Source organism: Puccinia triticina, chromosome 17A (genome assembly GCF_026914185.1).
Source record: "Puccinia triticina chromosome 17A, complete sequence".
NCBI classification, from domain to species: domain Eukaryota; kingdom Fungi; phylum Basidiomycota; class Pucciniomycetes; order Pucciniales; family Pucciniaceae; genus Puccinia; species Puccinia triticina.
The window spans coordinates 708267-780355 of NC_070574.1; the positions used below are offsets into that span (position 1 = coordinate 708267).

Genomic DNA, 72089 nt, shown 5'->3' on the forward strand with positions numbered 1-72089 from the left:
GGCCTGATTTTTTTGGTGTGTTACTTGCGTTGCTAGTAGCGTAACATAGAGAATGTCAATTGGTACCCGTGGCGGGTACCTAGTACCGCTTGGCGGGTACCGCCCACACCCGCCCCGCACCCGTGAGGCGGTGCTGGGTGCGGTACTAGGTATGTGCTTTTGGCCATAAAGCAGTGAGTGCGGTACCCAGGTACCGCCCACAAGTACCGCCCATCACCATGGTCCTGCTGCAGCAGATGGGTAGCCTGTGAAACTTTCAGACATGAAGATGTCACCAAAGCAGGACCAGATGTCCAGAATTAGTCCATATACCCCCGCTTCGCCCAGCCAAGGGTATATCACCAACCAACAATAATCATGGCTCCGACCCGCAAAAAACATAAGAACCAATCATCTCGAGCATCTTCAACCCACGATAATCCGACCAATAATCAAACAGATGAAGGAAATCCAAGTCAAGCTTCCACCAAAGACGACAATACCGATGCTCGAGCCAGCACCCAGCCACCATCTGGAGCAAGTCACATAATCACCGATGAGGAGGAATTAAGTGAGAGCAGTCAATTATTTACATTATATCCTAACCAATTCTGACCAACAGCTATTTACCTGTAGGACAAGCTAAGAAGATTTCTTTAAACTCCATTAGCTCAAGCTATGATCAGTATGAGATGCCCGAGCTTTCCAATCAATTGGACAAGCATGGCCGACGGATGATCGCCTATCCTTGCAAGCTGTAAGCCATTTGTATTCATCTCAGCCCTTCAAAATTTGTATTCATCTCAGCCCTTCAAAATATCACATAACTGAATTTGAGCTTCAGATGTGGCACAAAGATCAATCGTCCCACCTCAGACTCCTCTTGCAGCAATCTGAACAAGCACGCATCAATTTGCCTTTGCAAACACCAGGAAATTAAATCGACACATTCATTGGCTGGTCTAGGAATTAAAGGCACCGGGGAAATCATTCCAAAGGAGGTAAGCCTACATTTCTTTTTTTCAGATTGTATAGTGACCAAGTAAAATCCCAGGTTCCCCAACTCTGCGCAATATGGTGCGCCGAGGCCGCTAGACCATTCTCGGCACTTGTGGATGCTAGCCACAAAGCGATCCTCCACCCCACGGTCATCAAACATTTACCAAGGCCCCATGACGTTTCTGGGGATATTCACTTAATTTACTCGGCAATACAACAAAATTACCGTAATTCTTTAAACGTGAGGTTACCTTTTTTATATAAATTCTTGATTGTTTGACTGTGCAATTGATCAAACTGAATCCTTTTAAACTGTTCAATCTTTAGGCTCACAAAGGAGCCTTATATCTTGGTGTTGATGCATGGCAATCACCCAATGGTTTTGATATCCTTGGCACGGTGATCTACCGATTAGTAGAAGGCAGCAGCGGTGATATGAAGCTAGAGGCTATGCCTCTCGACTTTCTTCGGCTGTCTTGTAGCCACACTGGTGAGTACTTGGCCAAGACAGTCGCTTCAGTTGTGGAAAAATTCGGAATTAAGGACAAGGTGAGATGTTTCCTTGAGTTGTTTACTACGATTGCATTCTTTGCTTTCTTTGATACTGAAGCACACAATATCTTATTTAGATATGTGGTCTTGTGAGCGAAAACGCCAAAAATAACAAAGTAATGGTGAGGGAGCTCAAGAAGCTTCAGTGGCCTCGTTTTAGAGGCGAGGCCGATTGGATACGCTGTTTTGCGCATATCCTTAACCTGATCGTTCAGGCTATTCTATGGCCGTTTGGTAACAAGAAGCAAAAAAATACGGGGTCAATTGATGCAGATGTCGACTCCAATGGGTCACAAAGTGGACAGGATGACGCTGCAGATCAAATCCAAATGTGAGTCCGACTCTCATTCGTCTCTAATGAACCTGATATGTGCTCAATGTTCTCGGATGCTACTCTAGTCTTTCCCAAGGCAAAAAGGATGATTCAACCCTGATACGAGATGAAGATACCAAGGCCGAGGAGGAATCCCTCTGCGCATCAGATGATGATGATTCACTCAGTGAGGGCAACATCAAAAGAGCTAGTGAAGAAGACAATGGTGATAACTATACAACTGATAGTTGCAAAATAACACTGGCTAAGGTACATAATTTATTTCTCTAGATTTTAGTTTGCTTGAATGGTACTTGCTAAGTTCTTCCTACAGTTTCGTGCAATCGCTAAGAAGTTACGGTTCTCACCAAACTCAAAAGCCAAGTTTGTTGAGATTTGTGAAGACAAGGAGTGTGAGACTCCACATAGCGTTGAGAGCGATGTGCGTACACGATGGAACTCGACGTTCTCTCAACTCCAAAGCATTCTTTGGTGCAAACCTGCAATGTAAGTCCCCCTTTTGCTTTGGTGGTAACTTACTCTCAATTAACTTTATTCTCTCCTGCATTTTTGAAGTCTTGAGTGGCAGAGTCTCAAGCAACACGGTGTTGAGCGCAAATATTACTTGGATCGGGCAGATCTAGACTTAGCGCGGGATGTCAGCCTGTATGTAACTAACCGTGTCTGAGAGGGTTGTTACTATCAAGATGATGGAGTAAGATGCCAAGGATGAGCCAATGGGTTCGTGGTAAGACCTGTAAAAGGTTTCACTCTATCAGTAATCTTGACTGAGAGGCTTGATCAATTAAGGTGCATCCAGATCAACACAGGGTGTTAATAGGCATCCAAGGAATAACTCAACTTGGGTTCGTGGCTTTACCTACAGAAAGGTAAGGGTAATCAAGAGTTGAGAGTATTCCTGAATTGAATGATGGGTGAGAATGAAGGCACTGTTTAACTATGTATGTGTTAAACCTTGCTGTAATAATATTCTGAGGGATAAACAGTCCTGGAGGGCGTGTTTATATAGAGGGGGAATGAGCAGGAGGGAATATGAGGCGCTTGAGGACCAGGGGGGAACTGGAAGCGCTCAAGGGAAGCAGATCCTCATGAGGATCAACATTGGAAATGATCAGGGCAGTGTAATGATCAGTACTGATCCTAGATCAGTAGCTGTGCACACTAACTGATCATAACCAATCAGTGATTCCATTCAGTGCTCTTTGAATTGGATTACATCATGTATTGTTTATGTATTTATATCATAACCAATATGTTATTTAAATGGGAACTGAGGCGTAACAGGGGATAAATGAGTGATACCTGTCTTGGGGTGTTTCACGTGTGCAGTAATATTACAATGTGTTGTAATCTTACTGTTTACACGTAATTAACTCTCATAACAACATTACATTATGGTAACTGTATTTAACTATGGTTATATATAATGTAATGTATAACAAGAGTACATTCTTAAGCTTGTATCTAATGATATTCATATGTAATAAAAGGTGTAAAGGGAATGTACTTATATGAAATGTGAACAATTGCAGGTACTTGGTACGTGTAAGGTACTGTGACATGTACTCTGTGGCTGACACTTCCTCCCTCCAAAAAAGGCTGATCAAAGAATTAAAGATTCCTTTTATCAGCTCTGTATTGTCTAAGGACTTTCTCAGAGTCTGGGATTTGGTCAGTAGTGAGCCATTCATCTTCTTTAGAACCACTGTATCTAACTAGATATTGTTTAATGTCCACATTGTTTTTTCTGATTTTTCTGTGTTGTAAAACCTTCTTTATCTTCACAACTTCTTTCTCCAGTCTTGGAATTACAACTTTAATATTGTGTTTCCTTAAAGGGAAATTTTCATTGTCACTAGGCACGTAAGGTTTGATTAAGCTAACAGGGAAAGTAGGATGTTTTCTTTCTAATTCACCTGTCAGTATAACTTCAACAGCATTCTTTCCATGTAAGGCTTTGATAACAAATGGTCCTACAAATCCAAGTTTATTAAAGCCAGAGAAACACAGAAACAAAGATCAAGGGTTCCCCCTACAAATCAACCAAATTACAAAAAAAAAAATGCAAGGGTTCCCTCTTTCAAAAAAACCAATTACAAAAACAAGCCTTCTAAACACAAAATCCAAACATCACAAACTGGACCCACTATCCATCCCTGTCTAGCAGGGGTTAAAATAGTGGGTGGATGGCCCCCAGCGCGCCGCATTGAAGGCATTATGCAAAGGGGGGCCACCGAGTAGAGCCCCTCAAACTGTGCAAGTGCAACAGCGGAGGGGGTTGAGGACGAACCGCACGCTGGAAGTACAGCGGCAGAGGACGCCCTGGGGGATTATCCGAACACACAAGGGCACCCCCTTTTATATGCGTTCCACCAGCAAGCTTGCCTCAACTCCGCCCTGCATGCTTCTTGACAACAACGCCACCGCCACACCCCTGATGTATATCTGACGCGGCACTGACTACAACTCAACAGCTTCACCTTTTCCTTGATGTGAGTGCGGCGCGGCCATCCCACTCATTCAAAACTCACACCCTTCTGACCAGCAGCCAACCCCAAAAACCATCAGTAACAGCAACGACAGCAACACCCAAAAAAAGCCATGATCTCGGACCTCCGGCGACTCAACCCACTGGCCAGGCCAGATTCACAGATGCTGTCAATCGCCGGCGGCCTCCTGGCCATCTCATCGACCGTCATTCTGTCAAAGTCCTTCCTGTGGGGCCGGTTCATTGACATGTTCACCAGCCCCAAACAGCTCAGCGCCTTCTTGAGCTCCCTGCCCACCGTCGTCGGCCTGCTCACCGGCCTGTTCCTTGTTGGCTCAGGCCCTAACAGTTTCCGAATCATCCTCATGCACATCACAGGCCAGCGGATCATCAACCGGCTCCACAGCGCCGCCTTTGCCTCTATCATGCGCGCCGACATCTCTTGGCAAGACCTTTGTGCCTCCTCCTCCTCCAACATAATCACCACCACCAGCAACAATAGCATTCTCATCTCTCATGGCACCGGAGACCTGGTATCAGCCCCATCGAGAGCCTGCGTCTGCTGCCGGACAAAGTAAGTCGCTTTCTTCCCCTTTCCCCTTCAACCAATACTAACTTCTTTATTTTGGGGTCACCAGGAATGCGGGTTCATCAACTTCCTGTCGATCCATGATGCAGTGCATGCCAAGGACCACATCGTGAACCAATTGGAGGACCAGATCAACCTCAAGAACGGGCCGACGTGCATCCGGATCGGCTTTGGCAAGCCCGAATCAGCCCCGCAAACGCCCGCAACCCTTCTGATGACGCCGATCGGGAGTGCCCGAGCCGGCAGCAGCAGCGGAGGAGCAGGAGCAGGAGGAGGCTTGGTGAACGGGCTCTTGCAAGCGATGATGATGCTCTCCCTCACCAACATCCCCGGGCCCAATGGCATTGTCTCCTCCACCCAGATCAACAACCTCTGTCCCAGCCCTGCAGGCTTCACTAGCGTCGGCGGCGTCATGCTCGGCCCTAACGGCGACCCCGTCCTCCAGTCTAGCCCCACCCGCGCCCTCTGGGTCGGCAGCATCCCCTCCCAAACTACTACTAATCTGCTCATGGACATCTTCTCTCCCTACGGCGCCATCGAATCAGTCCGTGTTCTGTCGCATAAGAATTGCGGATGTGAGTGCTCCCAACCTGCCAGCTGCTGTGTTTCTATCTTGTGCTGACTTGTTTTTCCAGTCATCAACTTTGAACATCTTGATGATGCCGTCCACGCCCGCAAAGCTCTCAGTGGACGAGGGATCCTTGGCAGTGAAGTGGGCGCAGTCAAGATTGGTTACGCCAACGTTCCGGTCAAAGCCCCTGGCACCTTCTCGCCCTCGGGCCAACTCGACGGGCTGTCACAAGACCAGCAGCTGGCCCAGCAACAGCTTGCCTACGAGACCCTTGCCCGGATCAAAGGCGCCTCGGCCGTCTCGCTCGACCAGCAGATCTTGAGTGGCAGCATCCAGGACTACTGCTCCAACCTGGCCATGAGCTTCATTCCCAATGGGATCCATGCGCTCAACGGGCTTCCCCTGGGCGGGAGCATCCCAAACACGGCTGCCGGCTTCCCCCTGGTCCCCACCGCGATGGTCGCTAACGAGTCCGGCGGCACCTCGCTCGACCGCAAAGCCGGCTCGACAACATGCACAGCCCCTCTGCCTCCGATGACGGAGATGCAACTCCTGCTGAAAGAGCTCTCTCTTGAGCCGATGACGGAAGATGAGAAGCAGCACCAGCAGTACGAGGAGAAGGACCAGCAGCTGGCGGCGGCCGAGTTCCGTCCGCCAGTGACCTACTACACCACCGTCCCGCCGCCGACCAACCAGCTGGACCCGCACCGAAGACTGGTCAGTGCGGTCTCCGACCCGGCCCGATTGAGAGAAATCCGCAAACGGTTCGACTCCAACACGCTCAGCCAGGAAGAGATGGGCCTGGGCCAGATCGCGAGCGAGCTGCTCGAGCAGATCATCTACCTCTCCTCGGACTACATCGGCCCAGAAGCTCTTCGAGAATGCTCGTACCCGATCAAGATGCTCATGCTCGAACGCTATGCGCCCCATCTGGCGATCATCGGCTGCCACAAGAACGGGACCAGGGCGGCGCAGAAGATGATCAAATGTGCGAGCAGCGCCGAGGAGATGCGGCTGATCTCCCAGAACCTGCGTCCCTTCGGCCCCCCGCTCCTGCTCGACTCTCTTGGCAACTACGTGATGCAATGCTGTCTGCGCTTCGGCGCGCCCTACATACAACGACTTTGTGTTTAATGCGATCGTCCATCGGTGTTGGGAGGTCGCCCAGACCCGCTTCGGCGCCCGCTCCGTCCGCACCTCCAAGCACGCCTTGCCGCTCGAAATCAAACGAGTCGCGATCGTGGTGATCCTAAACTCGATCCCGCTGGCCACGAACCCGAACGGGACCTTACTGCTGACCTGGCTGCTCGACTCGTGGGGGCTCCCGGGGAGATATCGGCTGCTAGCCCCGCGCCTGCATCTCGCCCACCTGTGCACCCACAAACTCGCCCCCGTCACCGTGCTCAGGATCATCAACCAGAACTTCGACCCCGCCGCCTCCACCATCCTGCTTGACGCCATCTTCTCCGGCCCCAGGAAACAAGTGCTCGAGGAGATCCTCGCAGACCAAGCCCATGGCGTGGCCCTCATCTCCAAAACTCTCGCCGGACCCGCTGCCGCCCTCGAGGGCTCCCGGAGGCCCGCGATGGCCGAGAAGGTCAAAGACATGCTCGTCACCTTGCGCGTCCAGCACATCCCTGGTACGCTTCCCTCTCCCAGCCCCCCTCTTTTTTTGTTGTTCTGGCTGACCCGTGGGTTCTGGGACAGCGTACAAGAAGCTGGCCGAGGAGGTCGGCCTGCCCCCGATGACCAGCGCGGGGCCCAGTAGCAGTAGCAACGTGATGACGAGTGCGGGCGCAGGGGGAAGCACGCCGGTGCGCAGCGGGTCGGGCGTCGGCATGGGCAGCAAGGGCCGGACTCCTACGGCGGCGGGAGGCGACGGCGCTGGCACCCTGTGGTCCTCTTCCTCCGGCACGCCCTCGCCCAGCCCCGCGAAGACTATCAGAACCGCCGCTCGGACCCCCGTCGCTGCTGTCGGCCCCAAATCGCCCCTCCTCTCGCCCGCCAAACCCGCGGATCACTTCCTTGTCGCCACTCCGTCTCCTGCTCCCGCGGCATCGCGCTCCCCCGGCCGCAAGTCTTCTTGACCTTATCTCTCCCACTGCTTCCTCCCTTCTCCACTCGGTCCTCCGCTGTCCTCGTTCATTACAAAAACTGCGCCTGGGATTTGTGATCCCGGTGGTGAATAAACTGGTCAACACATGTTCAATCATCATTAAATTTGTTTTTTACTGCCGTCTAACTGAAAATGATCTATTGTCCTCAACAATTAATTAATTTAGAATTTTGTTATACCAATCCTCAAACACTTGCGTTCACTGATTTGTTGAAAATCAATAAAAAAATCAACCCGCCTTCCGTAGAATGAATGGATCAAGTGGACAATTGAGCTATGTCCCCCATCCTTTGCAAAATCAATTCATTGATCCGTAGGTGGTGCTTGCATTGTGACCTGATTGAGATGAAGATGAGTGTGGGCTGTGCTCAATGTTTGTACAACTTTGAGTTTGAAGAAGCAAGTGGTGATAAGGAAAGGCTTGACATAATTTTTAATGACAGCAAACCATATAACTTTTTACATAAATACACAAACAACATGGGGAAAACTTCTTTATTGATTGTGGAGATTGCAGAATTGATTCTGGGTTTCCCAGTGGTTTTGGCAATTATATACTGTTGCAGCAACACAACTATTTTTCTTGAGACCCCGCAGCGGCGCAGCCGCCTTGGCCTCTAGTGAGTCTCTCAATTTCTTAGGGCCAGTGAGGTTAGTAAAGTTAAATGTAGAAATAAGAACTTCTTCTCCAACTTTAAACTGGTGAGGTTTATGAGTCTTATCCCATCTAGTCTTATTGTATTCAAAAGATTTTTTAATACATTCTGCGGCGTAGTTAGCTGTCTTAGTCATCATTTGATGGAAGTCTGCTGCATTAGGATGTATTGTCACAGATTTAGATAAAACTAAGTCTTTGGGGAACCATGGAATCCATCCTCTTTCCAATTCAAAAGGTGTAATATTTGTAGAGCTATGTTTGCTGGAATTGTAGGCAAACTCAAGGGCTGGTAAGAGTGAGCACCAATCATGAGTATAATTATCTTTGTCCTTAAATTCCAATCCATAGGCACAATATCTTCTGATAATGTCTTCAAGAGTCTGAATCATCCTTTCAGCTAATCCATCAGTCTGTGGGTGGTAAGCTGTGGAGAACTTTAATTGTGTACCACATAAATCATAAAGTCCTCTCCAGAATTCTGACGTAAATTTAGGATCTCTGTCTGTGATAATGTATCTTGGGCATCCTACATCAGCAATTATCTTTTGCCAAAACAACATAGCTATATCAAAAGCTGTATTCTCTTTATGACATGGAAGGAATTTGGTTCTTTTGGAAAATCTGTCTACTATTACTAGGACTGAATTATAGTTATCTTGTGCTGCAGGTGGTAATCCTGTAACAAAGTCCATGTTAATGACAGACCATCTTTCAGTAGGTTCTTCAATTTCCTGTAATAGTCCATATCTCTTTCCTGTAGCTTTGTTGGCTTTTTGGCACCTTTCACAAGATTCACAGTAGTCTTTAGTTTCATTCTTAAAGTTTGGCCACCATGCAATGTGCTTTACTCTCTCTGTAGTGCGCTCTACAGAGAAATGTCCAGCAGTGATATTATCATGGCATTCTCTAAGGAACAAATTGATATGTTCTCTTTGCACTAAGACTACTACACTAGTATGTTTGGTTCTATGGTAAAGTAATCCTTCAAGAAGAGAAAATCTGTCTTCTTTGAATGCTGTAGCCCAGGGTTCTTCTAATGAGTTAATTAAATCCATGTTCTTATACTTACTCTGTAGGATTTCTCTAATGGTACAAGTATTCTTATTAGTATCATAAGATTTTCTGATTTCATCCCAGAATTCTTCTTCCATTTCACATACATGTAATCCAAGGATATCATAATTTTCTGAAGGGGCATCATATGCAGGATTATCTTCATTATTATCAAGGGGAAATAAAGCCATGATTTTTGCAGCAACTTCTCCGTCCCACGCTGGGTTCTCTGGTAAATTGTCTAAAGACCATCTGCTAAGACCATCTGCATTTTTATGGATATTTCCAGCTCTGTGGATAATGGTCATGCTTCCTCTCCAGATTTGAATAGCAATTTGCCATCTAAGCATATGTCTATTGGGAGTTTTCATACCTAAGAGACTTTTAAGGGCTATACAGTCAGTAATGACTTCAAAGTCACATCCATCCAAGTAGTAATATAATTTTTCAAGTGCCCATACTAGACAAAGACATTCTAGCTGGCTAGCTCCACATCTTTTTTCACTGTCTTTCAAGGTGCGTGAAATGTAGCATATAACTCCTTCTCTGGGGACTTCAAAATCCTGTATTTGATGTAATGCAGCGCCTAAAACTTCCATGCTGGCATCTACATATAATCTGTAAGGTTTATGGGGATCAGGCATGAACAGTATTGGTGCTGATGTAAGTTTTTCTCTCATTACATTAAAAGCTTCCACTCTAGTAGTTTTCATCTCAAATGCAGTGTTGGGACTACTGAGTTGATAAAGTGGGCCACTTATTTTTGCAAAATCCTTAATGTGTTGTCTATAGTAAATTGCAAAACCTAAGAATGACTGTACTTCTTTCAGGTTAGTTGGCATAGGTTTGCGCAAAACAGCTGCTACTTTATTCATGTCTATAGCTATACTGAGTCCTGATACTATATGTCCTAGAGCTTTAAGTTCTTGAAATCCAAATTGGCATTTGCTCATTGATATCTTCATATTCATTTTAATTACTCTTTCTAAGACTATTGTTAACTTCTTGAGGTGTTCTTCCCAGTCTTGGCTGAATATGATAATGTCATCAATGTAGATTATAAGCCATCCTTCACGTAACTCTCTGTGGAATTCAGTATCCATCATTCTCTGGAAGTGGGATGGTGCATTCTTAATTCCAAAGGGCATCCTGAGATATTCATAAATACCCATATGTAATATAATGCGTAACAAATGTCTACTGTTTTCATGAATTACATTTTGATGGAATCCTTTAAGTACATCCATGCATGTAATAAATTTAGCATTCTTGAGTTGCGTGATTGCTTCACTAATCTTGGGCATAGGATATCTATCAGGAATGGTGTATGTGTTGAGGGCTCTAAAATCACCAACCATCCTGGACTTATCATTATGCCACGCAATGATTACAGGTGTTGTAACTTCCACATTCTCATTTGCGCCAACTTTGCGCAGAACTTTCATTCTAACTAATTCATTTACATGTTGTTGTAAGGCTTCTCTGCTCCTAGGGGATGCTGGGTAGGAGGCTTTCCTTAAAGCTGGTGGATAAGGTCTGGAAGTATTAAGATTAATTCTTACTTCATGTCCTTTAATACATCCAAAGGGTTCATCAGCGGTAGCAAAGGCCAATTTATGTTTATGCAGTAATGAAACTAATTTATCTGTTTGTTCTGGTGTCAGATCTGGTGAAATTCTGGCTTCAGATATGGTGTTAGAGAATTTTGAGGCTTCCACAGCATTACATTCCAGTTGCTCTAATGTAAATTTTTCCATAATTCCTAGTCCAAATTTAGTCAAGAGATCTCCATTAATTGTAAAGTATCTGCCATTACTGTTAAACACATCAATGCCATAATTAATAATGTAATCATTACCAAGGATAATGTATTTCATCTTGAAATCTGCCATTACTACTAGTTCAACTGTAATTTGTACACTAGATCTTGTGTGAGGGAAAATAATATCTAGAGTAATGATACCTAGTGGGGACAATTTGCTATTACAGCTGTAGAATTTCTCCTTCTTGACTGGGGATAGTTTGGTCTTCCAGTCAGGCATAATAGTGTCTAATAATTTGGGGCTAATTATTGAACAGAATGCTCTGCCATCAATGAGACATTTGAGTTTAAACTTGTTACATAGTATATTAGTAGTGTTGGTTCCTCCTGTAGTGTGCATATTACCTACTTGGTCAGGTTTGACTACTGGTAACTTTCTAATATTATGTGGGGCTTTATCCTCTGGGATCTTGGAAATATTAGATATGAGCCTGTCTGCTTTACATGTAATGGCGTGATTAGAATTACTTGCTGATTCATCATCTGAGTCATCAGAATCACTAGGAAGGGATTCTCCTGAGGAGATGCTAATAGTGTCACATGGTAATTGGTTATCTTCACTCTGAATCACTGATATCTTCTTGCTGATCTTCTTGGGACATTTGGTAGACTTATGCCCAGTCTTACCACATTCATAGCATGTAATTTCTTTAGGAGCTGCTGGTTCTTTGGTCTCAGGTTTCTTATCTTTGTAATTGTCTCTTCTGTTTGTTTTGCTTCTAGCCTTGTCTTTCTTGCAAACATTCACTATACTTTCAAGTTGGTTAATGAATTCTGAAGTGTCATCATTAGTTCTGATAGCTAGGCGCATTTTGTACTCAGTTTTGGGGTCAAGTTGAGACAATAATTTATCATTGATAGACTGGTTATCTACGTGTCTTTCCACAGCTTGTATCCTGTTAACTTGGTTGGTAACCCATTCAGAAGGTTCAGTCTCACCATATACGTCAAATTTAGATCTTCTAAAGGGATCTCTGACTTTTCTTTTCCATTCAGGGGAGCTATATTTCTTAATGATTTCTGCTTTCCAGAAGGCCCAATCTTTTGGTCCTTGAACTTCTTTCTTTCTATTGTTGTACCATATGTTTGCTGGTCCTGTGAATAATGAATTAAGTTTGGAACAAATGATCTGATCTGGTGCATTTGTATCATCCTGTAAGCTGTCAATCCATTCTATAAATTTGTAGTGGTCATATTCTCCTTTGCCAGAAAATGTGGCCCATTCACTTATTTTGGGTAAATTGGCTAATACTAATTTATGAATGGCTTTATCCTCTTCATTTGTTGGAAAATTACGTGGAGTAGAAGATGTTGATCTTCTGTTGGGAGCTGGTGGTGGAATATCTATGTCACTACCATCTGAATCTGAATTCTCTGCTTTGTGATCATGTGGAAAGTTCACATTAGGTGTTCTGTCAGATTTGACTCTTGTTGAACTGCTGCTGGCCTGCATATGAGGTGGAGTATCTTTATTCATGCTCCTCTCACCTGGGGATTAGGTGATGAGTGTCCAATATTGTTAATAGAATTTATTACTTGTAAAATTATAGTTTCCAATTTATCTTGTTTTGATGCTGTATCCGTGGTTTGTTTCTCAAACCTGTTTACTACATCTTCAAATGTGGTAAATTGTGATGTAATTTTATCTTTAGTATCATTCTGCAAGGTTCTGAAGCGTGATTCTAACAGATTCAATTTCTGTGGTATCTCTTGGTTGGTATTTTCTTGGTCTTCAACCAGTTCTTCAGTTCTAGCCAGGGATCTAGTAACTTGGGTACTCAATATCTCAAGAGCAGAGGGCGCTTCATCAAGCTTCTTATCCATACTCTCCAATTTATTCAAGATGACAGTGAAGGCATCATCTTCTGAATTTACCTGCTCATCTACACGCTGTGTAACTTTGTGGCACAATTTCTTAAGATCTGAAGACAATTCTCTGTTACTTTGCGTAATTCTTTCTACAACAAGGTTAAGGTTTTCTGTGTACACATGTAGAGCAGTTCTGAATGGAGTATCTGGATTGTTAACAACATTTGGACTATCTGGGACATTTGATGTGTGTTCAGAACCAGAATTACTATTGCTACTAAAGAAATTGGAGCTATTTAAGGATCTAGGTCCATCTGACACTCTTGGCGGGCTATTTTGCCTTGCTCCAGATGTTGATAAGTGCCTTGGAGGGATCTGCCCAGGCGTATCATTTCTTCGTAGATTTGACTGCGCCATTGTTGATTGCGGCCAGTATTCCGCGGGTGTCTGGAATTCACATTTCTCCCCCTGCGTGACTGGGGTCTTGAAGCTGGTCTGCGGCGCGGCGGGCTTCTTAATGGAGAGTGGTTTCGTCTGCGGGACGGCTGGTGGATTAGGAGGGATTCTGAGCTGATCTCCATTGGGTTCCAATCCTTTGTCCTCTTCAAGGTGGATGTTAATCATTTGAGATCTATCATCGCCTGGAAATCCGCCCGGCAATACTTGAGGTGCGCTATTATTGCCGCGTGGCTGCTGCGGTTGCGCACGTCCTTGAGCCACGTCTTGTAGCCTTTCATCCTGTAATAGTAGCGCTCGAACTTCTCTTCCGTCGAGACTGTTAGGAGAAGATAGATTCTTAGTTTTTCCTTTCTTTGTAGCGTATATAATTTTATCTGCTACAGGTTGTTTAGCAGGCAGAAGAACTGACGCAGGTGGAAATCCTCTGCCTGGGTCTGATGAGCGGGTTCTTCCGTTATAACCTCGAGTTCTGAGAGAAGGAGGAGACATAATAGAATATTTTTGTTTCAGTAGGTATTTTTTTTTGTTTGTATCTGAGGTCTTATTTAAGGTATAAATGTACCTGAAGATTTATCAGAAACAGCTGGGGAATCTGCGCGCTGATTAGTATCAGTGGTGTCCTCTCTAGCTTCACGGGGTTGCGTGTTTTTGTCCGTAACTCCAAGGGATTGAAGTTCTGGGGTGAGGGTGTCAACGTTGGTGGACACTGTACACAATCAAAAACACGGAAATATTAGTATTAAAAAATACCAATCTGACGGGAAAAGGGCAAGGAAAAAGATGTACTTTTCAGATTTGGGATATTCTGAGTACGTTTAAAGTTATAGTGATTTTGCCGGAAAATCAGTGTAGGAATTTTTTCCTGTCGATGGAAAGGCTTGAATTTTTGTTGGATGAAAGCTAAGAAGGCGGCGCAGAAGTGTATCAACTTGGTTTGTTGATTGCTCAAACGGCGCGGAGTAGAGGTCCTTTTAAACTCTTGGAACAGCGGTTCTACAAGAGGGGGGAAAGTATTGATGCGCTTGTACAGCGCTTTTGTGATCTGTAGGCTAGGTATGTCACTTCTAGTCTGATCCGCTAGGCTCGCGCGGTTCGATCGGCGGTCTAAGATCGTCTGTAGCTTCTCTGGATCAGGAGCTACAGGTATTACAGTGATCCTGCTCGAGGGTTGCGGCTCGAGGAGGGTATGTACGGTAGGTATGCGCCTGTACGCGATCTCTAATTGAGTTGGTTGGAGTGCGTCAAGCGTGTAAATCCCTGTAGATCCTTGCAGATCCGGGGTAATACAGTAGTACAGTGTAATTGAACTGTAATTAAGTTATGTAGATCCTGTATACACAGGATGCGCACGGTGTATGTAGTACCACTTAGTCCCGCGACCTAATGCGCTTTCGAGTGGGAATGCAGTACAAATGCTTTCCTGCCGTAGGTATGGTGGAGTTTGGAGTCTCACGAAAAAAACCTAGTAGTGTAAATTGACCCTTGCGGTTCGATTGGTCTACTCAGAATTTTTGTATCTCTCCTCCTTTTGGGGGGAACAAGCGTTCCGGTGTGTTTTCCGCAAAGGAAATGAATGAAATTCACTGGAATTTCACTGTGTAGAGTCAACCAAATGTGTATGATTCAATTTCTATGGGTTTTGTCGAAATAAAGACAATTTTTTCCAGTACAAAATAGAGAGATAGTAGACAATAGGATGATTTTTTATGGATTTTTCCGGTTTTTATAGAAGGAAACAGGGTGAAAAGTCTAGGAAAAATGATGAGAATTTAATGGAGAATCTAAGAAACAATCACGGGGAATCTATTCAATGACTTGTCTTCTTCTTCTACGCGGTGGTGACGGAGGAGGACCGTCAGAAGTGAAGGGGGGATGTCAGCTTGCTAGTATATTCAACATACCTTTCACAAGTTAGCTTTGAATTTACTACAGACTGCAATAGTTATCTTTAATTAAAACTATTTTTCACAAACATTTCACATTCATTTTCATTATTAACATATCTCATGCTTGTAGTAGAGTTACTTCATCACCTTCTAGTTATAAGCTGTACTTCTTAATTTCTACCCTCCTCAGAAATTCAAGAAGAGACAATATTTCACCAAAAATTACATACCTCTTCATCTTAAGATAAATCACCACATCACTTTCTAAGATTGCCGTTCTCATCAAATCACCATATCACTGTTCAGAACATTGGCCTTGAACTTCTCACATTCATCATCTGTTGGGTGTAAGTTCCATTGGATCAAACCCATCTACGACTAGGAGCATCGGGACGACCGGTATAAATTCTATCGAGTGGACTCAATCCAACCCGGAGCAGCCCACAGCTGACAGGGGAAGCGTGGAGTCGGAGGTATGTTCTGTATAAGAGCAGTATTCCTCGTCAAATGGAGGATGTTCAGACTCTAAAGAGGTAAGTCGAGGTTTTCTAACAAGTTTAGTATGTTCCTCTTCTAAAAATTCTGACTCCTCAGTAGTATGAATAAGTATACCGTCAGGATGATAGATACAATTTATCCAAAGTGTACTGTAAGTTGTCCAGGTACAGGTGTAAAAACGGTCCTCTCCAATCAGCGTGTGGATTTTTCTGACGTGTTCTAGGACTTCAAGGTTATTTGGATCTTCCTTTGTGTATTTCTGTAATTTCAGGAGGTTGGAGTTGGGTTTGAAATCACAGACAATGGTAGGCATTTGTCTTTTAACAAGACATTTTGGCGTAAAAAATGGTAAGGAAAGAGGTATGTTAGTATGATTATCACTGTTTGGGAGTGAGAATCACGGATAAATAATAGGCCAGACCCCCAATTGTCAGCCTGTATGTAACTAACCGTGTCTGAGAGGGTTGTTACTATCAAGATGATGGAGTAAGATGCCAAGGATGAGCCAATGGGTTCGTGGTAAGACCTGTAAAAGGTTTCACTCTATCAGTAATCTTGACTGAGAGGCTTGCTCAATTAAGGCGCATCCAGATCAACACAGGGTGTTAATAGGCATCCAAGGAATAACTCAACTTGGGTTTGTGGTTTTACCTACAGAAAGCTAAGGGTAATCAAGAGTTGAGAGTATTCCTGAATTGAATGATGGGTGAGAATGAAGGCACTGTTTAACTATGTATGTGTTAAACCTTGCTGTAATAATATTCTGAGGGATAAACAGTCCTGGAGGGCGTGTTTATATAGAGGGGGAATGAGCAGGAGGGAATATGAGGCGCTTGGAGGCGCTCCAGGACCAGGGGGGAACTGGAAGCGCTCAAGGGAAGCAGATCCTCATGAGGATCAACATTGGAAATGATCAGGGCAGTGTAATGATCAGTACTGATCCTAGATCAGTAGCTGTGCACACTAACTGATCATAACCAATCAGTGATTCCATTCAGTGCTCTTTGAATTGGATTACATCATGTATTGTTTATGTATTTATATCATAACCAATATGTCATTTAAATGGGAACTGAGGCGTAACAGGGGATAAATGAGTGATACCTGTCTTGGGGTGTTTCACGTGTGCAGTAATATTACAATGTGTTGTAATCTTACTGTTTACACGTAATTAACTCTCATAACAACATTACATTATGGTAACTGTATTTAACTATGGTTATATATAATGTAATGTATAACAAGAGTACATTCTTAAGCTTGTATCTAATGATATTCATATGTAATAAAAGGTGTAAAGGGAATGTACTTATATGAAATGTGAACAATTGCAGGTACTTGGTACGTGTAAGGTACTGTGACATGTACTCTGTGGCTGACACGGGATCTTGTCCACGTCCTGGGAATTTTCCAGGAGTTAACACTCAAAGTATCTACTGCAGGGATGTCTTGCCTGTCCAACATCGTCGTGTACATTGACCAAATCACAGAGCACTTGTCAACAGTTATCAGCAATATAAAATACCCTCCGGCACTGAGGAACGCCTGCCGACATGGATTAAAGTTGACAAACAAATATTATAGCTTGACGGACTCTTCCCCGCTCTACAGGATCTCAATTTGTACATATTTCTCTCTCTCTTTTGTCTGTTGGTACTCTTGCTGACCAACTTCATTAACAGTGCTTCACCCGTCGTTTAAGGACGAGTACTTCAAACTGGCGAAATGGGAGCCTGGATGGATCGCCGAAGCAATACATCTGGCCCGAGACATGTGGTCATTGTTTTACAAGCCGCAGCTGCCTACTCCTCCTCTGACTGCCCCAACGCCCGCCTCAAAGGTAGGTATCACATTCAGATCAAACAGAAACCCAACATAACATACATCTAACGGATTTGTTTTGCATTTACATCCCATGACGAGTATGCTTGCCGGCCTAAGCGATGCTGCTGCGGCAAGAGGGGGCAACTGCTCAAACGACGCGCTTGATGTCTGGCTGTCCGGTGGCCTCGTACTCAATGGCAATGAGCCAGTGAATCCTTTGAAGTGGTGGATCACACAGAAGCGTTCGGGCAACATGCATGGTGGACTCGTGGACATGGCGCTGGATGTCTTAAGTTGTCCAGGCGAGTTAAATATTTGTGCGCTTCTTCCTTGTATTTCTGATTCTGATTCCTCTTTGACTTGATCCTGCAGCAACATCTGTTGATGTTGAGCGAGCTTTTAGCTTTGGCCGGGATTACGTTTCATCAAAGCAACACAGACTCAAGCCTGTCTCAATAAGCAGGGGGATGACCGTAGCCTTCTATTCAAAGAACAAGATGATAAATGAGGGAGTCTTGGCCGCGTGGAAAGAGGGCATCAACAATGCCAAGAAGACCGAGAAGACATCTAAAAGTAAAAGAAAGGTGATTGTCTTGGATGAAGATTGAAGATGCTTTCATTTTTTTTAAAATAAATATTTGACACAGCTGGATTACAAGTAGATAGGACTGATATTTTAAACAAGAATGTTACTACGAGTAAATTTAAGTAGTAAACTTATAGTTAGGGGGTTGAGAAATCGACTCCCAAAAATTAAAAAATCGACTCCCAAATCGAGTTTACGTTGCGCGGACCGCCGCGCAACGTCTGTCCCGGGTCCCCATGACCCAATTTTGACCTGGGGGCATTTTGGGAGTCGATTTTGTAATTCCGCGATCCCAAACGGGAGTCGGAATTTTAATTTCACAAAAAATGCCGGAAAATAAAGAAAAATTTATACCTCCGCACTGGGGCACCCAAAGCCCCCCAAAATTTTACAGCACTCTAAATACACTCTCTAGAGCATATGTTAAGCTTCACGGCATTATCACACCTCAGGGAGACCCTGTGTAGCCAGGGGCAGATTTGGCGGATTTCCTACTAACGCAATGTGCCATGTCCTGAGATACGGTGATCCAAATGCCCCCAAAATTCTACAGCACTCTAAATAAACTCCCTAGAGCATATTTTAAGCTTCACGGAATTAGCACACCTCAGGGAGACCCTGTGTAGCCGGGGGCCGATTTGGCGGATTTCCTACTAATGCAATGCGCCATGTCCTGAGATAATATTTTTGCGGTCTGTATCGGTAAATGTAGATAGGAGGGCGGGGAATCCTTTGAGCGCCCTCCTTTTGTTTTTATCTCTTCTTTATCAGAAGATATAGAGGGTTCAAGTGAGGATAAGTAGTAGGAAATCTGCCAAATCCACCCCCCCGGCTACACAGGGTCTCCCTGAGGTTTTCAAATGCCGTGAAGCTTAAAATATGCTCTAGATAGTTTATTTATGTGGCAGAAAAACTTTGGGGGCATTTGGATCACCGTATCTCAGGACATGGCGCATTGTGTTAGTAGGAAATCCGCCAAATCCGCCCCCGGCTACACAGGGTCTCCCTGAGGTGTGCTAATGCCGTGAAGCTTAACATATGCTCTAGGGAGTTTATTTAGAGTGCTGTAGAATTTTGGGGGCATTTGGATCATTTTATCTCAGGACATGCTGCATTGCATTAGTAGGAAATCCGCCAAATCTGCCCCCGGCTACACAGGGTCTCCCTGAGGTGTGATAATGCCGTGAAGCTTAACATATGCTCTAGAGAGTGTATTTAGAGTGCTGTAAAATTTTGGGGGGCTTTGGGTGCCCCAGTGCGGAGGTATAAATTTTTCTTTATTTTCCGGCATTTTTTGTGAAATTAAAATTCCGACTCCCGTTTGGGATCGCGGAATTACAAAATCGACTCCCAAAATGCCCCCAGGTCAAAATTGGGTCATGGGGACCCGGGACAGACGTTGCGCGGCGGTCCGCGCAACGTAAACTCGATTTGGGAGTCGATTTTTTAATTTTTGGGAGTCGATTTCTCAACCCCCTATAGTTATGAAGGTTGAAAATTGAAGAGAACAACAGGTGCAGGTGGCGGTACCCATGGTACCTGCCACCGGTACCGCTGGTACCCGCCAGGCGGTGCCGGGTGCAGTACTAGGTACCAACTTTGGGTGAAAGCTCAGGGGGTACCCTGGTGCCAAATGGTACCAGGGTCTACTTTGACATTCTTTAGCGTAACACGTTAACCACCAGTTAACAAGATAAAGAGGGGAAAATGGCCCCCTCTGGATCATATTCAGTCCAATATCTGCCCCTCTGTGCAGGCAGATATTGTAACGGATGTCAAATTTCAAACATCCTGGGTGTGTGATATTGTAACGCCCTTCTGTTACGGTTAACGGTAACGGTAACAAGAGAAAAACCGTTACGATATCGGTACGTTACCGATAACCGCACTGTAACTACCCACCGTTGCATGGGGGAAAGAAAGATTGTTTATTGGTTGTAGCAATTGGTTGCCATTGATCACCGCTCCTAACGGGCTAGTATGGAAGAAAGAGAAGTGCCTACTTGTGCAAGATACAGCCATCAAGGCTGATTTGTGGGTAATTGCAAAACGGACACCATGGATGAATAGCCAGGATGTGAGCGCATCTATCAATGCTCAGGACCTCATATGTAGCTCGCAGAATGAGCAAGCTACAGGCTCTTTCAGTTTAACCAGGATTTTACGCGCAAGAATCAGCCTTCATAGCTGATTCACGGGTATCTATTGACTTGGGAGACTTGGCAGACAACAGCAGCCAGTTGTCCCCTCAAGTTTGTGGGAACGCTGCTGCCGTTTCTGCCATTGTCTTGGCGCATGCAAGATGGATAACTGTCAATGGAGCAACCTTTGGTAGTGTGAGGCTCATGTTCAGTTGCGCCCGAAATTCATCCAGCATGGTGGTGGGTTTATAATTTACACTTGGTTTGAAACAGGTTGGAAACTGTTTTGGCCCCTGTATCTGCACCACCAAGATAATTTTTTTTTGATTTCAAACTTATTTGAAAACAATCCCAAAATTATCCCAAAACTGGTTTAGAATTGGGCCCTTACAGTGGGCCAGTGCAGTGCAATGCCACCGGTACAACTGCCACACTGATACAGTGGAACATAATGGTTTCACTGTTGCTGTAATCCACAACCAGATGACTTCAACATTCACTAAGGGCCCAATTATAAACTAGTTTTGGAATAATTTTAGGATTGGTTTCAAATAAGTTTGAAATATCTTTTTGCTAACTTTTTTGGGATTGAAAATCTCAAAACAACCCAAACCACCTCGGGGAGGTGGTTTGGGGGAAACTGGTTTACCAATACTGTTTTGAATGTGATTACAGCTCAGCATGCAGATGCCCTCCATACACCTGACCAGTACTCCCCCCCCCCCCCCCCCCCCCCTAAAGGCCACAGCATATGTACTTGCGCAAGATACAGCCATCAAGGCTGATTTGCGGGTAATTGCAAAATGGAAACCATGGACGGATAGCCAGGATGCAAGCGCATCTATTAATGCCTGGGACCTCATATGTAGCTCGCAGAATGAGCAAGCTACAGGCTCTCGCAGTTGAACCAGGATGTTGCGCGCAAGAATCAGCCTTCAAGGCTGATTCATGTTGTGTTACCGGGAGCGCAGCGGGAGGTGAGTGGAGTCCATGGAACCGTCCAGCCCTCCCTGTACGCGCTAAGCCTCAAAGCACGAGATGGACGCCAACAGGCTGTACATGGAAGCTCGTGCTCAGGGGGCGCCGGAGATAGCGGGTACCGGGAGCCAGGGGAGGTCGTCTCCCAGAAACCTCAGAGCTCCCGTTACCCTCAGAGCTCGCTCCTTTCCCCAAGCTTCCCATCTCCCAGTCTCCCTCACGCCAAGATCCTAGGATTGCTCAGCGCTCATCTACTCGCTCCCACCTTCCCTGATCTAAGACCTTTTCTTTCGCAATTTTTCACACATCTACCCACAACAGTACGTCCTCGAAACACATAATTAAACCCAACAAATCCACACAACACACAAGCTCTCCCAGTCGCTTACTCATCCCCTTCCCACTCCATCCTACCTCAAAAACCTTGATAGTCGCGAAATGTCCGGACTAAACATCCAAGACACGACAAACAGTGTGAAAGCCGCTGCCCAACAAGCCGCCCCCATGGCGGATGAGGGCAGCCAAACGGCCCAACCATCCACCCAACCCCAAGAGCCGGACACAGATGCAAACCCGCAAGGCGCATCGTCCCAAACCACAGGTCCAGCCCCAAAACCAGCCAAAGCGGTGAAAGTCGTGAAGAGCAAGGTAGTCACCCGAGCCTCAGCGAAAAACTCCCCAGCCGCTCCGAGGAGCGAACCGGCACAGGAGGAAAACCAGGGAGGGCCACTCAGAGATCCAGAGATCGCTGAAATCCTCGACCCCGCAAGCGGTAAGCAAAAGGGAGGAGAGAAAAGGAGTCTGAGAACGACCTGGTAAACTGACCAAAAAAACCACAGCTCCCCCGTCAGGCCCAACCGTGGCGCAAAGCAACCTGCTTACCGTCGAAGACAAAGAGATGTCTGACGCCGAAGTCGACCGAGAAGCCCGATCCATCCTCATGGCCAAGATGATCAAGGCAGAAAAGAGCGGAGACGATGCGAAGGTCAAGCGGTACATGAAAATGTACGAAGCCGTCTTGGCGGATAGGAAGACCGGCAAACCGAAGGTGGCGATACCTAGCGTGAACCCAAAGGTAGCGATACCAAATGTTAGCCCCGCCCTTCTTCAAACACCAACCGTTCCCCAAAAGAGACCGGCAGAAGCTGGCGAAACAACCCAAGTCCGAACAGTCAAATTCATTGCTGGAAGATCCAACTCGCATGATGACGGTGGCTTTCCCCCCTACTTCCACAAACTGCTTCTCGAGTGTAAAGGGCCCCTCCCCCTGACCATATTCAACAGGGAGTGGCAGGAAAGAGCCTTAGCCAAGCTATCAAAAAACCGACCAAAGATTGAAGAAACCGCGGCGGAGAAGGGTCTCCGATACCACGGTCTTCCAGTCCCGGACGAATTCTCCCAGAATTTCTCCGACTGGACCCTGAACCATCGCAGCTTCCACCTAACCATGCGAGATAGATACAACTATCCCGTCTTAGCCAGCTGGATCCTAGCCCACAAGGAGCATTGCGACCGTCTCCACAGGAAACAAGGGTTCATGGTGGCACTCCGGTACGACATCCGGATCCGGAATAACGCCTTTGCATTTCGAGTGGAGGAGAACGGAGTAGAATCTTTCTCAGACATCTCTCAATTCAAACAAGAAACGGCGGATGAGGCGATTTCCACCTGCCGAGACTTCAACGAGATTGGTCTTGCGGATAACCCCTACGCAATCGGAGACGGGAAAGTCAGAGGCGATCCCTTGAAAGGCATCCGTCCCTCGAGACCGGCCAAAAACAATACCCCAGCCCAACCCAATCCTCCCAAAACCAAGCCACAGCCAAAAGGAAATCAGGACGACGGGACCAATCCGGCCCAAGGACACTCGTCCCTCCCCCCCAAACCCGACCAAGGCAGAGGCCCCCCCGGTAGTGGTTATAAAGGAAACCACTTCAATCCGAACCACACAGGCGGCAGCGTTCAAAACCGCAACAGAGACCATCCAACTGAGGAGCCCGTTCCCCAAGAGTTGGATATGAGTCCGAAGGCCCAAAAAGAAAACCCACAGCCCCCGGCATGGCCAACACGGGTGACGTGTGAGATGAACATCAAAGAGTGGGGAGAAGCCCTGCTTTGGGCAGGCCTCTTTGAAGAATACAGCGATGTTGTCCGCGGGTTCCAAGAAGGCTTCCACCAAGGCATCCCAGATCATGATCTAGGCCCGGACGTCCCGTATTACACGCCAGCAAATCACCAGGGAGCCCTCTTAGCAAGGGAGAAGATTGAATCCACCATCGCCAAGGAGATCGCAGCGGGTAGAATGTTCGGACCATTCACTCACGATCAACTTATGGAGCGCTACAGCTTTTTCCAAACCAACCCCCTAGGTGCCGCAGTGAACGGAGACGGCTTGGTGCGACCAATAAACGACCTGTTGTTCCCCAGGAACAACCCAAGAATACCATCCGTCAACTCATTTGTAGACAAACTCGACTACATCACGACTTGGGACAATTTCGAAGCAACCTCAAAATTCTTCCGTAGCCAAAAGCAGCCCCTTCTCCTGGCGATCTTTGACTGGGAGAAGGTGTATCGCCAAATCCCAACGGCTGAAAGCCAATGGCGCTACCTGATGGTAAAAGACTTCAACGGCGGGATCCTCATCGATACCCGCATTGCGTTCGGTGGAGTAGCGGGATGCGGATCGTTTGGTAGACCGGCAGACGCCTGGAAAGAGCTTATGAAGAGCGAGTTCGACCTCGTCAACATCTTCAGATGGGTGGATGACAATCTATTTGTCAAAACACTCCAATCGACGGTAAAGATGGACCACATTGTGGCACGATCGGAACAACTCGGCGTCAAAACAAACGCCACCAAGTTCTCCCCATTCAAGGAAGAACAGAAATACATAGGCTTCATCTGGAACGCCACGAAGAAGACCGTCCGCCTTCCAGATGACAAGAAATTCCAGCGGGTACAGCAAGTCAAAGCATTCCTTGCCCCCGACGCGGAATTCTCGTTCGCCCAAGTGGAGCAGTTAGCTGGCCGCCTGAATCACGTGTCGTATATCCTCCCACAGCTGAGGTGCTACCTCAACAGCCTGTACCGATGGATGAACGGGTGGATCCACCGGAGGACGGACCGCACGCTCCCCAAAGACGCCCAAGCAGACCTCGAGTACTGGCTTTCAACCCTGCTCCAATATAAAGAGACAAGGATGATACAGAACCCAGACCCTACTGAAATCGGGTGGGTGGGCGACGCATCTACCGGCTTTGGAATAGGGGTCCTTGTCGGCAGAAGGTGGGCCCAATTCCAGCTGGCACAGGGCTGGGATAAAGGACCCGAACCGAAGAGAGACATCGCATGGTTAGAGACTGTAGCGATACAGCTAGGTCTCCTTCTCCTACAGGAACTAGGCATTCGACCGGGTAAGACTCTGATAGTCTGGACGGACAATACTACAACCGAAACGGTCATCCTGCAACGGAAGTCTAAACACCCGGCCGTTAACGAGGAATGGAAAATTATTCAGAAGATGCTGGTAGACATGGAGATTGACATCGTCTCCAGACGCGTCACATCTAAAGAAAACGCCGCAGACGCCCTGTCACGTGGAGACCGCTCAAAACACGACAAGCAGTTCCAGGTGGCAGTAGTGGTGCCGTGGGACCTAGAAAATAGACTATTTCAGGTGTAAAACGTGTCTCAGATCATGATTTCCTTTCCTCCCCTCCGATGTTTCCCCCTCCTCTCTACAGTTGTTTCCAATTTTCCCGGTTTTCCCCCCCTCTCGTGTGAAATATAAAAAGACTGCTTCCTTTTGCACACCTTCCTCTCCAGGAGAGCCACGTATTGAGCGAACCACCTCTGAGACATGTCGTCCGCCGACCTTCTGAACAGTCTGACGACTCTCGCTAAAAAAGGCTCCTCTCCCAGGGACCTCTCCACGCAGGACAAACACTTCCTTCTTGGGTACAGGTGGAATACTCTTGCTTGCTACAAATCTGCCGTGAAGAAATACATCAAGTTCGCGGAGAGCTCTGGCCGCATCCCTTTCCACTTACCGCTGTCCGCAAAAGACATATATGTTTTCTGCTACTGGGCAGGACAAACATTTGACTGTCAAGACGCTCATAAAGTATCTTCCGTGACCCTATCAAAGTACTTGGCGGGCCTTCAAATGTGGCACACTATGCACGACGCTCCCTACCCACACGAGACAAAGAACAAAGTCACTACTCTACTGAAGTCCTCCGCCTATATCGACGCCGAGCAAGCCTCAAGGCCGAGAAAGAGGGCCGTCCTCGTAAGGCACCTGGTCATGCTCACGTCCGCCTGGATTAACGGGACCGAGTTCCAGAAGGCTCTCTTAGACCTATGTATAGTAGCCTTCTGGGGGCTGGCCCGCATTGGAGAACTCACGCACAACAACAGGTCCGGACCTCTCCGTGAATCGGCGTCAGTCCTCACCCGTGACGTCCAATTCCAACTCGTCGGACCCAAGAAGAGAGCCGTCCTGGCAGTCAGGGGAGCCAAGACTGCGAGCCCCGGAGTGACTCAAGAACTCCACCTATTGTCCGTGAAATTCATGATATGCCCGATCTTAGCCCTCAAAAGACACATCCAAAACGCCGCCGGACATAACACCTCATTGTTCGGATACTGGGATGCCGGGACAAGAATCCACCTCACCAAATCCTCTGCAACCCGCGCATTGACCCAGTTCTGGAACGGAAATGGTTGCTCCGGGATCTTGGGGCACTCCTTTTGGGTCGGGGGAACTTCATTCTTCCACGCGACCGGAGTCCACAAGGACAACCTCTGCTGGCTCGGCCGATGGGAGTCGGACTGCTACAAGTTGTACATCCGAGAATACTCTGACGAGGAAAGCGCCGACACTAGCGATGTTCTAAGAGAACTACAACGATGCTGGGCGGCCTAATTCCCCTCCCCTTGATGCAATTCAACCTCTCCTTTTCTAACGGCCTCCCCGTGTCATCTACTTGTCACTCATCGGGAGCGAGCAGACGCGGTATAGGCGCCAGGCTCCAGTTTCTACCAAACTGGAGTGGTGGGTCTAGCGCCTTTACCCTCACACCCTCCGGGGTCTTTCTGCTCCGGGAGGATCCGGTCAGCTGCCTTCTCCCTGACAGGTCCTCCCTCCAGGAGGACTTTGTATGAGAGAAGCGCTGCGAGAGCGCAGCACAAGTGATCGGGGATCAATCCTCCCCCGACCCACACACGAGAGTCTTGGGAAGTCACTCCCTGACTTCCGGGGCTCTCTCTATGTAAGCAGTAGACAAGTGACTACTAGACAAACTAGGCCGGGCCCCCTAGGGACCGGCTGTAGTTACGCAGCCGCTGTCTGGCCCCCTGCCTGGCAGCAAAGGCACGCAGGATGCACGGGTGGAACCCACCCGGGCTGACAAGACGGTGTGAGAACTCCTTTTGGGACGGGTGGCAGTTCTGCGAGGGGGAAATAGCAGTTATAATATTTCAAGTATGTATGAAGCTTTTACAACTGTTACGGGTGGTTTGAAAGACCTGCCCCTCTATAATACTACACAAGAGTTATCACAACAAATTTATTTTTATTGTTGTGGCAAACTAATGATAGAGATAACTATATGTAGCAGTCTCTAATCAAACCTAGATCAAACTTGAATTCAGCGGAAATGTTGAGTGGATACGGGGAAATGGAGTTGGTGGTGGAAACCAGTAGGAACGTAAGATATGTTTTATATGGTTTATATGTTTATTGAGTGAGAGAAGTATGTGCTGAGATATAGAATGTTGAAAAAAAAAAAAAAAGACGAATGGCAGATGTGAACTATTCAAAGTGTCTTTTGCCCTCCTCCTTAACCTTCAGTTAAGAGTACAATGGGTTAAGATCACTTTGACTTGTTAAGAGCACAAGTGGTGATGCTTGCTACTTGACTACTTATATATCCTCTGAGGTATGAAAGATGTTGATGGGCAACTTGATTAAGATCACACTAGTGGATTTATGTTGAATTTTAGCTTGTAGCTTCTGAGTGAGATGTGTGTTCTGATTAGGATTGCCTGAGTGGCATGCCCCCACTGAGGAGGGAAGACATGCTCCTTATATAGTAAAATGTGAGGGATTTTTGCTGGTGGGGAAGTCAGTTGAGGGATTTATGCTGGTGTGACTTCTCCTGTGAGGGATTTTTGCTGCATGGAAGCTTCCATTGAGGGATTTTTGCTGCATGGAAGCTTCCGTTGAGGGAATTTAGCTAGTGAGCCTTCTGATAAACGTGTGATCCAACATGTGACTGATGATGTCATGCGACCATACAGGGGTACGTGTGTGCACCTGTATAAACTACACCCTAACTATGTACTTGTACCTGATTCTATACTATGTACTACCAAATATAATTCTATAGTATTTAATTATGTTCTGTCACAAACAGTTTAATCCAAATAACTTTTGACTGAGTGGAGCTAGCCTAGTGGTTCAAGTGAGTGACTAGGGTTTAAATGACCTGTAGAATCTAATCATGCAATAATACATCCAAGAATATGCCTCCTTCTCATACAGTGAACCAAGACTTTATGCAATTTGATACTTGAAACAGATTTGGCACACCACAATGGAGAACCCTTTCTCCTATTAGACCTCCCCGCGGCGTCCAGGTTAGAAATGGACGGGTATCTATTGACTTGGGAGAGTCGGCAGACATCGGCGGCCAGTTTTCCCGACCCAGGTTGTCCCCCCAAGTTTGTGGGAACGCTGCTGTTGTCGCTGCCATTGTCTTGGTGCATGCAAGACGGAGCAACCTGTGGTAGTGTGAGGCTCACGTTCAGTTGCGCCGGAAATTCATCCAGCATGGTGGTGGGTTTATAATTTACACTTGGTTTGAAACAGGTTGGAAACAGTTTTGGCCCCTTTATCTGCACCACCAAGATAATTTTTTTTGATTTCAAACTTATTTGAAAACAATCCCAAAATTATTCCAAAACTGGTTTATAATTGGGCCCTAAATGTTTGGTGCAAACAGCTGTCAACAATCAGACAGATCATAATTTCTTGGCTCAACAACATGAAAGTAACCAAAATACATTGTGAAAAGAAATGCATAAAAGAGAGGGAGAGAGAGAGAAGGATCAAAGGTGAAAGGATGTAAGTTTTGAAACAAGTCAGGGACCAGGCCAGGCACCATGATTATCTTTTTTTCACAACCCTCACTGGCTTTGGATCCTCCGTACACAAGACTGATCAGAACAAAAGAGGAGCAGCGACAGTGGCCCAGACACTTCCTCACAAGGAGGCAAGGACGTCTTCACAGGGAGAGGAAAACGAGCAGCGAGAGGCGAGTCTTGTAGGTTGTATTTTGGGTATGGATCGGTAGGTAAGGAAAGAGTAACCTGTCCGCAGTGCAATGGAAACTATGTAGAAAAGAAAAGAGGAGATATTGTTGTTCCCCTTCTGAAGAAGATGAGAACGGATCGTTGGCGGGTGGGGGGCTGGGTTGGGCAAAGCCGAGGGAGAGTGGGAGGGGGATTGGGTTGGCACGCTGGACGACGAGCCAGGAGAGCGGACGACGGGAGGGAAGGATTGGCCCCGCTGTTGTGCGCCAAGGTCGTTCCAGTGTTGAGGGGAAGTAAGAGGCCTATATGTTGGCGGTCCGACGAGGCCAACAAGATTCTCGAGAGGTTGCGAGTGAGAGGATGGCCGTGTGGTGATAAGGTCCGAGGTGAAGAAGACGTCTTCGATCGAGGGGAGAGAGCATGGGAGGGTCAGGGGAGGCGCTCAAAAGTCGGTGATCGAGCTGCTTTGGATCGAGATCAAGCTGCGCGCATCGTCGTCGTCCATCCGGAAGTTCTTGCTCCCGCCGATCCCGCCCGGGCCGAGGCCGCCAGATGCGCCCGGGCCACGATAGTCCATGCCGGTGCGGTCGTTTCGACTGCGCCCGGTCAACAATCTGTCGGCCTGCGAATAGGCCGCAACGCTGTCCGCCATGCTGTCAGCCACAGAGCTCGCATCGTCTCCGCCCCGCATGCTCCGCGAGTCTTGCGACTGCAGGTCTTGCGAGATCATCGACGAGGCATAGCTGCTCCCCCCGACCCCCACAACACTCCCCATACCCCCTCCGCCTCGTTTGCTCCCATTCGGATAGCCCATGCTCCGCGAAATCGGCAGACTGAACGGGGGGAGCCCCGAGGCATACGTCGCTTGTGATCGGACAGATTGGGCATCCGAAGGAATCGAAAACGAGTCGACGGTCTTATAAAACGATTGGTCGAATCGAGTCGGTGTACCACCAGGACCTACGCCAAAAGAAACAAACACGTATCCCTCGTTCTTGGATCAGATTTTTTGTGGCAATATCAAACAATCGATCAAATTCAAATGTACCATTCCTACTATAACTTAGAGGTGGAAGTTCACGCGGGTTAGGCTCGAAACGATTGACGGGATCGGCCCGATCGAGGGGCTTCCGAGGTTTAGAAAGCTGGACCAAGCTCGGTTGGAGGTTGTTTAATGGCCCTTCGACCAAGCAAGACTTCTCCTTGTAAGCGGTGAGAAGGAAGTGCCATAGGGCATGCTACCAAAACAACAGGTGGAAAATAAGAAAAGGACGGTCACAGGAGGTATGATGGAATCAAGTAAGCATACCTTGCTCAACACTTTGGGATTTCCCAGGACAACAACTCCATACTTAGCCCTTGTGAGTGCAACGTTAAGCCGCCTGGGGTCATTGAGGAAACCGATCCCTTGATGATCGTTACTTCGCACGCAACTGAGGATGATGTAATCTTTCTCACGCCCTTGGAAGGCGTCGACACTAGCGACTTCGATGTCTTTGTAGAGCTCCTTCTTCAACGTACCATTGGACTGCATATAAGTGACGATGTAGGAGCGTTGACCTTCGTATGGGGTGACGATGCCGATCTGGCTCGGAAGGACACCCGCCTTGAAGAACCGGGTGACGACTTTCTCGACGTTGGAGGCCTCGGTTCGGTTGAGGAACGAGGTCCCAGAGGACGAGATCTCTTCCTGGCCCAAGTTGCAGTGGAAACACATCGGCGTCGTCGGCTGGGGCCACGGGAAGTCCACGTTTTTCTTGATCCGCTCGGGCGCAGTCACTCCATTCTGTAAAGAGCCTTCATAGAACATGTTCGACGGGAACTCTGAAAGACAGGGATGCATTCGATATTGGACTTGCAGCCTGATCGGCCGATTACCCAAGAGGACTAGGCGTTCAAACATCGACTGAGTCAACCCAGCCCGCGCCGCCTTTTTGTTCATGATCGTCGGGCCAAGTTGTTGATGATCGCCGACCATGACCACTTGCTTGACGCCCAGAGTTAATGGGATCATGCATTCTGGTTCAGTCTAGAGTGAGTAATCAAGCACAAAAGTCAGTTTAAATTACTTGCGCTGCAAAATAAATTGCTCGGTTTGGACATACCGCTTGAGTTGCTTCATCAATCAAGACCGTCCGGAATTTCATTTTGGCCAATCGAGGATCACCTGCTCCCACGCAGGTACAAAGAATCACATCGGCGGTGGTCAAGATCTCACGCTCGCACAATCGAGTCAGGGATTTGTATCTCCGCTCGTCCGTGCTGCTCAATTCACCCTGTTCAGCTTTGAGTTGAATGAGTTTCTGGAGGTCGGGATGGGTGTCGTTGTTGGCCACTTGCTGATGGAGAGTGAGATATTGAACCGAGCTTTCGATTGCTTCTCGCGATTTGGCTTGGACTCTGACGACTTTGAGGCCGGTCAGGTGGATTTTTTCAGTTAACTGATCTACTGCCACGTTAGAGGGAGCACAGACTAGCACTTGACCGGGATTCATCTTGCTCAAATGATAAACCACCGAAGCTGAGGTGACAGTCTTGCCCGTCCCAGGCGGTCCTTGAACTAAACTTAGGGGCTTTTGTAAAACACTCTTCACCGCACTAACTTGAGAATGATTGAGCTCAGGAAGGTTGGGAGCCGACACCCTGTGAGAGAAGAGGATGAGTAATTCGACACAATGAAGGAATATAGAGAATTAAAAAGGTTTCTCACCGCTTGGGCATCTGCGTTCTGAGCACTTGGGGGACAGTAGCTTCGTGTCCTAGCAACTTGCGATAAATATATCCACTGACACTTTGATCATCAACTGCAAAGGTCTTCATGGCCATCTGCATTCGATCAAATGAAGTTGATTTCCAAACAAAATCGACCGAAAAGTTCACAGTTAATTGATGTGGTACACCCTCGTTTCGTCGCAACTCGAGCGCTACTTCATCAGATTGATCTGGAAAGAGAATAAATTGTGGAAAGTGCATTGCTCAATATGCTTAGCAGAAACATATCAGGAATGCGAGCAGTTTTTGACTGACTGTTGGGGACTTTGATTACATGGCCAGGACCCTCCCAAGCTTGCTGGAGTTCCCCAGCATACCGCAATCGTAACTCATCGCCCACGGCCAACCTGACTTCCCCGCTTTCAAGTTTGGGAAGGTAAAAGTATGCAATCCTGTCATGCAGTAATAGTGGATCAGCTTGAGATAATCAAAGGGGGAAGAGGAGATACTAGAGTCAGATTTCCCGGCTGATATACCTTTTCTGATTGAGACCCATATCCCATCGGACTGTCACGTCGTTCTGAGTGAGACTTTCTTTCAACTTTCGATCGTAATCACTTTCGATTTTGACGAGCGGGCCAAAGATGTTTTGATACTGGTAGGCGTCTTCGTATCTCAAGAGGATCGGCTGAGGCTCGCCCTCGCCGAGGGCGCCGTCCCGTTCCAGATCGTCCAAGGTGGCCGTCGCGTTCTCCTTCCACATTTCCTCGAGCCGGGTGATTTCGCGGAAGCCGACGGGCTTAGAGCGGACGACTTCCTGCTCGTCGGGAACTTTGACGAGCCAGGAGAGGAACTGCCGGTCCTCGATCAACGGGGACCATTGGGAAGTATCCCAAACCAGGTCGCTTTTCGATGAAGGGGTCGAGGCACATGGCTGTCGACACAGTAGCACGACCACCGTGTCTGACTTGGCTGGGATGAAGCCGAGGGTGAAGACGTTCTTGGATCCGCAATTGTAGCACTCTGGCGTGGTCTCCCCCAGCGGGCCATCAGCATGAAGGGAGACCTCCTTGTGTTTTGCCCTGACGAGATGGTTGACGATGTGGGAGCCAGTCGAATGAGCGCCCGGGCCTCCACGCGAGTTGCAGAACCATTTGGAGCATATCAAACACTTGACAACCGACGAGGGGGAATGGATTCCGCAGTAAGCACAGGCATGACTGGGTAACTCTCGATTGAGGTCGTCCAAGACGTCTTCGAAATCGGCCTCGGCCTCGGCCTGGTTGAATTTCGAGGACTGCTCGGCGGTGGACTCGGGATGTGATTGATGATCATAAGCCGACGAGTTATTGGCTTGATGGCGGCTCCGAGTCGGCTCGGGGTTGGCATCCAGCAGGCTCAGCTCGTCGAAGTTGATCTCATCGATTGCGGATTGGCCGTCAGCCTCGTCCTGGTGTCGGTCTGGGTGGCCAGCAGCCCGGGTACTACCAGAAACAAGGGACAGACCATCGTCGTCGTCGTTGGCTGGGTTGTAGCTATATTCACTGGCACCTTGAAGATGCGAGAAATTCTCCATTGCAGTTTATCTAATTCGTCTCGACGCTGCCAGCTGCCTACGAGGATCAGATAATTGGCAGCTGTTAGTAAGGCTGTTGCTCGAGGGATAGAGGGATAAGAGAAGCGTGTCATGACTCACTGTGTGTTTACTTGGCTGTCGCTCGGATTCTGGTTCTCTCCACATTCAGTCTGCTTTCGTAGAAATTCACCAGACCCCTTCGACTGCGGGATAGACCCTGCTGCGGGGTGTTGAGTCCTGGGTTTTCGGTCGGGCTCTGTGCCCACTCGAACTTAACCAAGTCCCTCGAGACTTTCGAACTTAACACAAGTCCCTCCCTGTGCTCGCGGGGCGCGAGCACCCTCCCGCTTGCGGGAGGGACTTGTGCCTAATGTCCGACATTTGGCCTGAGGCTGCCCAGCCAAATGGCCAAAAAATCCTTCTAATCCACATATCACCGCATACCCCTCGGATTTCTTCACAGCCTCCAGTACCATTAGAATCAGCTCCTTGTTGTACATGTTACCATGTATCCCATCAAAGTTGTATCCTCATCCCTTGGAAGTAATTGTGATGTAAAAAAACTGCCTTGGGAGGTCTGGTGAGCCAAAATTGTGAGAACCTGTCCAATCTTGACCAGCGAGTGGCCTGATGGGTCCATCACATTTCTCAGAAACAGCCCTGGCAAGAATGGCTGCTGAGCAGCCAATTTTTGTTGAGAATACTTGAAAAAATATGTAAAAGATAGCTGAGATCAAGGGCTACAACATGGTCAGCTGGGATTTGGAGTAAAACCGTAGAGCTAATCATAAAATAAATGTAAATACAAAATTGCTCATATTCTTCAAAAAACCTTGTCAGCCTCAGGCCAAGAATCCAACTTTAGTCCTAAGCCTCTCCTTTGGAGACGCTTTGCGCCTCCTCGGAGAGGCTTAGTTAAGCTCGCAAGACTTTGGGCCCCTGGGGGGTAGGCTGAACTTGCAAAGCAAGCCTCCGTCAGGAGGGACTTAAATACACTACAAACATTTATTATTTTGCCCAAAAAATAATTAAACGGACCAACTTCGCGCAGCAGAGAAAAAACTCTTCCCGCACAGAATGGACCGTCCCCCAACGTCAAGCCCGCTGTGCGCGCAAGCCAAAAAATACTTTGTGCACAGCGACTTCCCCCAAAAGGAGGGAGTTTTTCTGGATTTTTTTTTATGGATCAAAAGAGGGGGTCTTGCTTGCCCCCTTCAAAAAATCTTGGATTTTTTGGAGGTGTCCTCCATCATGTAAAAAAATTTATAATATTAATCCAAGAAATAAGCTCCCCCTGCCCCAATAACCCACCCTGGGGAATTTTGACCTTCCAAAACTTAAGCGGTTGGGTATGCAGCCCCTTGAAAAGAAAGTTCAAGGGGCAGCAGCTCTGGGTCCGGCTATGCCCCAGTCGCTGTGCCAATGGCCGGCACAGGCCATCAAGCAGAGTTACACACTCCCCCAATGACCGGCCAGCACATGTGTGCATGTGGTAGAAATTGCCGGTCATTGAGGGGGTGTTCACTCCTCTTGATGACCGCGTCCGTGCCGGTAATTGAGAGGAGTATTGTGTTTTGAAGAATCCTTGGACAGATTTGCAGGATTTTCTTGTATTTTCCCCCAAGGTTCAAGGCTGTTCAGGTCTCTTTTCATTCAGATTTTTACCCCTTAAAGGCCATGATGATGTCATCAATGATGATTCCAGTGCACCTGGGCCACAGCATAACAGTGTCTATCCCCCCACCCACCACCATCAAATGTTGTGATTCAGGATCAACCTTTTTTGTAGGGAAAACCCACCGCCGGGATATCTCTTGGATAGCGAGCTCTGGTGCATTCGCCAAATTGGCCCAGAACCAGCTTGACTCAAAATGAGTTGAGATTTCTATCCTTTCTAACGGATGCTAATTTTTTATTTTATTTTTCTGCATGTAGCCGCAAGTCATTCACTGCACAACCACCTTTAATCTTCCGTCACCAATCTGTTTGATTGCACCATTGGATGAGCACAAGACATGTTTTTTTATTTGAAATAATTCTTTTTTTTTTATTTGAATGAGGTTACAAATCTGATAGCTGTTAGAGGCTGCTAGTTAACTTGAGTGGTATTGAGTGATGATAGGAATTGGATCAGGAAGATTGGGTAAGAAGTTCAAGCAAATTGAGGCTATTGATACAACAAAGACATTACTTTAGAGCGGTGGGACACAGTAGCCACAGTGCTTGTACCAGTTTTAACAATTCTGTGCATTCATTACTTCAGTAACAACTCAAACAATATCCCATTCCAGGTCGTCCGAGCAGGTCAAAATCTGGGATGATTGCAGCTCTTGATTAAGTTATAACTGCTGCAAAAGAAAGTTCAATGGGGTTTAGTTCTGGACAATATGCTGGTAAATACATCAGTTGGACGCCGGCAGCATTGCACAAGGCCTGAGCTTGCTCACCTCAATGGTACGCAGCGTTATCACACACAAAAACAGAGTTTACATCAGGGTATTGATTCTTCCTAGGAAGCTTTTTAGCAGGGGGAAAGTCAGTGCAGTCCTGATGATCCTGAGAAATGATCAACTGACCAAGTCAAATTCCAAAAAATGTTTGAATCGGCGGCCGGTGAAGGTCTCAAAAGTTGTTGTGAGGGTCACAAGGCCTGCGATTGAGATTTCTGGGAGGAGAATAAGTCTGTCTGCGTTCTGATTAATAAGGAATTGCTCCGCGGGGGTGCCTCGTGGCGACCTGGCAAGCAATCGGAGTAGATCCTTGTTGCAGAAGGCACTCTCATCTATAATGCCAAAGAAACAAACCAAGTCAGCTTTGGGAGCAAAAAAAAAAACAATTGGGTGGATCTACACACCTTTAAAGACCAAAAACTTGGCTGGATAAAATTTCATCCGCTCCATGAACAAGTATTTAGCGACAAGACTCTTCCAAATGTTTTTTTTTTTCTGTTTTTTTAGAGTAATCAACCAATGCTTGACAAGGTTCTGGTGAATGCCTGTGGTGCTGAGCAATACTTTGGTTGAGTCATACAGTTTCTCCAGAATCTCATGCAGGACCCGGGTTCAAGCCGGACAAGCTCAATCATGAAGACACAGTCTTCTCTCAATAGCTCCGCCAGTCGGCCGCGGGTTTTGTAACTATCTGGGTCCTTGATCATACAACGTGTTTCTTGGTACAGGACAAGCCATTGAGAGAATGACTGGCGCAAAATCAAACATCCAAGAAGCAGTTGGATGTCTGGAAAAGACAGGCCCTTGAGGGCCATTCAAACGGCCTGAACTTGTGTATCCGGAATGTAGGACCAGAAACCCATTGTAAGATTCAGATTTTTGTGCTTTGTTGAGACAACAGACCAACTGAAGGCTGCAGGAATGGTCGTGGTGGTGGTGATGGGATGGGGGACGCCTGCCAATGCTCATCACAGCAAGGCATGTGATACATATCACACCTCGCCGCTGTGGGTGGCAAAATCCAAAGGCAAAACATGCTGCTGTGCAGCTTAACCACATAAATCTAAGGTCCAAGAGTTAATCAAAACACAATAAATACTTCCCTCAATGACCGTGACCATTCAGGTCATCAAGGGGAGTTTTCACTCCTCTTGATGACCAAAGCAATTGGGTCATCAAGGGGAGTATTTACTCCTCTTGATGACTGGGCCCGTTCCGGTCATCAAGGGGAATGTCCACTCCTCTTGACGACCGGAGCAATTGGGTCATCAAGGTGAGTGTGTACTCCTCTTGATGACCGGAAAGTCCCAGGCATTCTTGAGAGGAGTATTGTATTTTGAAAATAGCTTGGTCTCAAAAACACAAAAATAAGGATTTTTAAATTAATTCATTATGGCATCAAAAACCCATGATGTCATCATTGGTTATTTGATGATGAAAGTACTGTCATATCATTCAAAGTTCAAACCCCGCCAGACCAAGCTCCATCCATTGGCCATCCACGCCAAGCCTGATTCACGACTTCCATCCCATCCAACATGTCATGATTTGGCATCAACCTCTTCGCAAGGGCTAATCCACCCCCGCAAATGGGATATCTTTCTGATGCGGAGCGCGCTCGCGCACGTGTTGCTGGTCTAGACAGCACGGAAGCGGCTAATTCCACCATGAGTTCTTTCCTTTCAAGGTTGGTTGGGTTCATGTTGATGATGAACTAAACCTTGTTCCTTCCAGCCACCACAAAAGGCACATTGCAGCATGACTTTCAAGCTCTATTGCCCAAAACTGGGCAAAGTAGGATGGAATACCGTCAAGACCAAGAAAGTTTTTGCTTTAACTTTCAATACAGGCTCACTGAGCCTCATCAAATTTTGCAGCCTTGTTGCTACAGAGGCCGGCAAGATTGTGGATGGTGCTGATGAACTCATCAATAACACGGTCCCCAAAGGAACTCTTTCCTGGCAGGTATCAATGGCTTACAAGTCTACTCCAGAGTTCTGTAAAAAGCTCAACTACACAATCAACAATGAAGAGTCCTATTCTCACTGGATCAAAACGATGAAAGCAAATCTTCTGGATCACACCCATGCCGGCCTCCACGTTGAGATGAATAATCCAGTAGCTGTTGCGAAAGAAGCTCAGATTGCTGTCGACATCAGAACCCACGTGTTAACTGAGAGGGCCGCCCAGATCGCCGCGGGCTCCGCCTCTGCATTGGCAACTTCTGTTCCCGGCTCAAATCCAAAAGCCAGCAACTTCAATGCACTTGATGTGGTCATGAACCATATATATGCAAAGCACCCGCCCAATGTCAAATATATGTCAAAATGGCCGGTGTACATTGATCCAACGAGCCCCTGCCGATACATCCCCTTGACGGCTCATAACACCCAACTCTGGGCGCGTGAAATAGTACATTAAATTGGTCTTAACTTTTATTACACTGATGATACTGACTGACTCTGAATCGCCTGTTTGTAGTTAAAAGAAGTCAATGGGGTTAACTATAATGCACCCCCAGCCTCGCTTCAATTTGAGAAGCTTTCAGCCTACAAGAAGAGGAAATTGTTGCATGTTGTTGTGGAGGAAACACACCCTGAACCTTATCACAACTCCGCCGCGGCCAAGGAATTGGAAAACTCCTCGGTAGTAGAACCCAATGAAGATCTCATGGCGGAGTACCTTGACTTCGTCAAAATCAAGCCAAGTAAGAAAGAGGAAGTCCTTCAAATCCTCATCAAGAAAGATATCACCCATCCAAGCTTCTTGAAATCCGCTAGTATTACTCAAGACACTATGGCCCGTTGGAGCTTGTCTCCTGGCATCATTTCCCAGTTAAGATACAACACTAAGAAATTTGAGAAGCACCGTGCTCCTCAATAGCGGACATTTACAGATCTTGCTTTTCTTTCTGTATCATTTCATTTTTTTCTCATGTCCGTATTGTCTCAACAAACATCATAGATCTCATCCATCATCATTAGAATTAGACAGTTTCCCTTTTCATGTCCGTATAATCTCAACACCGCGCTCCACAGAGTATTTCTTTTTTTATTCTCCCTCTATTACTGCGGGTACTTCTAAGGAACACCGCGCTCCTCAATCCTCAATAGCAGAGAGTATCTCTTTTTTATTTTCCCTCTAACACCGCATGTAATTTTGAAACACAAGGATTGCCAACAATGTAGCTATGAAATCACACTACTATTTGATTCAATTCAGACATGTTTGGGAGGGAAAAGTAAAGGAAAGGGGCTCAGACATGTAAGGACTTGGAAAGGCTTGGACTGTAAGGCACTCGGAGGAATAAAACAGGACTCGGACATGTGTATCGGACTTGAAGGACTCAGACTTGAAGGCACTTGGAAAGGACTCGGACATGTATTGGACTTGGACTTGTACTTGAAGGCACTCGGACATGTATTGAACTCAGGATCGGAATTGAAGGCACTCAGACATGTATTGGACTTGGGATCGGACTTGAAGGCACTCGGGGAAAGGACTCGGACATGTATTGGACTTGGACTTGTACTTGAAGGCACTCGGACAACTTTGACTCGTACTTGAAGGCACTCGGACATGTATTGGACTCGGGATCGGACTTGAAGGCACTTGGAAAGGACTCGGACGTATCAGACTCAAATTCATTGGGTTGGCACACAGTATCCGCATTGGCGGTATAACTTGTAGCACAACTCGGCTGTCATTGTTTCACCAGCAACTTGGCGGATCTCCCATTCCGGGTCGTCAGTGTGATTCAAGAGCTGTGAGGCCCTCAAGTGCTGCTTGATTGCCACAAAACAGAGTTCAATAGGGTTCAACTCCGGGCAATAGGGCGGCAGGAAAAGAAGTCGTACCCCGGCGGCATGGCAAAGCTCTTGGACACAATTGCCTTGATGGATCGCCGCGTTGTTGGCCACAAGGACTGAGTTCACATCTGGGTACCTATTCATTTGAGGGAGCTAAAAGGATAGGGAGATCATAAGGAAAAAGACTGACCAAGTTAAATTCTAGGAAGTGTTCAAACTTCTGACCATTGAACGTCTCAGCTGTAGTGGTGAGGGCCACAAGCCCATCAATCGAGATGGCTGGGAGTAAGCTGAGGCGATCTGGGTTCTGGTTGACTATGAACCTTGCCAAGGGGGTTCCTTTTTCGAACCTCACATATGTTTGGAGGAGATCCTTGTCCGCAAAGGAGCTCTCATCTGAGCAGAATAAGAGACAAAAATGGGTTGTCAGCTGATACCAATGAAAAGAAAATTAATCAGCTTACCGGTGAAGACCAAGAATTCCGCAGGGTAGTACTCCATGCGTTCAACATATGCATACTTTGCTGCGAGGGACTTGCGGATATTCTTTGTGTCCGGTTTTTTCAACGTGATCAAGAGTTTCTCAACAAGAGTCCTGTGAAAACCTGAGGTACTCAGGAGGACACCGGAAGAGTCTTACAATTGCTCTTGGATTTTGTCCAGGAAGAGGCCAGGCTCGGAGCGTACAAGCTCTATCATGAATTTACACTCATTTCAAGTGAGACTGGAAGGTTGTCCGCGGGCCTTGTAGCCATTGGGGTCCTTGATGACGCAGCGGGTTTTGTCGACGAGGTGCTTCCATCGGCGGAATGACTGCGGTGAAAATTGTACACCCAACAATCGCTTGATAGACGCTATCAAGAGGCCTTGCTTTGCCATTTGGATGATTGCAATTTTGGTTGTGGCGGAGTGGGGGCGATAAGTCATCAAGAGATGATGGTGGGTTTGGCAAGGTTGGTGTTGGTGGGTTTGACAAGGTTGGTGTTGGTGGGTTTGGTGTTATGGTGCTCGGGTCAGTGGTCATCATATCATATGACCACTGTGTTGGTCCAAAACCGGGTCAGAAACAGCGGAATTAAAGCTGTCATATGCACCATAAGCACATACTTTGGAAATCCAAACGGTGTGAAAATCCAAGATAATATATTTTCAAAAGACAATATGTACTTCTCTTAGTGACCTGGTTGCTCCGGTTGTCAAGACAAGTGAACACTCCCCTTGATGACCGGAAAGGACACAGTCATTGAGGGAAGTATTTACTCCTCTTGATGACCGGCACGGACGCGGTCATTGAGAGGAGTGAACACCCCCTCAATGACCAGCAATTTCTGCCACATGCACACATGTGCTGGATGGTCATTGGGGGAGTGTGTAACTCCGCTCAATGGCCTCTGCCGGCCATTGGCACGGCGGCTGGGGCATAGCCGGACCCGGATCTGCTTCCCCTCAAACTTTATTTTCAAGGGGCTGCATACCTGACTGCTTAAGTTTTGGCAGGTCAAAATTTCCTGGGGTGGGTTATTGGGGCAGGGGGAGCTTATTTCCTGGATTAATATTATAAAAAATTTTACATGATGGAGGACACCTCCAAAAAAATCCAAGGTTTTTTGGAGGGGGCAAGCAAGACCCCCTCTTTTGATCCATCAAAAAAAACCCAGAAAAACTGCCTCCTTCTTTTTGGGGAAGTTGCTGTGCGCAAAGTATTTTTTGGCTTGCGTGCACAGCAGGCTTGACGTTGGGGGATGGTCCATTCTGTGCGCAAAGAATTTTTTGCTGCTGCACAAAGTAGGTCCATAAATAAAAGTCAACATGAAAAAAATAAAACCAAAATTTCACTCAGGGGAACCAACTGAGCATGCTGAGCCAAAAAAATAAAATGTACCAAACTGAGCAAAAATTGTTGGAAATGTTTTGGGATGGCTTTTTTTTCATGGGCCTGGAGCGGGCTTGAGCGGGCCTGAGACGGGCCTGCCCCAAATGCGCATTGGGTTAGTATTAAAGGATTTTTGCCTTGCCCTGGGAGCTGCTGGGGCTTTTGATGGGCCCAAAATCTCAACATGGGCTTTTGGTAGTCTAGAAGTATCAAACCAGGCGACTGAATAGCCCACACTATGAAAAAAACTTGAGAAACTGGTGTCAGTTGACATGCAGTATACTGGAGTTCAGGCCCCCTTGAAACAAGCCTGATACAAAGCAAATCCCAGGGTGGTGCAACCTGGAATATTTGGAAGTTGCTCAACCGCCCAGGCTAAGCAGTATTTTAAGACTCTACTTAGCCACACCAGCTGCACCTTAACTTGGTGCACTCACTTTTGAGTTGCTCAGCTGGCACGGCAGTAGCACCTAGGTACATGTCAGCACCTTTGTCAAGCAGGAGAAATCCCCCCAGCCAACCGAATAGGCAAAATCCACCCATGTTGACCAAGAGGGATCCCTCCTGGTCAACTGATACTCCCGGTTGACTAATACATAGAATAGTTGTCCGGGAGGGATCCTGATACCTCCCGGACAACTGCTTCATACAATTTTTGACTGGGAAGAATCCCTCCTGGTCAACAAATATGTACATCAAACAGTTGACCGAGAGGGACCTCTCCCGGTCGACTGCTTCATACAGTACTTGACTCCGAGGGATCCCTCCCGTCCAACAAAGACATAGGATAGTCGACTGGGAGGGATCCCTCCCGGACGACAGGTTCATACGATAGTCGACCGGGAGGGATGCCTCCCGGACGACAGATGCATATATCAGTCCTCCGGGAAGCATCCCTCCCGGTTGACTGATACAGAGAACAGTTGTCCGGGAGGGATCCCTTCCGGACGACTATTGTATGAACCTGTTGTCCGGGAGGGATCCCTCCCGGACGACTAATACATAGAACAGTCATCCGGCAGGGATCCCTTCCGGACAACTGTTGTATGGAGCAGTTGACCGGGAGGGATCCCTCCCAGAGGACTGATAAATGTATCAGTCGACCGGGAGGGATCCCTCCTGGTCGACTATTGTATGAATTTCTCGACCAGGAGGCATGCCTCCCGGACGAATATTCCCTATATCAGTTGGACGGGAGGGATCCCTCCCGGTCAACTGCTCCATAAACAGTCTTCCGGAAGGGATCCCTCCCGGACGACTGTTCTATGTATTAGTCGTCCGGGAGGGATCCCTCCCGGACGACAGGTTCATACAATAGTCGACCGGGAGGGATTCCTCCCAGACAACAGGTTCATGCAATAGTCGACTGGGAGGGATGCCTCCCGGACGACAGATACATATATCAGTCCTCCGGGAAGCATCCCTCCCGGCTGCCTGATACATAGAACAGTTGTCCGGGAGGGATCCCTTCCGGACAACTGTTCTATGTATCAGTCAGCCGGGAGGGATGCTTCCCGGAGGACTGATATATGTATCTGTTGTCCGGGAGGTATCCCTCCCAGTCGACTATCGCATGAACCTGTCGTCTGGGAGGAATCCCTCCCGGTCGACTATTGTATGAACCTGTCGTCCGGGAGGGATCCCTCCCGGTCAACTATTGTATGGACCGCTCGACCGGGAGGGATGCCTCCCGGACAAATATTCCCTATATCAGTTGAACGGGAGGGATCCCTCCCGGACAACAGGTTCATACAATAGTCGACCGGGAGGGATCCCTCCCGGACAACTGATACATACAATAGTCAACCAGGAGGGATCCCTCCCGGTCGACTGATAGGTTGACATGGGCTGGTCAACATGAGTGCCCTTTCATCTAGCCTTGTCGACCACACCTAGGACGGGAGGGTTTACTACTAGTCAACATGGGCGCATATTCTGGTTGACCTGGTGGAATTTCCCCCAAGGGCTAGTCAACAAGGACTTGTATTATGTGTATGGAAATACAAAGGAAGCAAAAAGCCCATGGGATCACATGATGGATGTATCTGTTGGCCCATGGGGATCTTTATGGGCCACCAGGAGCCTATTAGCTATGTGGGGGCCCATGGTGGGCTTTCTGGGAATTCAAAGGCCCATGGGCTATTCAGTGGGCCGGTTTGATACTTCTTGACCACCAAAAGCCCATATTGAGATTTTGGGCCCATCAAAAGCCCCAGCAGCTCCCAGGGCAAGGCAAAACTCCTTTAATACTGACCCAATGTGCATTTGGGGCAGGCCTGTCTCAGGCCCACTCAAGCCTGCTCCAGGCCCGTGAAAAAAAAACCATCCCAAAACATTTTCCAATGATTTTTGCTCAGTTTGGGACATTTTATTTTTTTGGCTCAGCATCCTCAGTTTGTTCCCCTGAGTGAAATTTTCACTATGAAAAAAACTCGAGAAACTGGTGTCAGTTGACATGCAGTATACTGGAGTTCAATCCCCCTTGAAACAAGCCTGATACAAAACAAATCCCAGGGTGGTGCAACCTGGAATATTTGGAAGTTGCTCAACAGCCCAGGCTAAGCAGTATTCTACTTAGCCACACCAGCTGCACCTCAACTTAGTGCACTCACTTTTGAGTTGCTCAGCTGGCACGGCAGTAGCACCTAGGTACATGTCAGCACCTTTGTCAAGCAGGAGGAATCCCCCCAGCCAACCGACTAGGCAAAATCCACCCATGTTGACCAAGAGGGATCCCTCCTGGTCAACTGATACTCCCGGTTGACCGATTCATAGAATAGTTGTCCGGGAGGGGTCCTGATACCTCCCGGACAACTGCTTCATACAATTTTTGACTGGGAAGAATACCTCCTGGTCAACAAATATGTACATCAAACAGTTGACCGAGAGGAACCTCTCCTGGTCGACTGCTTCATACAGTACTTGACTCGGAGGGATCCCTCCCGTCCAACAAAGACATAGGATAGTCAACTGGGAGGGATCACTTCCAGTCAACTTGATACGTGGGAAAGTTGTCCAGCAGGCATCCCTCCCGGTTGACTGATAAATAGAATAGTCGACCGGAAGATATCCCTCCCGGTCAACTGCTTCATACCATAGTTGACTGGGAGGGATCCCTCCCAGTCGTCCGGGAGGGATCCCTCCCGGACAACTGATACATACAGTAGTCAACCGGGAGGGATCCCTCCCGGAGGACTGATACATTTATCAGTCCTCCGGGAGGGATACCTCCCGGACGACTGCTCCATGCAAAAGTCGTCCGGAAGGGATTCCTCCCGGACGACTGTTCTATGTATCAGTCGTCCGGGAGAGAGGGAGGTATCTATCAGTTGTCCGGGAGGGAGGGAGGTATCTATATATCAGTCGTCCGGGAGGGATCCCTCCCAGTTGACTAATACATAGAACAGTCGTCTGGGAGGGATCCCTCCCGGACAACTGATACATACAATAGTTTGTGAGAATTCCAGCTTAGGTGAACGGTGTCTTTCTCATAAATTGAGAAAGATATCAGGAACTAAATTAGCTGCGGAAACAGGTGAGCAAAGCGAAACATTTCCGCAGTCCAAAATCAGCGCCGCGGGGGTTGAAACTGAATTTATCTTCTTGATGACAGCAGGGACATCGCACGTGAGCAGCAAGATTAGGCTTCAGGAGAACTCCGGCCCAAGATTGCTAATCGAGAGAATTACGGCTAGCACAAAAGGTAAGCGGCTGTATACAAACTCAAGAGAACAGATCAGAAAGGTGCTAAAGCCCTTTTTTGTCAATCTAGACAAAACTGTCAAAGAAAGAAAGGCCAATCACACCAATACCTCTCAAAGAGCAGGAAAAGATATCGGTAAGTGATCTGTGCTCCAGGCATAGAGAGCGAGAACCAAGCGCAGATGCTGAAGCAACAAAACTATAACATAGATAACGTTGCGACTCTTCTGCGCCAAATCGCCAACGCCAAGTGAAAAATCACCTGAGTCGAAAGACCATTTTGAGTAAGGCGAACGCAAACCTCAGGAGAGACAAGGAGTGAAGTGGCAAAAGCTAATACTGAACTCTCTTCCGGAGCAGATTAGCGTCACCATCAACGAGGATTCATACCTTTCTTATATTCTCTTATCTTCATCTCTATCCTTAAGTAGAGAGCGGCCAAGGTTCTGCTCTTAGGTAAAAGACAACTCCCTTTTATTTATTCCCATCTCTTAATTGTAATTACAATACAACTTAGTCTAACGGGAATAAAAAACTCTTAGTCCTTTACATTCTTTCAGATTTACAGTCTCGAGGCTACGAACGCAACCTCAGGAACTAAAGGCTAGGAGCAGGACACGGAAATGGCCAACCATGATAGTGACTTGAGTGACTCGTTTATTGGAGGGAAACCAACAATGAAAGTACCCCAGTTCACAGGAGAAAATTTTGAAATCTGGGAGAAAAAGATTCGAATGGCTCTATCAGAATTCAATCTTGAGAACTTCATTGATAATCCACCTCTGCCGGACATGACAAAAAGAACAAAGGCAAAGGCACAAAAAGCTGCAAATCTCACCGATGGAGTCTTCAACACGATTGTCAAGAAAGAAAATTCGAAGAATCCCTATGAGTTATGGCAGATGTTCAAATCAGTATACGCCTCTGACTTGATCCTTGCTAGCTACGAAGTTTGGGCAAAATGGGAAGACACGCAGTTCAATGACGACATGGCCTTGTACATCATTGGGATCGAAGAATGTCTAGCTAAATTTGACTCGCTAGGCATGATAGTTCCGGATTTTGTCATATGCTGCAGCATAATCAGCAGGATAACAAAAAAGAGGCCTTTCCTAATGCAAAGTCTCTTTGGCGATTTGAACTCCCTTGGCAAACCAAAATTCGTCATTAATCGTCTTCGGGAGGTCGGGAGGTTTGAGAGAACAAACAAGCAAAAGTCAAGCGATATCTCTGGAAGCAATCCTTCGTCGACCGCTCTGATCACCAACGCTGGAGGCTTGGGACCGAGGAAAAAGCGCACCTATACGCCGATAACGTGCCCTGGTAACAAACACAACCCAGACGCGAAGCACTCAGCAGATGAATGCTGGACTCTCCATCCAAACCTATATCAACAACACTTGGAAAAGCAAAAGGAGAAGCGTGAAAAGAAGAAGGGGTTGTCTTACCATACTACAGTTCAACAATCCGCAAGGGGGCCAGAAGACAAAAACATCAGGCCGTCATTCAGTTTTCTTTCCGGCACGAGTGCAATAAAGTCGCAGACGACTATCCTTGACTCGGGGGCGAGCAATCACATGCTCACCTCACTCGGCTATTTCAAGCAAACTAGTCAGGTCAGAATTGATATTGTGACGGGGAGCGGCTCAGGCGAACTTGTCGCTACTGCGCGGGGTGATGCTGTACTGCCTTTGGCAAATGGAGGATCGCTCACGCTCAAGGATGCACTCTACGTGCCGAACCTCACTAGGAACTTGGTATCATTCGTCCAACTAATGAGAAGCAAGGCGCTCATTCAAGAAGGGCCAAGTGGGTTTGCGGTAAAAATAGACAACGGAAAACCGTTTGGAGTCAACACTAGCAATGATCTTCTTGAGATCAAGGGTGTCCTGGATCCAATAAATCTGGCAATTGGTCTGATGGCAACGCCAAATCCGCAATCTTTGGACTTCGTCAAATGGCATAACCGACTGGGGCACGCCTGTGCATCAAGAATAGCGACAGCGGTGCCGGGAACTCTTGACTTGAAGAAAACGCATGTGTGCAGCGCTTGCATGCAAGGAAAGATCACTAAGCAACCTTGCAAAGGCCATTTCAAATCGGCGGCTGATCCACTTGAAATCGTGCATGGCGATCTAGTCGGGCCAATCTCGCCGTCCACGAATGGGGGAGCGCGCTATTTCCTTACGCTAGTCGACCAATACACCGGCTTTATACACACTTCGATCCTTAAGGAGAAGAAACAGGCAGTGGAAGCAATACAACAATTCAAACGCCTGTACGAAAATCAAACAGGAAAACAGATGAAGAAGTTGGTGACGGACGGTGGCGGCGAATTCTGCAACAAACAGCTAGGGAGCCTGCTTCAAGAGGCAGGCATCCAGCACAATGTTTCACCCCCGTACACGCCGCAAAACAATGGTCTGGCGGAGAGAGCAAACAGAACAGTCATTGACATGACCAGATGCATGATGATGCAAGCTAACTTGGCCCCCGAGTGGTGGGCAGAAGCAGTAAAGACGGCAACTGCAACAACCAACTGCTTACCGTCCCCGTCGAAAAGCAAAAAGTCGCCGGTGGAGCTGCTCTTCAAAACAATTCCAAACATGAATTTTTTCCGTCCCTTTGGTTGTCGCGTGTGGGTTGTCAAGCCAAAGCAACACCAAACGGAAAAGTTTGGACCTGTCTCCTGGGAGGGCGTGCTGATTGGGTACAAGAACAATTATTCGTCGTACAAGATTTGCAGGCTTGAAGACAAACAAATCCTAACCGTCAAACATGCACATTTCGACGAGCAAACCTTTCCGGAGTGTGCAGCGCTGAGGAAGAGCTTCAACTTGCCAAACGGCGATAGGCTTCCGCGCTTCAACTCGGACAATGAGATGCCGTTCCAGGAGGAAGAAGAACTGCCCAATGATGAAGTGGACGTGGAAGAAGAAGATGCGGATGAGCAAGTTGAGATTGAGGATATTCTGGCCAACCTGAACTCGGGTAGGACACCGGACAACACCAACAAACCAGAAACTCATGACGATGATTCTCACTCGCTGCCAGCAAGGGCTATCATTGGGGGGATCGACGCTGGAAATATAGTGGAAGGAAGGCGAGAACGGAAACAGGCCTACACCGTCTCAGTCTCAATCGAGCCACGGAATCACAAGCAGGCAATTTCGTGTCCTGAAAATCTCAGCTGGAAGGAAGCTGAGCTCAAGGAAATCAACAACATGAAGAAGCATCAGGTCTGGATTGTTCGCGTGCGGGTGGCAAGTGACGATCCGATCCCCTCAACATGGGCCTATCGCAAGAAATTGGGATCAGAAAATCAAGTAATTGAGTTTAAAGTGCGCATTTGCGCGCAAGGATTCAAGCAAACGCACGGTCTGAACTTTGAAGCAAAATATGCTCCGACCGGAAAACCAGCCTCTCTGCGATTCTTGCTCTCCTTTGCGGTCAACAACGGTCTGAAAATTCATCAACTCGATGTGAGGAGCGCCTTTCTCACCTGTCCACTGGAGGACAAAGTTACACTCTTACCTCCGCCAGGTATTGACTGCCCACCGAACTCGGTACTTGAGCTAAAGAAGGCCATCTATGGGCTGAAACAAGCCCCGCTAGTTTGGTACAAACGTCTGTCGTCGTATCTATTCACCCTTGGCTTCAAAGCGGCCTTATCGGATCCATGTGTCTTCTGGCAAACGGCGTCGACAGGCAGGCCGGCAACGTGGATCTTTGCCCATGTGGATGACCTAGTCATCATCAGCGATCATCCGGAAATCTTCAAAGCGGAAATGGAAAAGGAGTTCGAAATAAAATATATGGGTCAAGCAGAGTTTCTTTTAGGCATGAACATCAAGAGATTTGACGATGGCATTCAAATCAACCAGACACAGTATATTGATCGTAAATTGCAAGAATTTGGTCTGGAGGGTCTTCACCCGTTGTCATGTCCCTTGAATCCTACAGAATATCTCAAGAAGGCTATGCAAGCGGAGATAAACTCTTTTCAGGAAATAGGAGTGAACTACAGGGCGCTGGTTGGTTCACTCAACTACCTGAGCATCTTAACTCGTCCTGACATCGCGTACGCCGTCAGTACACTGTCACAATATCTGGAGAAACCCGGTATCAAGCATTATCAGGCTGCTGTGCAAGTATTTCAATATCTAAAAGGGACTCAAGAAATAGGTCTCACCTACACACGGCAGGAATCATCAGAAATCCAAGCTTTCGTTGACTCAGACTGGGGCAACTGCCCTGACACTCGGCGATCAACCACCGGATATGTGGTGCAAACTGGGAGGCATTTAATCAATTGGAAATCCACCAAGCAAGCAACAGTCTCGCTCTCGACAACTGAGGCGGAATATAAAGCATTCTCAGACCTTTGTCGCGATCTTGCGTGGGTGGCCAATCTCGCTGATGAGACGCTAGCCTTTCCCGACCTCAAGAACATCAAAGTCTACATTGATAATCGAGGGGCGCTGGATCTTGCAAAAAGTGAAACCTCGCAGAACGGATTTCGGACTAAACACATGTCAATCAGACTCCATTTCGTCAGAGAACTAATAGCGGCTGGTCTCATCAAGGCAATCTATGTGAAGACAACTGAGAACTCGGCAGACTTCCTTACCAAACCAACCGGAAGAACCACAATCAAGAAATCTCTGGCGAAGCTAGCGGTAATCCAAGTCTTGGAAGCTGCTTCGCATCTTGCGACACAAAGCATGGACGGCTGTGAGAATTCCAGCTTAGGTGAACGGTGTCTTTCTCATAAATTAAGAAAGATATCGGGAACTAAATTAGCTGCGGAAACAGGTGAGCAAAGCGAACCATTTCCGCAGTCCAAAATCAGCGCCGCGGGGGTTGAAACTGAATTCATCTTCTTGATGACAGCAGGGACATCGCACGTGAGCAGCAAGATTAGGCTTCAGGAGAACTCCGGCCCAAGATCGCTCATCGAGAGAATTACGGCTAGCACCAAAGGTAAGCGGCTGTATACAAACTCAAGAGAACAGATCAGAAAGGTGCTAAAGCCCTTTTTCGTCAATCTAGAAAAAACTGTTGAAGAAAGAAAGGCCAATCACACCAATACCTCTCAAAGAGCAGGAAAAGATATTGGTAAGTGATCTGTGCTCCAGGCATAGAGAGCGAGAACCAAGCGCAAATGCTGAAGCAACAAAACTATAACATAGATAACGTTGCGACTCTTCTGCGCCGAATTGCCGACGCCAAGTGAAAAATCACCTGAGTCAAAAGACCATTTTGAGTAAGGCGAACGCAAACCTCAGGAGAGACAAGGAGTGAAGTGGCAAAAGCTAATACTGAACTCTCTTCCGGAGCAGATTAGCGTCACCATCAACGAGGATTCATACCTTTCTTATATTCTCTTATCTTCATCTCTATCCTTAAGTAGAGAGCGGCCAAGGTTCTGCTCTTAGGTAAAAGACAACTCCCTTTTATTTATTCCCATCTCTTAATTGTAATTACAATACAACTTAGTCTAACGGGAATAAAAAACTCTTAGTCCTTTACATTCTTTCATAGTTGACCGGGAAGGATCCCTCCAGGATCCCTCCCGGTCGACTGATACATTTATCAGTCCTCCGGGAGGGATCCCTCCTGGTCGACTGTTCCATACAACAGTCGTCCGGAAGGGATCCCTCCCGGACGACTGTTCTATGTATCAGTTGTCCGGGAGGGATCCCTCCCGGTCAACTATGTATGTATCAGTTGTCTGGGAGGGATCCCTCCTGGTTGACTATTTTATGAACCTCTCAACCAGGAGGGATGCCTCCCGGACAAATATTCCCTATATCAGTTGAACGGGAGGGATCCCTCCCGGACAACAGGTTCATACGATAGTCAACCGGGAGAGATCCCTCCCGGACAACTCATACATACAATAGTTGACCGGGAGGGATCCCTCCCGGTTGACTGATAGGTTGACATGGGCTGGTCAACATGAGTGCCCTTTCATCCAGCCTTGTCAACCCCGCCTAGGACGGGAAGGATTACTACTAGTTGACATGGGCGCATATTCTGGTTGACCTGGTGGAATTCCCTCCAAGGGCTAGTCAACAAGGGCTTGTGTTATGTGTATGGAAATACATCCCCTTGTTGACGACCAATGAGCACCAGTACAGCTCAGGAGCTTGGCGCATGCAAATACTGAGCTATGATGCTGAGCTAGCTGAGCTGCCCTGTGATTAATCAAGGAATGAACGTGGATGTCCTGGAAGTCTCACCCTGGATTGCGCATGTCAACTGACGGTGCTTTCTCGAGTTTTTTTCACAGTGTTTGGTTTTATTTTTTTCATGTTGACTTCTAATAGAAGTCAACATGAAAAAAATAAAACCAAATAGAAGTTCTATTTTTTTGGGCAAAATAATAAGTGTTTGTACTGTGAAGTTACATGTACATGTCACAGACAGCACTATCAAGGTTTGAGAGCCTGGTGTTGAAACTCAGACTTTTCCGTGGCAACCAAAAGATAAAAAAAAGGAGTGAGCTCTGTGGCTCAAGAGAGGGAAGGGCAATGAGGATGAATCTCTCACCAGATGCGGCTCAGTTTGGGTTGCAGAAAAAGAAGGAGGAGAACCAATGATTTGATTCAAATGTAACTGGTATGGTATAAGTAGACTATGCACATGTGGTCAAACTGTGGGTGAGATGAAAATGAATATGCAAAGATGACCACGGCTCATGAGTGGATGTCACACAAAAAGATAAGACATGCTAGAGAGTTGATAAGTCAGGGATGTCAGGGTTCAATGACTACAAGACATGTGGACAGACAGACATAACTAGACACTGTACAGACTATGATGAGTGAAAGAAACAAAGAGCAGAAGGGTGTTAAAGGATCAGGTAATTTGGGGTGAGTAAGAGAAAGAGACGAAGTTTCAACACCTGGAGATCCCAGACTGCTTCCTCATTCTCCAATCTACCATCATGGAATCAGAAACCCCAGAGCTCCACTCCACAGATCCTCTCTTCCTCTCCTATAGACTTGACCGTAAGAACATCTCACCTTGAGGTGCTAGAGATATCACCCCAACATGCCTGAGGCATCCGGATGATATCCAACTGCACCAGTGGTGTGTGCTCATTGAAACAGTTGAGATATGTTCACTGAAACAAAGATCTTAGCTATGTAAATGGCGTTATAAAAAATTAATATTACAAGTGGAATTTAGGGCCTGTACCATATTAACAACAATGGGAAGTTACTTACAGCTAATCCATACAAGCTTGCGCAAATACATTGTTTTTTTTTTTTTTTGCGCGCGCCCAAAAAAATTTTCACCACCAAAACACTTTTCCCCGCCACCGTACTGAGTGAGCAGCCCCCGGCTGAATAGCCCAGCGCCGATTGGAAATAGGTAATCTTCTCTCAACGGCGGTTTTGAACATGTGGTGACTGCACTGGTTACTGAGGGTACATATTTTTGGCTATGATTTTTGTTCTTCAATGCTGTTTTTCTTTTTCCCTTTTTTGAACCCATGTTTTTTCTTTTGGGAGGGAAGAGTAAAGTCAGTCAACTCCAACCATGAGCGATATTGAAGACTTGGATCCTAGCAAGACTCTGCCTTTGAGCAGCCCAGGCAAGAATTCCACGAGGAGAACTTCAAATCATAACGGCAACAAAGAATCCAATTCCAACTCAGACTCCGGCTCCAACGCGGACTCTGAATCTAACAACAAAAAAGCAAAGATATCATTAGAAGATCAGCTTTCTACCCCAGCTAAAAAACCAAAACCAACATCTACTCGTGGATCAAACAAGCAAAAGGCCAACGTGATAGAAGAGGATAAATTTGACAAATGGTCTTCTTCCAACAGTAAAACAAAAATCACTATTGACTGGGATGTGGCTAATTCTAACCTTAGTGCTTTCAAAAAACTAGTGATTGATTTGATTGGGTCTTTGGATGAGAAAGAGGTGGGGGTGCTTGCCCAAGAGAAAGAGGATGAAGGCAAAATCACTTGGTATGCAATAATTCCACATGGCGGGATCTTTCTTGAGAAAAATAAAACGATCCTGGACGGCACAAGGATCTTTGCTTGGTCCTGGAGGAAGCTGCTGGTCCTTGCAAAGGTTGGAAGATCATTGTCAACATGGTCCAACGCGATCCAAAAATTGCTGCTCAGGTGTGTCTCTTTATGTTTCTGATGTCAGAAAAACAGCTGATTGCTGCTTCTCTGTCAAAAAATCCAGAAAAAACAAGCGTTGCAAGCCTTGAAGGAGACTCAAGGAGCTGTCAACAAATCAGATGGTCCGGAGCCGTCGGCTGGAGGCGCAGTTGCTGGCCAAATCATGGACAACATACTGACACTAAGGGCAACCCACATGCCATGCAAACGATTGACTGGATCAGACAAGCTTCCAGCAATGGTTGATCCCTTGGATCCAAATCGTTTTATTCCTCTGACAAATGACCGGCTGGGTCTTTGGGCTCAAAGTATGGTGAATGACAGATTGCTCATGCTTAATTAGTTTGTTTCTGAAATTGCTATTGTTTGCAGATTACAAACAAAGAAGTATCTTTTGTGAAACCTCCGCCATCGCCAGCTTTTGCATTTATGACAAAAGAGGAGTACCATTCTCAGTCAAAGGGATTGATTCCAGCAAAACCAGCAAGATCTTCTAGTCAAGTGAACTCAAACAATGCAAGGTCTTCTAGCCGGGAAGACTTGGCCAATGTGAGGTCTTATTCACCAGAAGGACCCATTAGTGTATCACCCATCCAATCAGACGCTTCAGCCCCAAATCATCATATTTTTCCGCATACACCTCTGACTGGATCATCCACCCCCTGGCTAATGGGAAACACACACTCAATGCCTGCCGTTCCCTATGCTGCCACTCCGATGAACTGGGCACCACCCCCACCATGGGCCTACGGTGCATTGTCTTACCCAATTTCCCATCACATTCCCATGCAGCCTAATCCCCCGGTCGGTACACAATTGGCCAATTTTCCTGCTCCTTTGTCAAACAATCTGCCAGCTCCTCCACGATCCTCCCCATCCCCATCTGATGACAGCGCCACTTTGGAAGAATACCTTCAGTTTTGCCACGTGGATCCACAGTGCGAGGCTGTCTCTAAGGCTCTTGACAAACTTGGTATTACCCACTACGCCACCTTCAAGAACTTCTCTGCAGACAAGCTTGTAGATTCTGGGATGAAAAGGGGCACGCAAGGTGCCTTGCTACTAGTGTCAAAACGTTTCAGCGACATCTAATCAAGCGCCGAGGAAGTTGAATGATTTACAGCCTCTATAACATGTTGACTGATTCTTGCTTGCTTGAATGTTTTTCCTTAACATCCTGATTGGTTTTTTCCCTCAATAATATGATTCCGTGAATGAATGTGCTTGTAAGCATGGCACTCCAAACATCTGTGCTCTATCCGGCTTGTAAAAACAAAATTTTCTGCTATCTAAAGAGTCTTGTCTGCCAGCTTGTGAAAATGATATTTTCTGCTATCTAAAGGTCTTGTCTGCCTCGTCAAAAAGATGTTTTCTGGTATCTCTGAATATTTATCTGCTAAGTAGCCTCGTCTGCCTTGTAAAAATGGTGTTTTTGGCTATCTCCAAATGCTTATCTGCTAAGTCCGACTTGTTGAAATAAATGAAATATTGCCTCTATGCAATTTTTTCCTTGAGTATCTCTCATAATTGGATTGGTTTTTGCCTGCCAGGAAAAGAATGAAATTAAGGCACTATTCTTTGCAACTCATTTTTAATTGCCACCAAGAAATGTAGACAAAAGGAGGAAAAGATGGTGATAAGAAAAGGGACATTTTAACACAATAGCCTGAACCATGAAAGAGCTTGAAAATCAACTCAGTTTTAAATACAAGCTGCAAAAAACCATTGATGATGTTGTAATCATCTTCTCCCCCCGTAAGTAAATCTTCGTTTTTCTTGAGAGTAGACTTGAAGACGCTGAAACCTTTCTCAATTGGGTTGAGGTCAGGCAAATACGCTGGTAGATAGAGAATGAGACACCCTTTCTGCTCGAAAATCTTGCAAATTCTCCCGTTATGATGGATTTGTGCATTGTCCATGACAAGCACACTCCTCGGTGTGGTAGACAGAAAAGTGGAAAAATAAAACGTTTTTCTATGCCACATAATTACTCATACTAGGCCTCAAGACACCATTAAATGGACCACAGAAATGGATTCTAAGGCCAATTTCACCCCTATTCCCCACTGGAAGGACCCCTGGACCCCCTCTAGTGTGGAAGTTACACCTCATGGACACCTATCACACGGCCAGCCCCAGTAACCCAGCTGTCACCTGCTTCAACCCAAGTTTCACAGTAGTACACTTATACATATCACAGGATACAAACATACATCTCCCTTTCAGGCTACACTCATTAGATATTAGCTAAATGCACTCGTTTATATACATAGTATGACATCATTTACACTGTTTCTGCAGCCTCAGACTTTGTGTATACACTAATTCCCCCTGTATGACAGCTCATGCAGTCTACTGTCACCTCATGCATGTGTTAGAATGTTCTTTTTTATATTCTGACATCATGTATGCACCCTGGCATATTTAGAATGTTCTGTGGTATATTCTGACACCATTCATGCACCCCTGAGGGGTTATGACATCATTTGTATCTACTCCCACCAGCTAAAATCCCTCACCCTGTTGTCTAGATTAGCTGAAACCCCCCACAAGCCCCTTTGGGGCTCCACTTTTTTCTATAAAAGGAGCTCTCTACACCCCCAGTGGCCTGCTCCCCAGTACCTCACCCAGAACTCACAAGTGATCCAACACTCATCCACACTCAAATCCTAAAACCCTTATAAAAATAAATAAACCCTTATAACAACAATTCAACCCTTATAACAAAGTAATTAAAACACTTACACGTTTCCAGTCAAACAGATTTCATCTGGAACAGACCAGACCTATCACTTAATAAAACTTGCCAAGCTGAGCTTGGTGGGTCTTGTTGACTGATAACGGAAGGGCAGAGCTTGAAACTCCATCATACCCTTCACCATTCAGCAAAAGGGTTTCATTACCACTTTTGAGTCTTACATTGGGCCTGGAAATGGATTCATCGCCGGTATCTGCCAGGTTGAGGTGTCACTACCCTTATCTGCTATGCTTACGAGTGGAGACAAAACTCACCAGAACATTTTCCAAGAAGTATTCAAAGTTGAATTGGTCCACCAATTCTTCCTGGACCATGTGAGCCACCAAGCCTGTTGAAGATATTGCGGGAATGACATTATATGAGTGTGTACTTTGCTTGCGCAGGACCCTTTGAGTTTGCTCTCCGATTGGTGCCCATCCTCTTGTTCTTGAAACACCCAACTCATCTGAATTGAGAATGTCAGGCAGGCCAAGAACAAGCAGATATAATATGATTCAGGCTTACCCGTAAAAACCAGGTTTGACGCAGGTATACAGCAAACACAAGCAATATAGCAAATCCTGTTTTGGATTAAATTTTTGAATACTTTTTTTCAACATGTGTAACCGGTGGTGGAGGGTGTTGGAAATAGTTTGCAAGCAAACATTTATACCATGGTGTTCCATCAACGCCTTCTGAATCTTGTCAATATAAACAGTTGGCTTATCAAAGACCATATTGCGGATAAACTGCAGTTCCTTGTCATTCAAGTCAAATGGCCGACCTCTGCTGCGGTAGGTTACAGGATCACTAAAAACTGCCCGTGTCCTCTCATACAGTTTGGTCCAGCGGTGAAGGGAGTCGGGGCTGATCGTGGCTGCTAATGCTGCGTTGATATTGTCCAGTGTCTTGCCATCAAGCGAGGATTGGACTGCGGCATATTTTATCTCAGCAGAGTATTTAACAAAACATCTGTGCCTTGTGATACCTAAAAAGAAAAAATTGATTGATTAGCTTGATTGACAAAGAACAATGTCTTCTTGAAAATGAGAATTGCGTACCCTCAGTGATCAGTGCAGTTGCCACATGTCCAAAACCGCCGCTGAGAGAAGATTACCAATTTCCAATCGGTGCTGGGCTATTCAGCCGGGGGCGGCTCACTCAGTACAGGGGCGGGGAAAAGTTTTTGATCAGGGGTGAAAAAAAATTTGGGCGCGCGCAAAAAAACAAAAAAAACAATGTATTTCCGCAAGCTTGTATGGATTAGCAGTATGTTACGTTATCCAGAGGGATTTTTGTAATGTAACTTCCCACTGTTATCAGATAATGTGTTATTGCTATCTGGTAAAATGTGCTTGCGCACATTTGGATAACGTAACGGAGGACAATTTTCCCCTCAATACCGCGAAAAATAACGCCAGTAACGCGCTAACTGCGTTATCTGGCGCCAAAAGACTGTAAAATGGGTAAAAAACCCGCGTTATCTGCATGTTATCCCCCTACATTAGGGGGGTTCAAAATTGATCCAGGAAGCTGTCCAGGTCAGAAAATCCAGGAAAAAAATTGGACCTGGAAGCTCTCCTGGGGACCTGGGGGCCTGTTCAGCAAGATGCTCCAGAAGGGTTGTTCCAGGTCCAGGAATCAGGCCAAAACGACAGGAAAAAACTTCATCAAAGACTTTTTCCACACCCCGGCCACCCCCGACCCACAAGTATAGTGGGCCTATCCTCCTCAACCGTATACACATGGCAGAAAGAACCGGCCATCGGAGCAGCTCACTGCACCCTTGATGGCCGGCACAAGACATTCATTGAGCAGAGTACATACACACTCCACCATGACCAATGGCCGGTCAGTAGGCTGTATATTCTTAATGGCCGGCCTGGTCATCAATAGGAGTATACTCCTCCCTTAACGCCGGGTCCGTACTGGCCATTGATAGCCATTTGCTATAATTCTTGATGACCAGTTTGTTCCGGTCATATACGTACTCCTCAAGATGACCGGAACAAACCGGACATTGAGAGGAGTATGTATGTACCTCTCAATATGACCGGAACAAACCGGTAATTGAGGAAAATGATTACTTGTCTTGGTGGCCATGATGGGCCGGTCATTGAGGGAGTATTTACTCCTCCCAACAATTGGAACAAACCGTTGATCAAAGGAAGTGATATGGGTAATCACTTCCCTGGATGACCGGCCCGTTCTGGTCATCTAGAAAAGTGCATACTCCTCTCAATGACCTGTTTGTTCTGGTCATTGGGAGGAGTACATGCTCCCTTGATGGCTGGAACAAACCGGTCATTGAGAGGAGTAGGTTCCTTTCACTTGCTGGAAAGAACCAATCATCTTGAGGAGTACATACTCCTCAAGATTACCAAAAGGAAAGTCCATCAAGGGGAGCTCCCAACAACCAAACGGACCAGCGTACTCCTCCCAATGAACAAACGGACCAGCCATCAATGGGAGTACGTTGCTCCCGGTGGCTGGTGTGTACTGCTTTGGCTGACCAGCCAGTGCTGGTCAACGGAGGGGAGTGGTGCTTCCAGTAGGGTATGTGGTACATACACCCTTTTGAATGCCGTGGATTCCTATTATGACTGCTGGGAAACCAAGCCGGATTTTTTTTTGGCAGAACTTCAAGACCCCAGTTGTGGGAGGAGACTTCCTGAAACCCCAGACTGCCAGACCTGATGCTCAGAAATGCAAGTACAGGTGGCTTTTGACCAACATGGGGCATTCAAAGTTGAAAGCCCAGAACCTCTTTTTTGGCGGGGAATTTTTTTCCTGGCATCTGGGACCTGCGCAAGCTCCTGGAGACCTGGATTTTAATTTTGAACCCCCCTATTTTGGGAGATAAAGTAATGGGTCTAATAAATCAGGAAAAAAAAAAAAAATGTAACTGGAACATTGTTGCCGTTAGCACAACAATAACGGCAACAATTAAGTTTTTTTATCTGTTACTTTTAGTTACGGATAACATAACTTCCCATTGTTGATATTAAGGGTGTTCAACTGTACATAAGGCTGATTGTGGAATCAGTCATCAAAACCATCCCCTGTAGCTTTCACTTATCCTGAGAGCGCTACAAGGTTCTGGTGGGCAGCTCCCCTTTAGAAGCAATTCACCAAGCTTAAAAACCTTACTGAAGGCTGCATGGGCAGACAAAATCAGCAGTGGATTTTTGCCAACATGGACCCCTATTAGGCACTTATTTTTGGAAATCAAAATTGTGCAACACATTGCTCATTGTGAAGATGATCACCACTGCATTTGAGAAAGCTGTGGCTAAGAATTTCCAGCCATGAAGGAAATGAAATTGATGGTGAAATTAAAAATTGTAATTTCCAGCTATGGTACATACAGGCCCTTGAAGGGGCACTTGATACTTGAAATCAAAGAAACATATACAATCTGTGTACAATCAAGGTCTCTTGAAGAAGATTTCTCTGCATGCTCTTTGCCTCAGTGGAATGTGGAAAGAGCCAAGCCATGCGTGTATGTACTCTGCAGACCAGAGAGGCTGGGACTGGTGTTAAGTTTGCTCCTGTGGCAAGCCTCACTTCAAGTACAGGCTGCCAGGTAGGATTCCCTTGTAACCGTGAAAGGATCTTGAGTCAGACTTTTTGCGGTGCCCTGATGGCCAAATCAACAAATGTACAACCCATCAGCTCCCAAAAAGTTGATCAATTGAGTCGATGGCAAGGGGCTGTATACGCACTTGGGTTGTTTTAAGGGTCCCAATAGCACAGCAACTCATCAGCTGCTCGCTTGAGCAGGTGATTCTTCTTTTTGTTTTGTCAATGTTGGGTGGTAGAGCCGATACTTCAGACACAAAATATGATTCACAAGATTTAATTGTGTGATCAATCACATTTAAAGATCTTGATCAACAACAGAAGCTTACTCACCTGTGGCAGCCTTGGTCTCTACGTCAGATTTCTTAAAGCTGTAATAATTGGAATAATCCCGACAGCACACTGATATATAACCAATGAATGAGTTGACTGTTTACCACCGACAACACCTTAGATCACACCTAGCACACACCTGATATATAACCAATGAATGAGTTGACTGTTTACCACCGACAACACCTTAGATCACACCTAGCACACACCTGCACGTTGAACGAGCAGAGCAAGGATTTTAGATTTATTGTGAAGGACACGCAAAGAGGGATTTAGATCAGTCTCTTTTCTTCACTTGAGTGTTTTAATTGAGCGTGTATTACTTGGATTGATATGAGAACAAAAAGAATATACGAGAAACATGATAGGAGAGTGGACTATCTAGCGAACCTGATATATAACCAATGAATGAGTTGACTGTTTACCACCGACAACACCTTAGATCACACCTAGCACACACCTATGATGAAATGAATAAAAATAAGTAGAAGAACATTTTAAGTATGTAGATGATGAGATATGATAGATAGGAACAAAGAGTGCATACCTGCACGTTGAACAAGCAGAGCAAGGATTTTAGATTTATTGTGAAGGACACGCAAAGAGGGATTTAGATCTGAGTGAGAACATGAATATTGATAAAGAAGATAAGAAAGAGAACGAAAATCAGTCTTGAGTCGGGTTGTTTTTGATTGGGTTGAACTTTGGCTTACCAGTCTCTTTTCTTCACTTGAGTGTTTTAATTGAGCGTGTGAAGAAAAAAGACTGGTAAGTTGTCAAGACTTGCGGTTGTTTTGTAGGTGCGGCGAATGATTAGGGTTAGGTTTTAAGACTTGATGCGAGTTAGAATTGCATATGCCTCATTCTTCCGGCTGCGTGTTTCAAATACGCAGTCGCGGGCGGTTTAGCATACTCTAACAGGCCCCCTCAATTCGAAACGGGATCAGAAAGTCCAATCATTTCCCTGAATTTGACAAAAGGCTTCTTTCCTAAGTTCTTGGTGAAGATATCAGCGATCATGTTTGATGTGTACGTGTGTCGCATCTTGAAGGTCCCCTGGTGAACATGTTCGCGTATCCAATGGTGCTCAATAGCAACGTGCTTCACGCGGCCATGGTGTACCGGGTCTTCGGCCAGATGGATGGCACTTAAGTTATCACAGACAAGCTCAAGAGGCACTGGGATTTCCATGTTAAGCTCCTTCATCAATTTCAATAGCCAAAGAGCTTCTTGACCCGCCTCCGTGATTGCGCGGTATTCGGCTTCCGTCGAGGATAAGGCAACGGTTTGTTGAAGACGGCTTCTCCAGCTAATAGCACCACCCATGTATTTAAATATGTATCCCGTGGTAGATCAAAGGGTTGATTTGTCACCAGCCCAGTCCGCGTCACTTGCGCACTCCGGAAAATTCCATCCTGGATGAACATTGATGTCTTGCTTGGGATTGTGTTTGTATCGGATGCAGAAATTGATTGTTGCTTTGAGATAAAGGATGATGTGAAGGAAAGCGTCCCAATGTTTTTGGTTGGGTTTTTCCAGAAATTGGGATAGCACACCAACTGCAAAGCTGATGTTGGGCCGAGTACAGATGGCAATATACATCAGAGATCCAACAGCGCTGCGGTACCTTGTGTTAATCTTGGAAAAATTTTGATGTTCTTCATCTGTTGCCTTGATTAACTTGGTGTTGTATCCAAATGGTGTTGACGCGGGCTTGCAGTGAGTCATGTTGAATTTATCAATGACGTTTTGAATCATTCCTTGTTGATGTAGCACATAGTCGCCAGTTGGTTTTCTTTCGATTTCTAGTCCAATGACGAACTCGGCTATGCCTAGATCTTCCATGGCCCATTTAGCCTTTATCTGATTCTTCACGTTTTCAATTTCGTCGCCTGTTATGATCATATCGTCCACATGTAGATATAGGATGCTGCGCTTGCCGTTTGAATTGCGGAAAAAGACACAAGAGTCTGCGTTTGTTTTTACAAACCCAATACTGACAAGATGTTTTTCCACTTCTATGTGCCAGAGTCGTGCCGATTGTTTCAAACCATAGATGGATTTGTGTAGTTTCCAGACTTTCCCTTTTCCACCCACTTCGAAACCTTCGGGCTGTTCAAGATAGATTTCTTCTTCAAGCGGACTGTTCAGAAAGGCGGCCACCGCATCCATTTGTTCAATTACCCATCCCTCCTGCGCAGCAAGCGCGATGATCATTCGTAACAAAGCTGGCCGGCCGGTCGGGGAGAAGATTTTGTCAAAATCAACGCCTTCTTCTTGTGTGAAACCCTTTGCAACGTAGCGAACCTTATATTTCAAAATATCACCGTTAGGCAACAATTTAACCTTGAAGACCCATCGTCCGCGAATTACTTTACGACCTTGCGGTCGATCGACCCGAGTAAATACGAGAAGTTTTTCAAAACCATCAATTTCCTTTTGACACGCTTGCGTCCATTTGTCTTTGAAGCTTGATTTACAAATGTCTTTGAATGTTTTGGGCTCATATTTTGGGTCGAGGATTGTAGCGTCGACACATGTCTCTTTAATAGCAAGGTAAGCTCTCTTAGGCATCTGGCTGATGCGAGTGGATCTGCGGACGTAGTCCGGATTGTCGGGATGGTTCAGGGGCGGTTTGGGTGGGATCACTATTAGGCGGGCATTCTCTACTGCCGGCTGAGAAGTATCATTCGGTGAGTCTTGGTCGCTTTCTTCAGATTGATCGTCTGTTGCGGGAGTCATGGGATTGCTAGGTTTCTGAGCACTTTCATCATCTTCAGTGTCTTCAATTAGGAACTCCTCGAATGGTTCGCCCCCCCTTTCAGGGAAAGAGTTCTCATCAAAATGAACATTGTGAGTATTGATAATCTTGTGACTATCGTAATCAAATATGAGGTAGTTTCTGTTGAATTCGTCGAAACCAACAAGGACTCCCTTCCGCAAGGTCTCACTGAATTTGTGATCGCGCTCCTCTTTGCGAGTGACGACATACGCTAAGCATCCGAAAGTTCGGATGTAGTCCAGATTTGGTTTGTGATGATACCATAACTCATATGGTGATTCCATTAGGCCGTTCCTAGCACGGTTGAAAACCCTGTTTTGAACAAAGACAGCGGCGTCGCACGCGAGACTCCAGAAACGAGATGGCATACCGCTTTTTGAAAGGAAAGATCTTGCCTTGGTTGATATTGTTCTCATGTATTGTTCAACTAGACCATTTTGTTGTGGTGTATATGGTGCGGTTGTGTTTTTGATTATGCCAACAGAATCGCAAAAAGGAATAAGGATTGAGTTTATGAATTCTCCTCCACCATCGGTGGTTATCATTTTCACTTTTTGATCACATTGTCTCTCGGCGCGCGTGATGAAATGATTTATGGAATTGAAAATTTCCTCCTTAGTTTTTGATTTCAAAAAGTAAATAAAGACCATTCTAGAGAACTCATCGATTATCAACATGAAATAAGAGTAATTGAAAATACAAGGTATCCTGATTATTCCGCTGAGATCTATGTGAATATTGTCTAGGGGATAACGTGCTAAGGGTTTCTCCCCTTTAAGAGGAATACGAGTAGATTTAGTGAGTTTACAAGTATCGCAAATGGGGTCCAGTTTTCCTTTAGTCTCAACTGTCCTCTTAATGTATTCGCTGTTGATATGTCCTAGTCGGTTGTGAACTGTGTTAATATCAGTTGAGTTAGCTTCATTCTTTTCCTTATAGGTATTGACTGAGAAATTGCTAACCGGCTCGACTTTCACAACCATGAGATTGCTAATGTAACGTCCTTGGAGAAATTCTTCGTCGTCAAACATGACTGTGAACTTGAGTGGATCGTTCGGGTCTTGAACTTCGACAGCTCCTTGTCTCTTGAGAGCTCCAGCCGCAATGAGATTGTTTCGGAGACTAGGAATATACAATGAGTCTTGAAGGGTGAACTTCTCGACTGATACTCCTTGTATTTGGACTTCTCCGATAGCTTCAACTTTGAGTTCTTCCGAGCCAGCTGTCATGATCGGGTCTAGTTTCTTAGAGTTGTTTTTGACGCTTGAGAAAAACCTGAAATCATTGAACATGTGGCTTGATGCGCCCGTGTCCCATATAGCCTCAAACTTAGAGTGAACTAGATTTGCTTCGTTTCCGTAGGCCATGAAAACATAGTCTCGCTTCTTCTTAGGTACTGATTGAGTGAAGAAGGCTTCACCTGCTGTATTCTGCGGTGGTGGTGGCGTATGTTGAGTGCTTGGAGGTTGTTCGGTATTATGAGCGCTGGGGGGTGTGAGACCCCGCTTCTCAAACCATTCCTTTTGAGCTTTGGCATTCTCGGGTCGCTTAAAGCATTTGTTGGCGGCGTGTGGTCCAACGCATTGAGTTGGGGTACATTTAGGGCGATTTGGGTTTTGTTGGGCTCTCGATGTGTTGCTGGCGATCTTCATGTTGTTTAAGCCGCTAGTGATTTTGTTCGTATTGTAAAAAGAGAATTCAATATTGGTGTCTTCATATCTTTTTAACGCATCAATGACTGATCGGGTGGTTATAGGCTTGACGGTGTTGAGTATGGTTCGAACTTCTTGCATGTGTGAGTCGTTTAGGGAATGTAGAAGGGTTCTTCCCAGATGGGACTCGTCAATGTGTCCTCCGCGGTTGGCGAATTCGCTTTTTAGTTTGCAGAAGGCGTCGATATGGGTGGTGATTGAGGTTTTGTAGTCTTGGCTGAATTTATTGATCTTTGATTGAATGAGGAACAAGTTGGCTTCGTTTTCTGATTGGTGGAAAGTTTTAATAGCTTGCCATAGGTGCGCGGGTCCTTTCGGACATTCAGGGATTTGTTGTCCAGATACGTTGGGGTCATTGATATCATCTTCTTCTTCGACGTCGACTAGCGGGATTATGATGTCTTTGTAAGCAGCTCTGAATCGGGTTGAGTTATCAGCGTCCATTCTCGAGTACATGAATTCAAGGATGCACCGGCGGTTGATGTTGTTCACTTTGTATGTGACTCCTTCGTCTTCATAAAATTTGTCCGTTATGTACTGATGGAGAAACAGGATTTCAAGTGATCCTAGGACTTGACCGGACCAGATCATGTAGTTGTCATTGGTAAGATTTTCGATCCCTTTTATTTTGTTCAAAGTAGCTGACATTCCGAAAGCGTGTGCTTGATTGTTACTGAGGATCATTCCGCCGCGACTCGACGCATTTTTGATGGCTTGCTTCTGGTTTTCAATGTTGGGGTCGACAGGATTGCTGGCTGGCGGCATTGTTGAGGATATTCGTCGATTGAACTGAACTCTCTCGCTACCATGTAATAATTGGAATAATCCCGACAGCACACTGATATATAACCAATGAATGAGTTGACTGTTTACCACCGACAACACCTTAGATCACACCTAGCACACACCTGATATATAACCAATGAATGAGTTGACTGTTTACCACCGACAACACCTTAGATCACACCTAGCACACACCTGCACGTTGAACGAGCAGAGCAAGGATTTTAGATTTATTGTGAAGGACACGCAAAGAGGGATTTAGATCAGTCTCTTTTCTTCACTTGAGTGTTTTAATTGAGCGTGTATTACTTGGATTGATATGAGAACAAAAAGAATATACGAGAAACATGATAGGAGAGTGGACTATCTAGCGAACCTGATATATAACCAATGAATGAGTTGACTGTTTACCACCGACAACACCTTAGATCACACCTAGCACACACCTATGATGAAATGAATAAAAATAAGTAGAAGAACATTTTAAGTATGTAGATGATGAGATATGATAGATAGGAACAAAGAGTGCATACCTGCACGTTGAACAAGCAGAGCAAGGATTTTAGATTTATTGTGAAGGACACGCAAAGAGGGATTTAGATCTGAGTGAGAACATGAATATTGATAAAGAAGATAAGAAAGAGAACGAAAATCAGTCTTGAGTCGGGTTGTTTTTGATTGGGTTGAACTTTGGCTTACCAGTCTCTTTTCTTCACTTGAGTGTTTTAATTGAGCGTGTGAAGAAAAAAGACTGGTAAGTTGTCGAGACTTGCGGTTGTTTTGTAGGTGCGGCGAATGATTAGGGTTAGGTTTTAAGACTTGATGCGAGTTAGAATTGCATATGCCTCATTCTTCCGGCTGCGTGTTTCAAATACGCAGTCGCGGGCGGTTTAGCATACTCTAACAAAAGCAAATGATTCCTTTACGTGATCCAGTGTTCATGCATAGATCAAAGGGATCTAAGAGCCTGATGGCATCTGCTGAGATTATGGCGGCAAGAAAAAATATGGCTGCAGAGGACAACAGCATTATGGATCTGATGACTTTTTTTCTAAAAATGAACGATTCTAGAAGATCGAAGGACGACGCAGTCTCGAGAAAGGATCAATCATGGGCTTGTGATAAGTCAAGTTTGGATGTTGAGCAAGTCGTCAATAATGGGTTACTGGCGACAAAGATGGGAGGATGTGGGAAATTTTCAACTGAAGACGCTCAAGAGCGGGGATTTTATGATCGCGCGCAGCATCCTGGTTGGATAGTCCGTTCGGCTATAAGGGCGAATAGGAGACACTGGCCATGAGCACACCGGCCACCTAGAGACCGGTGCTGATTGACAATTCAGGGGCCAACAGAGCAACACCTGCTCTGGAGCGGGCGACCGAAAGTTGCTCGTTAACGAGGATGGAGGGGCTCGAAGGCTTGGTTGTTTACTATTTTTCTACTGGTATCCGAGTGGGAGGGTGGTGAACGAGGGTTCGTTGAGGGAGCTCCTTACTGGAGTCCCCCGGCCAACAACTCGCCTCGACGACTGCGACCGAGGACGACCATCAGCACAGGAGGCCGAGGACAGCGACGGAGAGGGACGACGGCCAAAGACGACTTCCAAGTTCCACGAGCTTACCAGCCAGGCGATCCAGGCCAAACGGCTTTGCAGACTCACCAAGCACGCCCAGATACCACTCAGCTCGATCGAATGGCTCACCATCCAACAGCCCTGTCAGGATTCAGGCCCGGGCCCGAACAACTCCACCGCTTCGGCTGAGTCACCGGACCCTGCGGCAAGCACCACTGCCTCGACAGCAACCTCAAACTTCATTCTCAACGCCATCACTGGCCGTAAGTTTTTCCCTTATCCACTGCCCAAAGCAGTACAACTGGCTCACGGAAAAACTAACCATGTCCCTGAAATACCGTCCCTTACAGACGACGAATACTTGGATCATGAGCTCAACCAAACCAGTCAAGCCCACGGCCTAACCCTGCCATCTCCTAGCAACCAGACCGGTCAAGAACCAGGCGCTGTTGCCCAGGACTAATCAAGCCCTGTGATTCCATACCAGGCCAACCTATGTACGTTGGTTACAGAAGTCATACCTGTCACCCGCATGGCTATATAAACTGATGCCCTTCTCACTGTCAGGCCTGATCCTCAGTGTATCCTCCTTCTAGCCTTACACCACTCCAGCTCGAACTCTTTCCATCTTCCTCGAACCTGCTATCCACAGCCTTATCCGAACCCGCTATCCACAGTTTCTTCTCCCCCTTTTTACCTTAGCTCGAACTCTTCTTTCTTTGTTATCATCGACAGCTTGCGACGACCTCGTACCGCACTCTTGTTCTTCTCGTGTTACTTTTCTTGTATTTTCTTATTGCTCTTATTCTCCTTGTCCTACCACTGCCCTTAAGGTACTTTCACCTCCTGTTTTTTTCTTCTTCATTTTCTCTCCTCTCCCTCATGAAGATCACCATGAGCTGACATAAGATGAAATGAAACCTTAAGTCTTCCAATTCTCACAGATTTACAGTCTTGACGTCTTCGATCAAACTAAAACAGGACGTTCAGGAAACCGACTAAAAGGGCAGCGACGAAATGGCAACAGGCGTAGCAACCAAAGAAGAACTTGCGTGTTTGCTCACTCTCGAAGGCGAAAGCAACTATGCCCTCTGGCGCTTAAGGATGCGAACCTTCATGAAAAATAAGGACCTTTGGGGCGCCATCAGCACAGATCCCGGACCCAATCCAAACCGCGCCTTAAAAAAGCAACTGAACGAGACCGCGGGAGTAATCAGCATGAAGATATCCGATTGATTGTATCCAAGCCTTGTTACTGAAGATATCGAGGATAACGGATTCCTCTTATGGTCAAAAATCACTGAACAATACTCTTGGTACACGGCTCATCGATACAACAGGTGCCTCAATGCCTGGCAAAACCTCAAGTACGAAGGTCACATGATGGACTTCCTCAACGGTATTGAGAAATGTCTCACAAACTTTGCAGCAATTGGCGAGGCTCGTACTAGCAGAGATGTATGCGGAGTCATCGTGGCCAAACTTGGTACCGCTTGGCGAGCACTCACGGACTCTTTTCTTCTGCATCCTGATCTCATGCGCAACCACGATCTTCTCATGGGCAGGCTTCGGGATATTGCTGAGGAAGAGGAACCAGCAAAAAGGAAAACTCAATCCGAGAAAACTGTCACCGCCTTAAACGCTAGAACCAGACCTCCACCCGGTTGCAGAAATGGCAGGCACAATCCGGAAGCCGCGCACTCGGAAGAAAATTGCTGGGCTCTACATCCTGAGAAACGACCAGTCCGAAAACCTCGCGTTAATCCTTCCCAGCACAACACAACGGTGGCAGATGAATCCTCCTCTTCTGCTCAGCCCTCCAAGTTCGAACGGCCTGCATTCGCCAATGTCTCCACTGCGACGCTCTTCTCTGCGACTCCGACAAGCTTACCCGCCATGCTTGACTCAGGCGCCTCTCATCACATGTTCAATAGTCTGACCTTCTTTGTGGACACCACCCCGTGCAACATTCCCATCAGCACTGGCAGAAACTCCACTGATCTCTTAGCCACTCGCAATGGGACGGTCAGTATCATGGACTCAAAAGGGAAAATCGTCACTCTCAAAGACTGCCTGTTTGTCCCTGGACTCACTCGAAACCTCTTATCCATGGGCCGATTCCTCCACCGATCCGTCAACATCACCAGAATAGATGAATCCTGCACGGTCACCATTGATGATTCCACGACATTCGACTGTCTCCTTCGCAACGACATTCTTGAGCTTCAAACTAGCATAGGTCCAATTCCCCCGTCGACCAATGCGCTTCTCACTAGAACGCACTCTGGACAAACCACTCCCTTCCAAACCTGGCACGCACGTTTAGGACATGCGAGTCTGGCCAGAATCAAGGAGGCAGTATCAGACTCCGGCTTGGTGAACAATGCATGCTGCGACACATGTATGAAAGGAAAAATCTGCCGGACGTCTTTCAAAAGCAGTTTTGACAGCACTTCTCACCCGCTCGAGGTCGTGCATGGGGATCTGGTTGGGCCCATAACTCCGGCGACCAACGCCGGGTCTCGTTATTTTCTTACTCTTGTCGATCAACATACGGGCTACATCAGCATCACCCTCCTCAAGCGCAAGTCCAATGCAGCCGCCGCGATCAAAGATTTCACTTGTTTCTTCGAACGGCAAACAGGGAAAATTGTCAAGAAATTCGTCACTGATGGTGGTGGCGAATTTTGCAATTGACTTCTCTCTGATTCTCTCAAGGCAAGCGGTATTCAGCACAACGTTTTGCCCCCTTACACGCCACAACACAACGGGGTAGCGGAACGTGCGAATAAGACAATTATCAACATGACCAGATGTCTCATGATCCAGTCCAGCTTGGCCAAAGAATGGTGGGGCGAAGCGGCCCTCACGGCCATGGCCACCACAAATTGCCTTCTGTCTCTTAGCAAAAGCAAACTCAGCCCGCTGGAACAACTGTTTGGCAGGAAACCCAACATGAAGTTCTTCAAACCGTTTGGATGCAAGACATGGGTCGTCAAACCAAACCAACTCCGCACTTCCAAGTTTGATCCAATCTCTTGGGACGGCATTCTCCTTGGATATGCCAACGACTACTCCGCCTACAGAGTGGTCAGGATCGATGATAAGAAGGTCATTGAGACTAAGCATGCGTACTTCGACGAATCTCAGTTTCCCTCCCTCTCGGCACTTCATCCCAGCATCGATGTCTTTCCCAACGACCCTCTCCCGGACTTCTCTGGAACCCCCGTTCTTCCTCACATCACCAATGACACCGACATTGATGAGCATCCTGTGACCACTGATCACCAGAGCACCTCTCGCTCCGATGTAGACGATGACTCGTCTTCAAGTGAGGATGATCAAGGCGAGCCCATGGACCTCAACATGGAAGACGAGCAAGCCATCTTACCTACTCCCGCACGTCGTCTGATTCTCAGGCTCGGTCCGCATCCAACCCGTATCAGCAGTGATATTGACAGTAGCAACATTGTCCGTCATCCGCGCCGTGCCGCCGCCTCGTACTCCACTCTCACTGTTGAACCCAGCAACCACTTTCAAGCAATGCGATGCAATGAGCAGGAGCAGTGGAGGGAGGCTGAGGCTAGAGAAATTCGGAACATGCGGGATCACAACGTCTGGATTGAAACACCTCGCCTTCCCTCGCACTCCACCATCCCCTCCACATGGGCCTACAAAAAGAAGTTGGGGGCAGACAATCAGGTTACTGAGTACAAAGCCCGTATCTGTGCTCAAGGCTTTTGACAGACGTATGGCCTCAATTTTGACATGAAGTACGCTCCGACCGGGAAACCTGCCTCTCTCCGCATCCTCCTTTCACACGCCATAACGCACGGCCTGAAAATTCACCAACTAGACGTTAAAAGTGCCTTCCTCACGTGTGATCTCGAGGAAACGGTGTACATGCTCCCTCCTCCTGGGTACAAGACTGGCGAGAACATTGTCCTTCATCTAAAAAAGGCAATCTATGGCCTTAAGCAAGCATCTCTCGCTTGGTACAAACGCCTTAGCTCTTTCCTTTCCTCCATCGGCTTCTCTGTTTCGGTAGCGGACCCCTGCGTTTTCTGGCGGATGCTCCCCTCTCCTCTCTGGATTTTCGCTCACGTAGACGATTTGATCATCGTTGGCTCAGATCCAGACACTTTTCGACAAGAAATGTCAGCAGAGTTCTCCATCAAGTACCTTGGTGAAGACTTGTTCCTTCTTGGTATGAAACTCAATAGGGTTAACTCCGGTTTTGTGCTCCATCAGTCACAGTACATCGAACGGAAGCTCGTCGAGTTCAACATCACTTCCCTTCCTGATGCTTCTTGTCCCCTCAACCCACGTATTCACCTTGCTAAAGCCACTCAAGCGGACATTTCCCTTCTCACGCCCATGAACATCAATTATCGCGCGCTGATTGGATCCCTGAATTACCTCAGCATTCTGACTCGCCCCGACATATCCTTTGCAGTAAGCAAGCTATCACAATTCCTTGAACATCCGGGTCTATCTCACTACACCGCGGCAGTCCAGGTGTTTCGATATCTCAAAGGCACAATCAACCAGGGTCTTCTGTTTAGTCGGTCGCCGTCATCCAACCTCTCGGCGACAGTTGACGCCGACTGGGGGAACTGCCCGGACACCAGGCGCTCCCACACTGGTTACGTCGTCCAGTGGAACAACCACCTTGTCTCCTGGAAATCCACCAAGCAGTGCACGGTCTCGCTCTCCTCCTCTGAGGCTGAGTACAAAGCGCTCACCGATGTCAGCAAAGAGGTCGCATGGCTCAACAATCTAATGCGTGAAGCTCAGCTTGATCTCGAAATCAAGACAGCAGTCGTCCTTATCGACAACCGCGGGGCCATGGATCTGGCTCTGAGTCAGACTAGTCAGAATGGCTTCCGTACGAAGCACATGGATCTTCGACTTCACTTCGTGCGCGAGCTTATTCAGTCCAAAGTTATTCGCCTCCGATACGTTCCCTCTGCTGGGAACAAAGCAGACTTCCTCACCAAACCTGTTGGTCGTAGCAAAATCACTTCAGCCCTCCGTCAGTTCACTGGTGTGGTCTCCAGCATCTCTGCTTCAAGCCTCGACGCTCGAAGCACGTCAGCCTGTCAGGATTCAGGCCCGGGCCCGAACAACTCCACCGCTTCGGCTGAGTCACCGGACCCTGCGGCAAGCACCACTGCCTCGACAGCAACCTCAAACTTCATTCTCAACGCCATCACTGGCCGTAAGTTTTTCCCTTATCCACTGCCCAAAGCAGTACAACTGGCTCACGGAAAAACTAACCATGTCCCTGAAATACCGTCCCTTACAGACGACAAATACTTGGATCATGAGCTCAACCAAACCAGTCAAGCCCACGGCCTAACCCTGCCATCTCCTAGCAACCAGACCGGTCAAGAACCAGGCGCTGTTTCCCAGGACTAATCAAGCCCTGTGATTCCATACCAGGCCAACCTATGTACGTTGGTTACAGAAGTCATACCTGTCACCCGCATGGCTATATAAACTGATGCCCTTCTCACTGTCAGGCCTGATCCTCAGTGTATCCTCCTTCTAGCCTTACACCACTCCAGCTCGAACTCTTTCCATCTTCCTCGAACCTGCTATCCACAGCCTTATCCGAACCCGCTATCCACAGTTTCTTCTCCCC

At 46.8% G+C, this 72089-nt stretch overlaps 1 protein-coding gene across 1 annotated transcript; it reads right to left on the reverse strand.

Moving 5' to 3' along the window:
- Window positions 1–29104: 29104 nt before the first annotated feature.
- PtA15_17A60 (uncharacterized protein) lies at window positions 29105–32950 on the reverse strand (the record flags this gene model as incomplete). The annotated part of the gene is made up of 7 exons (XM_053164564.1): window positions 29105–29622; window positions 29711–29900; window positions 29972–30691; window positions 30768–31305; window positions 31373–31604; window positions 31690–31826; window positions 31911–32950. 7 exons carry the CDS (start codon window positions 32948–32950, stop codon window positions 29105–29107), a joined length of 3375 nt encoding a protein of 1124 aa, XP_053028134.1.
- Window positions 32951–72089: the final 39139 nt, after the last annotated feature.